At 42.0% G+C, this 72,089-nt stretch overlaps 1 protein-coding gene across 1 annotated transcript; it reads left to right on the top strand.

Annotated features, from left to right (window-relative positions):
- The first annotated feature begins 35,418 nt into the window (after nt 1-35,418).
- PXDC1 (PX domain containing 1) lies at nt 35,419-59,215 on the top strand. The gene is made up of 5 exons (XM_050321530.1): nt 35,419-35,900; nt 48,907-48,998; nt 49,282-49,399; nt 53,158-53,269; nt 57,568-59,215. Exons 1-5 carry the CDS (start codon nt 35,645-35,647, stop codon nt 57,683-57,685), a joined length of 696 nt encoding a protein of 231 aa, XP_050177487.1. The 5' UTR covers nt 35,419-35,644; the 3' UTR covers nt 57,686-59,215.
- Nucleotides 59,216-72,089: the final 12,874 nt, after the last annotated feature.

Below are 72,089 nucleotides of genomic sequence, written 5' to 3'. Positions count from 1 at the left end.
CCCCTGCCGATTGAGCCATGCTGGTGAATTTCCAATCATATATGAGGCCAAGGCAGATTATTTTGTGATGTGGAAGAAAAACAGAGCTAAAAGGGTAGGTTGACACAGGCTGAAAGAAATTAAAATAAAGAAGATCTAGTACACTGGAGACTTTGAATGCCCTAAAAACCATAAAGATGGGGTCCGGTTAGTGACAGTCCAATTTCATTTGATGTTCTCAGAAGCTGTGGGAAGAAATTACCCTCTTAGCACAGAGTCAAGGTTCATTGAAGTGGATAAGAAAATTGGTTGAATCACACCCAGAGGGTGTCACTGCCACAGTCTGGCAGAAAAACTTAGAAGATGAAAAGTATAGTGCCTTTCTGTAGAGAATGGAGCTGGTCTAACTCATGAGTAATGATCAAACCATGAGAGTTGAGGTACTAGAGACCTGTATGACAGATCCTCTGAACAATGGGGGGCTGGAAGGGAAAGAAATGCCTTAAAATACTCAGTGGCAGAATTACTGAAAAATAGCCCTCTATGGTAAATGAATCCAAATTGTAGAGAATTTTTACTTTTTTTTTCTTACTCCATTTTTATTTTGATACACTTTTCCTTTTTTCTTGTGACCACTTCAAGGCCAGCTCTTTCCTAGCAGAGATTTACTAGAGACACTGTGACTTCAATTCCCATTCTGTTCCAGAACCTGTAGCAAATGGGCAACAGAGCCGCAATCATGGATGAGGTAATAATCTCTGGGGGGACTTGAAAGTGTACAAAAGGAAATTTGCACCTCAGGCAGAGCCCTCCACAAGCACAGCTGCTTTACAGCATGCTCCCACAGTGACAATTCTGATGTTCAAATACAGGCCTGCCAGTCTTGAAACTGTTTTCACGGTTGCACTTATCATAAATGTGCCATGGGTCAGCTAATCCAATTTGGCAACACAGAAACTGGTAAGAGAACAGAGATGGAGAAGAGGTTGTGTGATACATTCCGATGTGAATTGTCCAGAAGAGGCAGTGACCAGATGAATCTGCAGTGCCCCAGGAAACCATTTGGGGTCTGCATGTAACATCATCAATAAAACCTTCATGTTGTAAATGAGATGGAGGTTGTTTGTGGCATGGGACAACTCAGAGCTCCCAGCTTGCCCCAACTATGTAGTAACTTCACATCTGTGCCCACATCTGCTGTGTAGGTAGGTCAGTCATGTAAAGTGGAAAACAGGCAAGCTAAATCTCTTGAGCAGGACTAACTGATTCTTGTTTTGGAGTGCACCTTGTTAAATGGCTGGTGAGAAATTTGGCCCTGAATTCCGTTTGTTTCCTTGCTTGTTTGCTTCCTTGCAATATTATTCCCATGCTTTTTATAGTATGTCAAAACTCCGTGATACCTCTTCTTGCCCCCAGTGTTTAGGTAACAGTTTTATGTGTAGTTTATATAATCCACCTAACCTTTTCAGTTGAATATGCACCATACGACAGACAAGAAAATGCAACCCTTTTATTCTATTCATGTTTTTAGCGCAGACTTGTTGGCAAAAGTCTCTATTTTTGCCCTTGTCTTGTTGTCTTCTGTTTAAAACAGAGATAAGGTAGACAAAGTTTCTACTTCACAGGATTGAGGATTGATTGAAGGTTGATGTAATTAATATCTCCTAAGTATTAATGTGATGGGATGACACTATTCCAAGTGAGGTATTTGATGCCTAATGAATACCTACAACAGCTCAAAATGAAGCCATCAGAGGAACTTTATTCCTCCAGCTTGCATTCAGTCAAAGCAGCTGAAAATCCTCTCATCCCAACTTCAGTAAAAGTCTTTGAGGTAGTATATGAAGCTGGTGACATCAGCTTGGCACTTTACAGGGAGCAGAGCATGTGTTGCTAACTCCTGCTAAATAAAGCACATGACTTTTCTTTTTTCTTTTGTAAAGAGCAGATTCCCTTATGGAAAAGAAAAGAAAAAAAACCAAACAAAACAAAACAACACCAAGGTAACCAATCTCATTCCAACACTTTCAGGTTCTGTTTTTATTGCTCTTGGCTCCTTCCAACTTCCAATTATTTATGGAACAAGCTGTGAGTCACATGGTGGAGCTGGAGTGATTCAGGAGTTTGTTAAGCAAAGAGAAACAGGAAAAGAAGGGCCTGGCAGTTCAGGCAAATGACATCAGTGCTTCGGCATCTCGTCCCAGGCCTTGGAAAATGCAGCTCTTTCTGTGAGAAAAGGATTGCAGAGTGATGCTGGGAGGCAGAAGTGTTTTGGTTTCTTGGCCGGCACGCAAAACAACATTAGATGTAACCTCTTAAGGTTTATTGGTAATGACAAGTCAAATCAGAGATGCGGATGTGTAAATTGTAGCAAGGGAAACAGCTTATAGTACTGAAGAAAAAATTCATCCAAACAGTTGATTATGCATCTGTAAAAAGTACAGAAACTGTAAGGAGTGCCTAATCTTCTTTACGTTTCTTAGTTGACTGCTAACGCAGGTTTGCTTGGCTGGATTTTCCTATTTTCCTTCTTAAGAATAGGAATTATACCTATGTGACAATTCCTGTGAACTCTGCAAGCACAAAGCTAGTAAAGAATTTATCTATTTTCCAGCATAATGAAAAGGAAGCTGCCAGGCACTCATCACAACCTGATAGCTTTTATCCATGGGTTCTTGAGACTGCGCTTCTGGTACCTCGTGAGAGATTAGCTGGAAAATCTTGAGATGCTAAGGCAGCATATTTTGCTTTCAAAGTGGGTCTTTGGCTTAAGGACCACTCAGCGCAGAGCTGATAAGACTCTCTGAAATCCAGCACACTGCTATAGCTCAGTAGACAGTGTCAAGGACAATGGTTTTCTCTGCAGCTGATAAAATACAAGAATAAAATAAAAATCAGTGGCAGTGCCTGGCAAGAAGCATGTCCTAATGTAAAACTGATAGAGCTACATTGGTAAGGAAAAAAATCAAGTATGTGCTGATTTCAAAACTGTTTTCTAAACTTGATTTGTACCGTTATTTCCTGTCAATTGTATCCTGTTTTTAAGGAATGAACATACTTAATATTAGTAATGACATTTTACGGACATAGTATAGTGATCTGAAAAGTCACACCTTGTAGCAAACTGGTGAAAAAAAATTTTCTACATCAGTAGGCTCAAAATGTAGAAAATATTTTACAGGATCGTACTGATTCTGTTTTCTACTTTATAGCCTTCTTGCTGAAAGGACTGAAAAAGTCCATTTGTAGCCTCTGCAGCGTGACCCAGGTGTTCCGCTGTAGAGACAGGGAAGCTGAAGCACAGACATTGTGCCAGTGCAGGGCAGAGGGTGTACATTCTCCTGGGGCTGCTGCCACCACTTCTGCTGTAGTGCCTGTCCCTCTTCCAGCCTCTCTATAATGTGCTGGGAAAATGTGGCGTAGGAAAAGATACAGAAAAAGGAGATGCGGCCAATTAGATTGCTCCTCTGGCATGTGATTCCTCCCTAACTGTGCTCATTTGCAACAGGCACAAGCAGTGCTAAAAGCAAAGCAGCATCTGGGCTGCTGGAAAGGAACTGCTGCCTAAAATCGAAGAAATAATTATCTGGACATTGTTAGTATAGAACGGTAAAAACCAGCTCTATAATGGAGACATCTTAGGTGCACAAAGATGGCATATGCACCCACAAACACAGGTTTTACAAACTTATAGTATCATCTAACTATGATATCTAACTATTACCTCATGGGGATACACCCAGACTAAAAATTATCTGTCCCCCTGGACCTCCCACAGGCATGCCTCCTAGAACGGGGTTGGTGGTCCCAAAAAAATACCTCATCCCACCTCCATCTTCATTAACTCCCTCTATCCTGCTTAGACCATTTTGAAGGCTTCTGGGCCCTCTTAGGTATAACCTTTTGACTAAGGTTATATCAAGGAATGTGCTTATTATGTCCTTTAGGTACACCTTCTAGAGATTGGATTTTCTTGCTAGAATCTTTATCCATTGAAATCCTTGAGAAGAACACTAAAGAGTATTTCAAGAATTTGGCACAAAGGGTGTCAAAGGGTGATTAGTTACTACTATTATTAAGTGTTAAAAACCATATTAAAATTCTGTATACTAGGATCTTAAGATCTTAAGGATCTTAAGGCATCAGAACCAGCAGCATTTTGGTCAGGCAGGTCAGTTTGCACCGTGACCGGCAGTAGATGTGGTTTGGTAAAGTGAGCTTTCCTGGCAGCTGTGACTTGCAGCAGGATTCTGGTCATTGCCCGCTCCTGCAAGTGCTCTGGCCCTCCCTGCAAAAGGTGCTTTAGGAAGCTGGTTGGTGCCAAGGACCTTCTGCAGGTACTCTCACAGAAGGAAACCCCAGTGGGCAAGTCACTGTGTTTTACCCCTTTTTCTCCTACAGTTCCCTCAATGACTGGCGCTGGTTTTCAGAGAAGCTCCTTGACAGATCAGCAGCACCTGTGGTGTATTCAAAGCCCTGGTACCAGCCAGCAGCCCCAAGCACTGTGTTTCCTTTTTTCATCTTTAAGATGTGGTACAGCAAGAGAAAAAAGATGGCACAAAGAGGGTAATGAATGTCATCTCTTTCGGAGGAGAGGTGACCATCCCTGTGAATCTCTTCCCTGCTAGTAGCTGCAGTGGCACTGCAGCAGGCATGGCTGGCGAGGGAATGAAAATAAACTCGTGATTCACTGGGAGGAACCCTCAGAAATGATGAGTGTTTACAACCATTTTAATTAAAGCCTTATATTCTGTCACTCCAGGCACATGTTCGGATTTCAGCAGTCCTGTTCGTGCGAGTATAATGCTGAACAGCGAAATGCTGCAGCAGTGGAGGGCTTTATGTAGAGGTGGGAAGTTGTAGTTTTCTTTGGGAGTTCAGGGAGTTTGCAGTGGGAAGTAGTGAGCACTGTCACTGCAGCAGCAGCCAGTCAGAAAACACTAGGCCTTATGTGGGTTAGTCATGTCAAGTCACAAGATGTGACATTGACTGGTGACTCTAGAACACACTGCAAATTGCTTAATTTTGCATGCTGAAAGCACAAGTAAAAGCAATTAATTTCCTTTTTTCTTGGTAAAATAAACCAACAAAATAAAACCATTTTGACTGGATAAAATATTTTAGCAGCATCCAAGTTTTGTTGAGGCATTTACATTTGTTCAAACCTCCTTTAATTCCCTTTTAAAATTATATTTAGACAATTTTCAAAATAGAGAAAAAAATGTCATTTGAGGATGTCAGAATAATTGTCTTGGCTATCCTAATTTTCCTTCTTTTGTTTTAACTTAAGCTGTTCTATGATCTTGTTCCAAAAATGTAGATCACTTCCCCCTTTCTCAAAACTTCATTTTTTGCTGAAGCTTTATATTATATAATATTTATCTAACCTTAGTACATTTTGGCTATTTTAGCCCCAGTGCATGCCCAGATCCAGGTGGGCCCAAGCAGCATTCTTATTCCCCTGCTTTAGTCACTCCTTCCTAGATAGGAATTCAGGTTACTATACATGCCTTTATGCATAATTTGTCTTTACCAAATTCATCCACTCTAAAATTCTTGGGAACACCTGTCTTGCTTCTTAATTTTAAAAATTTGACACTTTGCCTACAAGTGACTGAATATCCAGAGCCTGTTTTCTTCTCCATGAAGCATAGTAAATAAGGCTGTTTCTGATGAAGTCTGTGAGCTTGCCCTGATGCCAAATTTGGAACTGTCTGCAAAATCTGTTTCAAAGGAAGTCCCTCAAAAGCAGAGTGATGCCAGTTATTATTATTGTGAGATTCATGTGAATGCCTTATGCTTACATGACTTAAGACTATGGGTTGATGTGGGTTCTGGATATTTTCAGTGGTGTTACATGTCACAGCTTTGGGTTTGTTTTTTTTAACAGCACTTCATAGGGAAAGCCATAACTATGGTGGAAAAAAAGAAGCAAATAGTTATTTTGCATTTGAATCCTGCCATCTAAGAGGAGCTGCATTTTGCCCTGAATGCATACATTATTGGAAGAAATCTTCTCTGACTTAAAAGAATGAAGTGTCTTATGAAAACTGAAGAGTATGTAGAAGTTTCTTGTATACCACAGTATGAAAGAGAAGGATGGAAATTGAATAGTTCCTGTGTTTTCAGCCAGAGTCCTGACAGCTCAGGAAAAAAATGGCTGATTTAGTGAAGTTGGTTGCAATGGGAGAATAATTGTAATCACCAGTAGAATACACAAGGCAACTAGAGATGTCTCATAACACCACAACTATTTTTAATTAGCCGCGTATGTGGGAGAGATAAAACATCTTCTATTTAGGTACACTGTCTGGCAGCAAAACTTCAAAAAGCAGTCACTACATGGCCTTTAAGCCAGATGAGTGAGTTTTGCTCCTTTCTTTCAGACAGCAGTAGGTGGCTGTAATGTGTTTCCTCTGCTCTGGGTTTTTACTTTGCAAAGGCATTATTGATTTTTTGTTGGTAGCTTCATTCTCATCCCAACACAGCCACATCCTTTAGACAGCCTTTATGTTCTTAGAAAGCTCTGGGTGAACCTGGAGGCTTGATGACCAGCTCAGATACCCCAGACCTAACATTCTTCTCTCTAATGGAATTGCCCACATGAGAACCCAGGGAAACTTTGTATGGGCAATCACTCAGATGTCTTTTTCTTTGGCATTTCATTGGTTCATGCTGTTTCTGCAATCTGCTCCCAGGAACATTCAGAGGGCACTTTTACGGCCTTGTGTGCCCATTCTGTAATGCTGTCAGCAGACACAGTCAGGACCATGAATTAAAATCATAGAGGAATATGGGTGCCTCAAGAACTTTGCCTGAAACAGTGGCCATTTAATGGTTTAGATGAAGATCGGTCTACAACCTTTCATGTTTCTTGACCAGCGTGAATTCATTTATGCATTTATTTTGAACAGTTGCATGAATATAGAGAAGCAATTGTTAAAGAGTGTTTGAAGTCTTGTTATGGGACAATGACTCCCATGAAATGGAAAGATGAATGCAATAAAATAATGCTCCAACCACTCTACTTTCAAAGTATTTCATAAACACTAGCTTGTTCTCAAAACACTTTTGTCAATTAGAGAAATTTCATCCGTGGTTTACAAAAGAGGGATCTGAAAAGCAGTGAGCTGGAAATTTCAGTGAAGTTCCTGACTCCCACATACTTGCCTTGGCTCAATACAAATTACTTTTCCTCCAGGCACCAAAATGTGTGGTGTTTCCTATAAAAACTCCACTGTAGGCCTTCTGAGCCTCTAAAACCAGTGTCCCCAGTGCAACCCTGACTATTGTAACAATGCTGACCTTTTATCAGGTGCTTGGCAGCTGCTTCAGAAATTTTTCTTCACCAGGTAGTGGTTCTTAATAGACTACTTAATAGACTCTGGAAAGAAGAAATCTCTTGTCTTTGTCTTGTTGAAGATTGTCTCAGAATCTTTTTGCCAGCTGCAGAAATAACCTCCATGTGGGCAGAGGCTTCCTAGGTTACCTCCATCCCTTCTTGCCCAGCAGTGGGTTGCTCACAATTCCCACTACAGATCTGACACACCCTTGCATGCACTGGTCCACACAGTCACTGGTATCCTTCAGCCTGTAGCCATAAGTCTATCGTTAAGAGAAAATGCATTTGATTCAAGTTACTGACATGTTTGGAGTTGGAAATATGCTGTGAGCCAGTCTTATCTGACCCCTAGAAATCTGCGGGATCTGCAAGCCAACTGCATGTGGTAGGCCTACCTAGGAAAGTAGACACCCAGATTAATTTTGCCAGGATTTGTTCAGGATGGAAGCAGAGTTATGTGACTGATTATCTTGGTCTGGCCCATGTACCATATGGAAAATAGCTGTTGTGGAGCTGGGAAAATACCTAAAGCTTTCTAAGCATTCATGAAAAGTTCCTTTCCCAGGGAAATAAAATATATTCTGGCAGTTTCAGATTTTGTGGTATTGTCTGACTTTTGCTATCTACTTCCTGGATGAAATTACTCCTTTCCAAGGCATACGGTACCTCTTCCTCAAGTCAGTGCTATTACCAGGGTCTGCATCATTGCCCCAAGTGACCTTTATTCAGGGCTTCAAGCATGTGCTTAAAGTAACAGGATGCTTTTAAAAGGGATCTGGGCCTTCATACGAAACCACAGCCATATCCTATTGCCTGGTTCTCGTACTTCACTGCAGTCCTGCACTGTGTGTGTCCCCTTGTACAGCTACATCCCACACCCTTTGGCAAGCCCTTGTTTGGGGTGTTCCTCTTCAGCAACAGCCTGTATCTCTTAGGGCCTGGCCTTTTGCTAAGGATGTACATCTCTCCTCTGTTTTAGAGGGTGTTTCATCCAAAAAGCCTTCAGGGGTCTGGGCTTCCACTGGCAAACTCTGGGAAGTTCTCCAACATTTCATAGCGTTGTTGGGAATCTTGAGGAATCATTTCATCTTACTTCTTGCTCTTTATATGTGATCCACGGTAGAAGAACCATGGAACTGCAACTCTCATGAAAGCCATGCCTCTAAAAATCAGGACCAGATACCTCCACAGAGGTAGCAAATTTTCTGCAGTCTGAGGATTTCATAAAGAATCTTTCTCAAAACAATTTTGAGATTCTTTTACTACAACTCTCACTCTTTGGTCATAATTTGGTGTTCCTAGGAGTATTGGTGTTTTTTTTAATCTACAACCATATTCTAAAGAACACCTCTAACATTACAGAAGAGTTCATGTTCTATTGAATAATCTTATTGCCTGAGTGCTTGCAATAATTTTCATGCACCCCATTTTTCCTTTGATCCAGAGACATAAAGGAATGTTCTCCAAGGGGTCTTTGGAGGCAACAGCAATATTTAAAGATATTTAAAGGATATAGAAAGATAAATCACATTTCCTTCCCAAATAGTTGTCGCTCCGAAGTAAATACTTTGTGTTACTACCAGTTGGCTCACTACATGAAAAGACCACTCTACCTTTGTGTTTTGAAACTAAATGGGTCTGGTGGATCATCAGATAGCAAGTAACAGTTTATTTGAAGTACTGACTACATCCTTCTGCACATTCAGCACTTAATCAGTGGTTTGCTGCCTCTCCTGAGGATGAGTTAAGGGTGAATCCCTTAGAAAACAAAACAAAAAAAAAAGTGGATTGCTACGTGTAGTAGTGCTGGACTTGAACGGGGGTTCAGGCTCAGGTTTACAGGTTATTAGGTGTCCTTTCACATTTCTATGGCCTTTGTGTTAAGGAGGTCTGAAAATTCACATCAGGCTGTGACTCAACTGAAATCCCCTTACATGTCATTGAGACTTCGCTTCACAGACAGAAGTTACTCTTGAAGATGACATTTAGGGCTCTAGTGCAATGGAAATATCACCCTTAAAGATCCAAACTGTGGTGCTTTTCTCTGGTTTCGTGCTCAGCCCTCCCTCCTGTAATTGGATCCACTAGTTAATGAAGTTCTCTGTGTAAGTTATGAAGCAACCTCAAAGCTTGTATTAGGCTCACAAATAGCAGCTGGAGTAGGTAACACTTACTAATGACTCCTCTCTGTCAGATGGGAAGATGTGTTTACTACAGTTTGGGAAGGCAGATGAACCCTTCCAGGAGTTAATGCCACTCAACACTGCTCACCAAACTTGGCTTTCCTGTCTCTCCTGAGCCTTTCCTGTGGTTACCTTAGCAAGCTCCTTCACTGTGTGCTTGCTTTGATGCTAAGAGACTGATTACTGAAGCATTGTGAAATACTCAGAAGACTGGCTTGGCTGAAGGAGATAAATCCAGCAGAGTAAATGCTGGGAGGATGAATAAATTCACAGACCAAAGGGTTCCCGTGTTGACGTGATAATAATAAAACTTCTTTACTCCGAGCATTGCAATCTCAAGTGAAAGGAAACCCTGGCAGTCTTTAATGAATGATGCATCCAGACCTTTCTGTTTTCCCTTCGCTTTGCAGTCAGTGTGGAGGGTGGAGACTGGAACTAACCCTCTTCCACATGAGTCAAAACATGAGCTTTTGTGGTGGCTAAACCCATGAGATCATGGCAGGGTGCAGGAGTAGCTCGAGGTTATTATTTCATCAGCTGGCAGATATCATAAAGATCACACGATACAATTATCTCAGCCTCTAGGTAAGAAGCAGACACTTTGACTCCCCGCTCTTGGCCATGTAGCAGTTATAGTGGAGACAATCTTTTCTAATTTCCTTTTTTTTTTGTCCCTAAGAATTATTATGTGTTTGCTGCATCCTGATGAACTTTTTAGACTAATTACTTGACACTGAGTTACTAAAGTCAATTGAAAACAGTGGGCATAGAAAAATACTTAGGGAACAGAAGATATTTCTTTTAATTTGACAGCGGCTTCCCAAAGCAGAGCAGCATGGTCATGAGGTTTTCTGTTGACCTACAAGCCTCAAGTGAAGTTTGGGATTCTTTGAAACTTACATGAACTGCTGATGAGAGACACAGCAAACACCAAAAAAAAAAAAAAAAAAAATATCACAGAGGGGATTTGAAGTGGTCAGGAAAAAAAAAGACTGTATATCACATGGGTTTTCCAGTGCCTATTAGAAGTGTAGTTGACTTCATAGAATCATAGAATGGTTTGAATTCCTTCCACTAGACCAGGTTGCTCAGCGACCCATCTAATCTGACCTTGAACACTTCTAGGAATGGGACATCCGCAGCTTCACTGGACCATCCGTGCCAATATTTCACCACCCTCACAGTAAAGAATTTCTTTCTGATATCTAGTCTAAACCTACCTTCTTTCAGTGTAAAGCTGTCACCCCTTGTCCCATCACTCCATGTCCTTGTAAAAAGTCCCTCTCCAGTTCTCTTGCAGGCTCCCTTTAGGTTCTTCTGGTCATCATGTAGAGAAGTTAAAACCAAATACACCTCAAAATTCTTTCTGCACTGTATTCCAAAGCCCTTATAAGCTGAAGAAATTCAATAATCCAGGGGTCTGTGCTGCCAGTTTTTATTATAGTTGTCCCCAATTACAGAATTGTTGCTGTTACTCTAGCAACATTGTAAGATGCTCTGCAGACACCACACTAAATAACACAATGCTAGCTAACAAGATCCTTTCCTCATAGGTTAGTGTTTTTGAACTAACAAACAAATTTACTAAAGAAGTAAAATAAATAATTTAACTAAAAGCAGCTTGTTTAAAGATTTAACCAAGGCAACAGTCCCAAACATAGCACTTTCTTTCCCTTGCTACAGTGCAAAAAAGCAATTCACAGGTCTTCTGAGAAGATGCAAGTAAATCATGTTTTGTGCATGAGATAACAATTCATAGTAATGAACCATTCAAATAATGAAAGGTGGCTATGAGAACTTTTTCTATGGTAGTGTGCCTGACTTAGGAAGCTGTGGGTGACAGAATGAGAGTTTTCTTTTAGATTTCATTTCTGCTGAGAAAAACTTTGGATATTATTTGTTCTTGGCACCCTTGAGTATTACTCAAAGTATTAATAACCATTATACCCCCAAGTCCCTCCACCCATCCCCCTGGGGAGATATTGATCTTGGAAAAGCAATGTTCAGGCTCTTTCAAGCTATTCAGGATCAGGGAATAGTTGTTAGTTTTCCCTATTAAGAAAGCATGCTTGAAGTTGGAGCTGCATGGAAAGGGTCCTCAGAAGTTAAGGATCTTAAAAGGGGAGAAACAATAAAAATTGGAAGCTGCAATGCCTCACTTTTTCCATGTGCAGATCACTCACTATGGAGAAGAGAGCTCAAAACCAGTGTGACTGTACAGTGCAGTGACTACGAATGATGACACTGCCAGACCTACCCTGTGGGGTTCACTTTGGACTGAGTCACTGCTGAAATTACAGTAGCCCTTGGACTGCCAGAGGAAGCACCTTCCTCTCCCAGCCCATGCTGGCTTTGCAAAACAGAAAAAGCCAAGAGGCTAGAAGGGTGAGATTTCCATGAAATAAGAAAGTTTTGAAACTATGCAGATCAGGAGAGAAAGCAGAGAAGAATACAAGGGAGGAAAAGATAATGAAATCAAGGTTTCCCCAGAGTTTAATTATCAAGTATCTGTTTCTCAGTTTTCTTTTAATCCAAAATCTGAATGTCATGTAAACTTCTTTACGCAAGTTCGTATTACCTGAATGTTAACTGTATTGATTTGAATGTGCTTATAAATAAATCATGAAGATGTTAACAGGCTGGTATTTGGCTCTCATGGAGGAGTCCACAAGAAAGGAACCACCTCCGCAACCCCAGAGCAAAGGATCTGAGAAGGTTATAATCTTGATTTCCTGGTCAGAGGTACATGACACAGGATGTATGCCAAAGAATGCTGGCTGCGAGACTGTGCAATGTATCTTTCTTTTAACCTTCTCTGTGGAACTTGCTCGAGAGACATGTTCTAGCCCTTGATCCAAGGGTTGATAATTGTGAAATTACCTGAGTGAATTGGCTGCAAGGCAGAGGAGGGGTGGAAGGGAAAGACCCCTGCAGTGATACAAATCCTTGTACTGGCTTTGGCTACGATAGGGTTAGTTTTCTTCCTAGTAGCTGATATATAGTGCTGTGGTTTGGATTTAGGATGAGAATGTTGGTAACACACTGATTGTTTTAGTTGTTGGTAAGCAGTGGTTTTACAGTAAGTCAAGGACTCTTCGAGTTCTCAGCTGACTCAAACTGGCCAAAGGGATATTCCATTCCATATGGCACCATGCTCGACTTATAAGAAAAGAGGAAAAGCCAGTACAACATAGACAAATGGTGCAGGCATTAGTGCTGTTTCAGAGGCTTCAAGCTAAGATCTCAAACAAATGTGGAAGTTTACCTTTCCTTTTCTGCCTCAACGCAGAAAAGCTCCAGGGAAGCTATGCAAGAAATGTTTTTCTGATGGAGGTTTATTAAAGAGGTTACGTCGCCTGGGGTGGGATAAAAGGCTATTTTAGACCATGGAGAACAAAGGTGAAACTGACACTAGAGATGGAAGGAAGGCTTCTTGTGTACTTTGCAGGTTGTCTTGAAAATCAGCTCTTTTGGGTTGGAGACTTGAAGACAAAATAGTCTAACTCTCAAAAGACAGTAAATGAGCAGCTCGAAAGAGATATGGGACGTGTACTGTGGGTGAAAAAGCACAGCAGCAAAGAGAGTTTCAGAAGGGCAGTAGGACTATATTAATGGGTGCTACTTCCTTTTCTACAAGATTACTTCCTTCAGCATAATGAATTTGACATAAGAGATGCTTGGAAATTAATCTTTAGCAGAGACCTGAGATTTATAGAAAATTGCAGCAGAAACTCTATGAGGGACTGCCAACACAAGCAAGATATCCACTGTGGTTATCAAGCCAAAGTTAACCCTGGTGTGAATACTGTTCCAGTAAATGCAGGGCAAGTTGCACAAAGGCTGTGATTTACCCTGGAAAAGTCATCACTGTGCCTTATTCAGTAAACTTGAAAATGTCTTAAGGAAGAGGAAAGAGAGGAAATTCCACGCTTTCCTTTGCAGCTCAAGGAAATTACCATAGCTTGCCCTAAAGGAACTTGCAGCAAAGGCTCAGCTAAACTGAAATTAGTGGCAGAACTCACATGATTTTGTGAGCTGCCACTTCATATCTAGTGTTTTTCTTCTCTGACTGCTTCTATCACACCTCAAATCTTGCTCATGACTGCATGTCTATTTCCTCCAAACTGGAAAGTGCTCTTTGTGGGTTGATACATTTATTGCAACCACCTCCTCCCTATTTTTTCTTATTTTTCTTGCCTCCTGTTATTTTCTTTCCCTCAGAGAGAAATTACAGTTGCACACTGTACTTTTCCCCTGTTGCATATATGCATATGTTTTCCAGGTATCAATCCCCAGGTGCAGATGGTAGTTCTAGGTAGGATCTGAAACTCTAAGGTGGTCCATCTCTTCTTGGAACTGGGGTCTGAGCTGAGAGGAGCCTTGACACAGCCCTGAGGGTCTTTGCACAGTGGCTGTTGCCACCTCAGAAGAGTTTTCTGGAAGTGCCGAAAATCATCTAGAACCATATTCGATTTACACCTTGGTATCCAGCTCTGCAATTCTGTGGCCTTTGTAAGATTAGATGGACTGCAACGGATTGCCCTAAAAGCCTGTTAATCTAAACCTCATCTGAAACAAATGCATTATTTCGAAAAGGCTTGTCATTTTATATCCTATCACTGGTGCTGGCTCTTCCTTTGCACACAACTGTCTCATCTTGTTATGCATGCATATGTATGTTGAGGAGGTCACCTGCCAAGAACTGGCATGATTTGGTTTTTCATTTGAACTATGAGGTTACATGCTTTGTTGCTTCCATGGCTGTATTTCATGGGGCTTGGGAGGATTTTTGTGATAAAGTACTTCATGCAACTACAAACTTTCTGTGTGTCTTACCATCTTTCTTTCCAGAGTGCACATCCTGCAGCTGCTTGGCAGGTGCTTGCCCTTTGCTGTACACCAGTCTTCTCTCTGTTCTCACTCAAGGGCAACATGAGTCTCACTGCTCCTTTCCTGCCTTCCCTGTTCCGTTCTGCTAGGGGTTTCGGATGTGTCCCAAACTTCCCGGTTCTACCCTGTTCCATTCGGCTTTTCAGGGTGCTTTTAAAGCATGCCAGAAGACAAGCTGAACTAAGGTGGGGGGGAGAGAAATATTAGACTGGAATACTAATGCCTTGTTGTTGTGTGATCTGCACAACTGCAGATGTGGCCCAGTCTGCCATTCTTTATCTCACAATCTCGTTGGAAGGGGACCTCAAACCTATTCCAACTCCAATCAACAGGTTTCTGCCCATAGATGTCTCCATCTTTTCTTACCATGTTCAAACTCTTCACGTTCAGCAGTGATGGAAGTTACAGAGTGCTCAAGAACATCAGCTCAAACATGGGAAAATTGTTCCTGTGAGCCCTTCTGCATCAGTAGCTCTTAGTCAGTCTCCATTACTTAAGGTATGCAGGACCTTCATAGAGACCCTTATGGTTTTAAAGCAGTGGTAAGAACTTAATGCATATGGATAATAGGACTCAAAAAGACATGCTGGATGTATTAGAATAAGTGCTTTGTTGTTAATAAAGTTTTCAGAGAAGGCATTTTAAGGTCTTCCTCAACTAAACTGTGGTATTTATTTTTGCAACAAAAGTGTAGGTTTTCAGGTACCAAGACTGCCTTTTCATTGGCTTATGTTAATCTTCCATGTCTTGTGGTCTAGAAGTTTTCTTTTTCCTACATTGTAAGTTCTGATGCTTGCTTGCATTAGTAAATTCCCCAAGGCCAGATTTGCAGTTGATGGGTTTGCAGTTTTGCAATTTGCAGAACTCCCCAAAAGCAATAGGCCAGTGCAGCAGTACAAAGAGATCTTTCTTATCTTTCTTCCTTGTTCCAATTCCCAAATGTACACACCAGCAAGCCCAGTGCACATTTTCCACTATTTCCTAATAAAAAATAGCTTAAGCTTGTAACTGCAAAAGGTCTTCATGTGATCGTATAGTGGTGGTGTCCCTTGCCATTATATTTAGACTTTCAGAAGAACTGACCTGTAAATAAGCTCTTTTTGGATGTGTCCAAAACTGAAAGCTGAGTCTGCCGCTGTTACAAGCCCCAGAGCACCAACTGTCTTTGGTGGCAGTAAGTTCAAGCTGAAATAGTAAAAGGTTGTTCTTAAAAGCTCTAAACTTTCCACACTATTTTATTATTATGCTGGTTTAAATTGTATGTTATGTGATGGCTGGCTAGGAATTGTCTTAGTTGTGAGTATGAGTTTGTCAAAAAGCATCAATTCATATTTTGCTAGACAAGAAGGAAGTGACATAGCAGCTATCAAAAAAACTCCCAAACCTGTCCTTACAGAGTGTCCTTAAAAGAACCCTTTTCAACAGACAAAAATGTGGTTTGTACACATGTGAAGAATTTCCTTTTCCTTTCCTCCTCACAGAGGTGTTCATTATGTTCCAGTGTGCCCCGGTTGGATATGTACTGGGCTCCTCTTGTACCCAAATACCTTTGTTGTCCCCAGTAACCAAGATTCAAATTGAGAATGCTTTTATTGATATATGTGGACCAAATCCCCTCATGCAACGTAGGATGTTAATGCAATTCCAGGGATATGTGGCATTCCTCTGGATTTGCATCCATGAAGGAAAGGCTGAGTCTGACTTTGAAGATGTTCCAGGCTCCCTTCTGATGTCGGCAACTATCACACTTGGCAAGGATGGAATGACCTCCTTGTTGATGAAGACAGAAGTCACCCATTAATTTTGACTGAACACATACCAGCTCATGAAATGGGAACCCTTCAGTTAATTTTATTGAAGAAAGAAGCCCTGGGCAAAACTGAATCTTTCTTTCTTTATGGAACCGCTTACGGAGCAGGGCAGTTCTGTGCCTGAGAATGCTGTGTCTGACTCCTGTGAACAGGAGCAACTTCTGATCAAGGTGTTCTGCCAAGCAAACTCTCGAAATGCTTATGCTCTTATGGAGTGCCAACTGAAGTTAGACCTAATTTTTAGCAAACATGAATAAAATCATGAAGGGAAATGAATAGGGCAGTGAAATGCTCTTAAATGTCCCAGATTTCCAATGGAGATAGTAGAAGATCTATGTGTATATGTGTGTAAAGAGACCATATGTCCTTTGTTCTTTTTTTTGTTATCATTATTGTTATTATTCCTGGTGGAGAGAAGAAAAACTGGTATTACTTTCTATTACATTTTATGTTCTTTTCCTGGAAAATGCTTTGGATATGAAAATGAGGAGAAAACAACTTTTGATGGGTTTCAAAACAACCAACCACATACAGAAACTTGTTTTTCTGCTCCTTTTTGTAACACATCCCAACATGAAAATATAGGCAAATGAAAGTGAGAAGAGTTTAAAAGAAAACTAATTTTTAAACATTTTTCTTTGGGTCTACAAAGAGAGGGGAGGCTGCTTCTGTGTGAGCAAAATGCAGCTTTTATCCTCCTTTCAGTTTTTGAAGGGTTAGGTCTTTGTAGCATTTACCACACAGGAGGGATTTATTGCCCAGAGCTGAGCACAACTGGGAAAATAATTTTGACCTGATACATAGAAGTAATGTCTAGACAGGGAACATTGAAGTGCTTAAGGGGAAACTCAGCGTAGGAACCAGTTATGACAAACTGAGCTTTTGAAGTGACAAATAGAAGCAAACATGTATAAACTTAAGATCTGATAAAGTAATTGTGAGATTTGCTGCTGACCTAAATGAAACTAGAAGACAAGACCAGCTAAATTAGAGTGTGGTTTGTTTCTGCTGCCCTCCTCTTCCAAAGAGGAGCCAGAGCAATTGCTGGTGGGGCCATGCTATGTAACCACAAAGGTGTAACCACCGTTTAGGTTTGAGTTGGGTTTTTAAACCAGTCCAAGGCTTTCTTCTTTTACCTGGTTGATTCTGCAGTCTGGATTGGTCTCAAGGATTTTCATCAGGATGACCTAGAGGTTAATGAACAGCATTGTGTGGGCAAGTAATGTACTAAGCTGGGCTGAGCTCTGCAGGCAGCTGAAGGGAGCTGTATTTGTGGGGTCCTGAATATCCCATATTCTGGGGTGTTTTGCCTTAGCAAAGCTCAATGCATACTTGATGGTGTTGGGGATTGTGAAGACATGATAAATGTTGCCTGCTTCTGGGCAAATTGAACTGAAGAGTAATTTCTGACCATCCATGCTTCTGAAATGTTAGAAGTGGAAGTCTATTATTTGGATGACAATTTTGATTACAGAAGAGAATTATCAAAAGCAAAGTCCTATAGGCAAACTGGTCATTTGAACCCCCCTCAAAACATCCTGAAGTTCTGATGATCACGTTCGTATTCCGGATCTGTATCAAGGCATTCAGGCTTTGTCTCTGCTAACCCAGTGAAGGGCCTATGGCACTGACACAAACTAAGGAAAGTTACTGAAGTACTGGAGTTGCTTAATGTAGACAAAATAATTTCACAGATAATGCTGATAAGAAGACACTTGTTAAAAGTTTCAGGACAAACTTCTGATACTGGGGAGAACCGGAGGTAGATCTCCTTGATCCTAAGTCAGTGTTTTATTCTGAATTAACCTTTAGAGTGTCTGTCTGTGGTAGAGTTGAACTGCCTGGTGAGTAGGAAACTTGTCACTGCTAAAACACCTTATTACATAGGCTTTCCATGTATGTTCCATTTGAATGAAGGATTTTACAACTACATAGCATGATTATATTTGGTATATGTGTAACTGTTAACTATTATTTATCTATTTCAATTACCTTCCGTCTGAATTAATAACATAATGCTTTTATGAAATCACAGTCAATTACTGTAGAAGTGAGTCAGATGTCATTTTCCACTTTCATGACTGACTAAGTTAAGAAGGACAAATAAGCTGACTATACCCAACACTTGGGGTAAAGAAAACCTCTTTTATGCCTGTGATCTAAAAATACTGTTTCTAGTTTTATTTGCAGGGGACACAGTGGACATTCAGGGTGACACCAAGAGGGCTTTGGGGCTCCAAAGGACCTTCAGCCTTGGTGGTCTCATCTCCTTTTCTCATTTCCTTAAGAATGCTGGCAGTTTTGCCTTCTGAACTATTTAGGCCCCAACAAGGAAAGGGCTTTCTTCAGACAGGATTTAAAAAGCATATAAGCCAAAACCCAGTAATATCAGAAAGATGAGGAAAGAGCAGGTTGTTTATCTTTTAATAGGCATAGGAAATGTGAACTTTCTTTTCTTTCTTTCTTTAAGTTCTGATGTTTTTATTATTTTTTCCTAGAATGTTTGAATGTTTAGTAAGACAAATAATAAATCCTCATTATCTTAATTAAAATGGCAATATGGAGCATGCAGTAGAGGGTATTCTCTAATTTCTTTCAGACCATGTTTTTCCTGCTGCTACATGGTACAATGACTATTTAGTTATGAACAACAGTAAATTATTGAACTTGTTGGGTTCTGATGCTTTGTCAGATATCACCTTTGAGACTACATGGATGTATTCTACATGGGCATATCTTGCACCTAAGCTTTTTGGTCCTTTTGCTTCTGAGGGAACTGGAGCAGCAAAGGGAGAGGTCAGCATGCATCTAGAAGTGTTAGGTGATCCAGTGCAACATACTGTAATAATATTCTATTATACCTGTCTGAAATAATTTGATCTCTCTTTCCTTTTTTTTCTTTTTTCCCTCGTGGGGGTACAGGAAGTGAAATAGGTGTCAAGAGAAGATCTTACTTCATTGATTAGTCCAAATTACTATGGAAGAGTTAACTTAGTCCAAAACCAGGGCTAATAGACACTTAAATGACTGCCTTGTTATTCACAGTCAATGACTGTAAGAGGTAACACACCATTTAAAGCATGGCAATAGTTTAACAGAACTGGTTTCCTTCTTATCCTCTTCCATGCTGGCTTTCAAGAGAATGACTCCATGAGGTATCACAGCACAGGGAATGACCAAAGGGAATAAACACAGCAGAAGAAAAGATGATGATATTGCAGGCTTTAGCATTTCTGGTATGTTTAATTCTCTCTGCCTACAACAAGGACATTTTAGGTCTAATCTATGAAAGTAAATTCCCACAAAGATGAAAATGAAGGTAAACTGTGGGGCTTGAGAACTACAGGAGAATGTCTGAGAATAAATCTAAAATGCAAATGTTTGCAATGTCTTGCTGAGACTTACTCAAGGCACCACTGAACATAATAAGATAATACTGCCCGGTGTGAAGGAGTATGTAAAGTACATATGAAGTGCAATGTACTGTATTAATAGGTGTTCTTGGGTTGTAGCTGGAGTCCTGTACCAGAAGTGATAAGAGATAAGAAGGAATGACCTGAGAGGCTTCTAAAAAAGCTTTTCCAAAACTGTATTATTTTTGGGCAGGTCTTGATAACAATCCGTGGCAGATGGTCTGATCCAACCAGAATTACAGGGTTATGGGCATGATGCAAAACATAATTTGCAAGCAAGGTATGAATGCTGAACAAAATATACGTGATAAGATTAGACATCAATAGCATTAAAATAAGCTTCCTTTTGAACCAAGTGGTAAATATTTATCATGTCTGACCTGTACCACTGATCTACACAACCTGACATACAATGCTGCATAGGTGTGACAGTACATTGTCATGAGGCATTGCTCATGAAAGTTTTCACTTCAAGTATACTGAAAATTAAATTGCTCCTAAATGCAGTTGTGAGCTGCTCTTACATCACTCTTTGGGGCTGTATGTAAGGGGCTGCCAGCAAATACAGTGTAGGTTTTCTGCTTCCCGCCATGACAAGAAAGCTGTCACTTTTTCTTTTGACTTCATCTTCCTTTGTGTGCAATGGTTTTTTGCAGAGAAACAAAACTGAGCAAAGGAATTTTGTTTTTAAAATGTTATTCTTTTTTTTCTCTTCTGTTGCTGATTGTTACCAGGAACATCAAAAATTCATGCTGGAAACATTACAAAAAGGGAAGACTTAAATCCTTCAAGAGCTAATAGTTCCTTTTTACATTTGTGAGGATGTATATACAATGTAAATATTCTATTTTTAATTTTTGTCTTACAAAATTGTTTGTGATCATTTGCCTTCTTCTCCATTTCAAACACTAAACCTGTTTCTGGCACATCTTTCCCTGTCTAAAGGGATATGTTGGATACACACAGCACTCACCTGAAAAGCATGCAGTTCATACATATAATAAATTCTTCATTAGCCCCATTTGTAACTTTGGTTATACTGAATGATATTATATTTTCTCTGAAGCAAAAAGTTAAAGTATCCTTCTGTTTTGTAAACCTTTTGTAATTACAGGCTGCTAAATATTACCTAGCATTGAAATTTTTTATTCTTAGAATTAAGAAAAATTGTTTTGTGTATATTGAAAATTCCTGAATTGTTTACTTAACTAAAGACTTGAATGCTTCTTTGAGTGAAGCACAGGAAAAGAAGAAATTTTCATACAGAGATTTTCCCTTTGAAATGTGGAAGTTGTGTGTAATTGCACCAAATTAGAATGAGACCTACAGCAGTACAAGGCCAGGTTCAAGCCCATGGACTAAAATTCTACGTGTGCAACCTTATGGTAGAGCCCTTGTCAACTCCAGCAAAGCTGGAATTTTATTCTGAGCTTCACCATCTCCTTCATGGTCGTGACTATTTCAGCTTGAAGTCTTACGGAAGCACATGCTTTTTATTCCCCCTTATTTTAAATGATTGAGTATAATTACAGTCCCTGTGCTCCACATTCAATTTTTCCTATTTTGCAAATGTGTTAAGATTTCAAAGCAGAGAAGATTCATGGGCAGGAGTTTCTACCACGGAACTGCTGAAGCAAAATGCCAGTTTTTGAAAGGCTGGTTTCTGAAAAGGCATTATAATACTTTAATATTTTATTCTGCATTTTGTAGTTAAAGCTCTAATACTCCTACAAATTCCCCAAAGCATTCTTCTTGCAGGGCGGAGGGGGTTCATTCTGGAATGCTTTTTAAAATACAGATGTCTATGAAGGAATATTTAAACTTACATTACCCAAGCAGGAATGGGAGTTAATTTGAAAACAGATTGTAGCATTTCAAAGCAGGGAATGAGGTAAGTTTTCAGCATAGAGCTTACTCTTCATCCTGCAAATTGCCATATATATGGTCTTTCCAGATCAAAAACCTTATAATACACTGAGGATCTGGTTAAAAACTCTTCTTCATGTGGAAGCTGGTCCTGCACGTCTTTCTCAAGTTGGTCTTCAACGATCTAGGCCGTTATGAAAAAAAAAAGCCAGGCCCATTTTTTTGACATTAAAAGAGCTAATACAGCAGTATGAACTGCGAGTTGTTTCTGATTCCTTTCATTTGGGTGAGAAGGCAGTACCATGCCTGGCTCTTTGAAGGGACATGCAATAAGCACTCTGGATATTTAATGCTTTCCCCCTAGAGCTGAGAGGACTTTGAAAGTCCTTGTGCAGATGGTGGAGGGCAGCCTTCCCTGCTCAGGCTCCAAGGGCCCCTTTGGCCAGCTTATGAGGCAAATCAATTTAGGAGCTGAGAGTGTTATGCAGCTTCCTACTTGTACCAGCAAAGAAGGATATGCACTAGCTACTTTATTTTGATGGCTTTTCATTCTTTTAAGCAATACCTGATTTGATCGGTTTTTACCTTGTACAGCTGTTTATGCTGAGATTCAGCAGGGCATGCATTTTTCAATCTCTGTGGTGTAGATTGAGAGGAATGTCTCTTTTGGGGAGTTGTTCAGACTTGAGCCAGTGTAAACAGGATAAGAATCTCCCTGGATGACACTAGTGGATTTAGTCTGGTTTATGTTTGTGGAGCAGGAGAGCAGGGATTTTCTTGGAAGAAACAGGCAAAAGTCCTATTTCAAAAGCTTCAACAGCAGTTAAGCTTTGATAATACACTCCCTTCTTTGCTTTGCTATGAATATCTGCCAGAAGAAAAGATTTCTTTCTTCTGAATCCCAAGTACATTAATCTCTTAAGTGAGTCGTCAGGACAAAGTTTAAGTGCCAGATAATGATATGTGGAGTAGATTTTAGTGTAATGGCTCAATATCACATGTTGTTGAGGAAGATAGGGGAGGGTTGGTTTTGTTTTTATGCATTGCATCTGAAAAATCCCACTTCCTAAAAATTTAGTGTTCTTCTGTGACAAGGGGTGGATTTTTTTTTTAACATTTTTGGGTAAATATTTTGCAAATCTTATTGCTTTTTATTTTTTTACAAAAGCACTTAGGTTAGAAAGAACCTCAGGAGGTCTCTACTTCAACCTCTTTCCCAAAGCAGGATTAGCAATGAGATCAGACCAGGTTGTTTAGGTCTTTATCCAGTCAGGTCCTGAAATCCTCCAAGGACTGAGGTTGCACAACCTCTCTCGGCAATCTAAGCTACTGCCTGACTGTCCCAATGGGGAGTTTTTCACCCTTCTATCCCTGTTCCAATTTGTGACCATTATCTATCTCTGCCAAGCGCCTCCATCCTCATCTCTTCTCAAAGAGTGTGGAATGTCTGTGTCAGGTCCCCAGAGTCATCCCTTTCTGACGCTGAACAAGCCTTGGTCCACTGGTGTCTCCTTACAGACCTTTGTGCCAGCCCCTGGCCCTCCTCTCTGGGCTTGTCCTGTCCAACCGTCCTGGGACCAGAAATGGATGCCATATTCTAAGTGCAGTCTCGTGAATGCCAAGTAAAAGGAAATAATCGCTGCCCTTGGTCTGCTGCCCATGATGCTGTTGGCCTTCTTGGTTGCCAGACAGGCTGTGGCTGGTGCCCAGGTCACTGCTCAGCACCACCACTGAGTCAGCAGCAGTGCTCCCCAGCCAGCACTGAAGCCAGGGGCTGTTACCCAGACCATTCCTCTCTTGTGCAGAAGCAAGCCCTTGAGCTTTCTGAAGACCATCTCTTTAAGGAGTTAAAAGCTTGGGCATCTTTTCTCAGCACAAGCAACCTGTGAGCTAATAACTGTGATGAATTCCTTCAAGTGGTCTTCCCTCTCCTTGGGAACAGAAAGTTGGTGATTATTCCTCTGTTAAACATGTGCACCCTGCTAATGATCTCCGTGGGAGACTGATATGCACAACAGGGATTTCTACTGCACACTGTGTTTCTTGAATCCGATTAGGGAACGCAAAGCAAAAGCATTACTTCTATTTCTAAAATGATGATTAGTTGTTAAAGCCACTGTTTCTTTTCAGAAATACCATGGTGCTATTAATATGGCCAAAAGTACACCGAAAAATGTAGTTTAATTAGTTATGCAGAGATGAACTCTTAATTCTGTAACTGTTGTCTGTGGTTTATTTTGAAGGAGTGGGAAGGCTGCCTAAAAAGGAATAAAAAAGAATGAAAGTCTGAATTCTGACCTCAGTTGTGCTGGCTAGTGCGTGCTGCAGCTTGGATCCAAATCTGTTTTAGGAAGGACTTTAAGATTTAGCTTGTTAAATCTGTACAAAATGAATTACTGTGACAAAGGAAGAATGCAAGCCTTGTGGTGATGGGACAATAAGGGTTTTATTCCTGTTTCTTCACAGAATTTCCTTGGTGATCTTGACATTTTTAGGCTGTGTGACTTGGTCAAGCTTGAGTGCCTGTGGGAAGGCACCAGACATGCATATGCAGGGATGCTTCTAGTAAGCAGCCTGAGTTTGAGAGAGTTTGATCATCAAACCTCCCAGCTCTCAACAGGATAGAGGACATGCTCTGCTTGACCTCTTAGTTTATCTGGCGTGCTGCTATCTGACCGGATGTCCCCGAGTGAGCAGCTGACGCTTACACAACCACATCTATGCTTCATGCTTCCTTGCAGAAAAAAAGGACTGATTTAATGTACGGTTCTGCCTTGAAGCCAGACAATCAGAATTTGGGCATCCAGTCCTGTTCACTGCCTCCTGAAGTGGTTTTTCAAGTTTTTTAGTCAGTGGAAATAGTTGATATCTTGGATGATCCCAGTCCTGAGTGGGGGACTCAAGTCAAGTGTCAGCAGTGTGGGAGAAAAATAAAAGATGACACTTCATTTTCTCAAAGAGGTCAGACTCAAATCGACTGATTTTTTTTATATCCCCTGCTATCAGATGAAATCTGAGCATGATTTGGAGAGGAAGACCTTTAGAGGGAAGATCTTATCACATGAATTGAAGCAATCTGGAAAGCATTATGTATTTTTGATTATTTTATACTGACAATGGTGGGAAGTAAGCTGGAGACAATAGCAACCTTACATGTTTTATGTATTCTGATATTTGTTTCCCTCAGTCATGTGCTGGGGTCTCTTGTCTGGTAGTGGCAGAGGGAGCTACTCAGGCTCTGTCTCCCAACTCATTTGAGTACCAAAGATGGTTTTGGAAAACTACTACAGAACAAATAGGTTTTGGGCCTGCACTGGAAGCAAGTGCTTATCGGTTTTGAAGGTTGTGATATGGTATTGAGAAGGATGTGAAGAATAATGACTCTAGGGCCAGCCTGTTTCAACATCTCTGGTGTTATGGCATCACCAATCCTTGGAACCAAAACAAGTATGAAAAAATACAGCATTGGAGAAAAGTGATCTCTTCTGTTTTAAAACACACTGTGCCATGTTTTTCAGTTTGTGTACTGTGGTAAATCTCTTTGTAGACCTTCCATCCATCTGGTTTTATTTTTAATGGGAGATAAATCCTGCTAGCAATTGTCAGAGAAGCTAAAAGATAAATTAGTGGGTGATTTTCAGCACTTAGCATTACTAATACTTTTCTGCTGTAACTGTTATGGGTGGCTGTTACATACTGGCACTTCTCAGCAGAAGATAGCAATGCAAACGTATTTTAACAAGTCTCTGCTGCAACACCATTGATCGTAGCCAGCTATTGTTCTCCTGAGTCCTGCCTCAGAGAGGGAGCGAGAAGTTTCCTGGGATTTAGGTCCAGACCTTTTTGACAGGAAGCTGAGGAACAATTAGGAGGCAGCTGAATCTCTTCCCACATACATATACACTTCTTAAAAATGAAAACTGTGCAGAAGAGGAAGTCAAAAGAGTTTTACTTGTTTTACCAGGCTGCTGAGCAAGGGGCTGGCTATATATAACATTGTTTTGTCCTTAACTACTTTGGAGGCAGGGTTCCTTCTGGCATGTGGTGGAATCAAGGCCACTCTAAAGAGAGAAGCTTCTCAACTTCTCACTCAAAAGAAGGTGGCATTTGTGAGTTGAAACAAAGCAGGAACAAAAGCTTGCTGCTGTTCCACCTGCCAGAAGGATGGGCTTGCATCCATCCATCACCTATTGGAAACCACATGACTGGCAGCTCCCCCCAAGCAGATGGCTGATACTTAATGCTATTTTGCCTTTGTACTCCTTGCTTCCTTTCAGGATAGGAGGATACAAGGCCCTAGTATTGATTTTTCTGTGCAGCTAAAAAGACATGAAAGCTGCTGCACTTTTGAAGGTTTAGACTGTCAGTTTTCTTATTCCCTGTAGGTCTTCCCAAGGTCTCTCATATCTTTTTCATCTGTGCAGATGTCTCTGTCTTTTCTAGATCCTTCCTGGTGACTCCTTTTAGGGAGGAATAGAAAACTGCAATTCGCGTCCCATTGAAGCATTTTGCTATAAAGCTCCAATTCTGTGCTTAATTCTGCATGGGCTTAATTGGCATATGGGTGTTTAATTGTGCTGACACATAGTTGTACACGGGAGTGATCAGAGCTCCCTAGTGATTTGCACCACTGAAGCCATGTTTGTGTAGTTAGATCACTCCAAAATCTTCAGAAAAACTTCCAATTTTAAGGGAAATATCTTTGAGGCTGAATGAGAAGGTGCTCCCCATTGTTAGTCCTCACAGAGACTGTTTCTCCTCTATTCCCATCCAGTCCTGCAAGATGAATTATTAGAAATTTCTTGTAGCAACTAATAAAATACTTCACATTTGGGACCCTGTCAACAGTCAGTATCCTTATAATATTAATAGTGCCTTTAATTCCAGATCTTTTTGTTCAGAAGGTTCACTGCACAAGCAGCATTGTGGGGGTTTGGTCACAAATGTTAAGAGAAAGCAATTAAAAAGCAAAAGAAACAGATACTCACATAACCATTATCTGTTTTAATTTTTATAAATAGAACATGCCCTGGGTATATAAACTGTCAATTGAGTTTTTAAAAGTAAACACAATTACACAAAATAGTGGTATGTACATCTCTTGTTTGAATAAGAAACACTGAGCTAACTATACATACCTTTCATTTAATCTTAACTTTTTTTTTTAGTGTGTCAAAGTCCAGTAGTTATCATGAGATAACATAGAACTGGGATTTAGGTCCAGACCTTTTTGACGGGAACCATAGGATCCCCATAACATAGGATGTTCAGTAAAGATTGGAGGAGAAAAAAATATGAATACGAGTTTAGCAGATACAAGTAACTATTCTGGGCAGAATGTAACCTCATCTTGAGTTAGAGTAATGGGAAATGAAACAACTGAGAAATGTAAGTGGTAAGAGTGGAAAACCAAGCTTTCCTGTTTGGCAGGCAACAACTGCAGAGAAGTGGTTTGATCAACAAATAAGCAAGGAGATGCACATTTTACCATATGTTTAAGATAAGATTATATTATCTTATCTCTTTACCTTATATAATTAAATCATTTAATGTTAGTGATGACACTGTTAGATCTGGGAAAAAAAGAAGAGTCTGGCATGAAGATGGTGTTCCTGCCACAGTGAACCCCCTGTTCATGCAGAGGTTCCCATCCACAGAGTTTGTGAAAATCTGTTAGACAGTTAGGCTCTGAATTGAAGTTAAGTAAGGTTTTCAACTCTCATTTGTAAATTCCCTATGAGAGTTCTTCAGAAACCTTTTTCTTTTATATTTAGATGCTTTGGATTTCTTCTTTTGTTAGCTTTTGGTTCCAATTAGACAATATGCATTTTCCATAAGAAGACTGTATTATATCATTCTTTGCTTACTCATTATATTGCATCTTCAATTTATTTCAGTGAAATTGATTTTAGTTATTCCCGATAAAACCTAGTTCTTCTAGGGGAGGGTGCCTTGAACTCTCTAGATTTCCAGTTGTTTTCTGGGTTCACTGATTGTATGCACAACTGCCAACTTCTAATACACTTTATTTCTATTTGTATTAGTTTCACAGAAGCAGGAGAGGAGATGGTCTTGGACTAAGGGCTGTATTGGGACAACTAGGGGTAAATCTTTGCTGGGGAGGCCTAAAGAAAATATGCATTGCATTTCATGTAATCGTGCAGTAGGATATTGCAGCAATTCCTGCTGCACAACCTGCACTTGCACCAGAAATTGAGGATTTGTAGTTTTGACGTTGACTGTAAAGACACTCCCACAAGAAGAGTTGGGTTGTTGCACCACGTTGCAGTGTTTGTTGGCTCTGACCCATGGAACATGACAGCATTGTGTGCTGAAACCAGGAGGCTTCTGTAGATTTTTTTAGCTGATCTAATTTAGGCCTCACTGCACTTGAAAATTAAGCTGGTGTCCAGTGGAATTTGCACTGGGATACAATGTGCTTTTACCTGCATGGTACGGAAACAAGAACCAGACACTGACTTTGCATGCCATCTTCTCCCAGATAAAACAATATATATCATTATATCTCATTGATTATATATATAATTATATATAATATATATTAATCCTTGATTAATATGTATCATTAATGCTGAACCTGACAGGGTTTTGCACTTGGTGCATCTATACAATGAAGCCCAGAGGCTTTTTAACATGGGTAGAGGTTGTTTCTCCAGCAATTTATACTATAACCACTCCATGTCTTTTGCTTCATTCTTCATGTTTATCTGAGGTTTCGCAGTATGTTCAGTTGAGAGGTGACCCTTGGTTGATGTAACTGACTTATTTGCTTCAGGGAAAAACTGTCACTGTCCTATGCAAACACAAAAATTTTGTAGGTTTACTGTTAACCTCATTATATTGAAAGTGACAAGAGTTGTCCGTCAGATCTTCTCTTTCTTTATGAGAAGAAGGTGCTATGCTACCTTTCATGACCTTTTTTAGTGTGTAAGTGTACATGAACCAAACTGCATATATGTTAAGGTACTCTTGTCTCTATAACGTGACAAAAAATAAAAAGGGTTTTAGGGAAAATACTTATTATACGTCTGGTTGGAAGGGAAAAAAGTAAAGAAGGCCAACACAGTAATTGAGTTAGAATGCTATAAAGGAAAATATCTTTTCTCATAGAGAAAAGAGGCTCGATTCACACATGAACTGCGCCAAGTAGAACTGATGAATATAGCACAATAGTCCTAACAGATTCGCTACAAGGCCCGTCCTGAATAACAAGAAAAAGAAACAAAGAGGAAGGGGGCAGGGAAATGGTTACCTTCTTGCTGTTGGGAAGAGTTAAAAAAAAATAGAGTGCTAAGCAATATAGGGAAAAAAGGAAAAATAGTCACACATTATTCATGCTTCACTTGTGTTTGGTACATTCACACAGGCATATTAGACATGAAAAGAACTCTGAAATGTAAATAGAGACATTCATTGTGTGGTTTTACTTTATTTTTTAAGGAGGAAGGGAATAGAACGAATGGACTTCCCACTCTGCTGTTTCTCAGGAGGAATCTCTTCTGAAGCCATTCTGATGAAAGCATAATTAACCTTGTTTTCATTAATGGGTCTTTCCTTTGTGGCTCAGACGACAAAAGATGGGGGAGAACATGGGCCACCCTTGGCGATCAAGGAAAAATCATAAAAATTGAGGATGAGGTTATTGTGCACAAACTGAACTATCAAAGGTATGATGGGTTTGAATTCAATTCCCGTAATTATACTAATGATGCAGAACATAGCCAGGCCGAAATAACTCAGGTAATTACTTAGCATATTGCTCCAGTTTCTGCAATGGCAGTCATTGTTTACATCTCTAATTATGCCGTCCGTGTAGACACATCAAATCACTCACGCTTGTTTTGACTTGAAGTATTTGAAGCAGCAAACACCGATGAGCTGTATCTTACGGATGCTGCTGTGTGAATGAATGCAATTTGGTTATACTTGTTCGTCAGGCTCAGGGTCCAATCCTGCATGTCTCTCATACTCAGCATTCCTACTGCTGTGACTCCCTTATGTACTTCTTTCATTGAGAACCTCTCCTTGCCTTAAGCAGATGTTGAAGAGCTCCATATTCACTTATTTAAGCACTTTGTGTGCTCTTAATTTTAAGAGCGTGAATAGTCTACTATAGGTCAGCTGGACTGCTCATATGTTTTAAGAGAGAGTTACCACAGTTAGGATACAGCCAGAGTTTTCAGCATCTAAAACAAGGACTACTGCTTTTCTTGGGGTATTGTAGTAAGAGCAAAGAAAGAACCAGTTTGAATTACTAAAAACAGTTGCAAAAATATTCCCAGCTTAAAGTTGTTATCTGACGCCTACAATTTTTTTAACTGAGTGGTTTTTCTTCAGAGTAATGAGAAAAAATAACAGAAGAATATTAGAGCAGCTTCATCCTTATTAAAAAAAAAAAAGATTTCTTAGCAGTGCAAATGGCTCTGTTGGGCATTTACACCTCTACTGGCCATATGTAATGTGAATAATTTTTTCCCCCTGCAAAACAGTATGTTCTCTAAGGGTTGTATACAAGTCCATGTGCCAAGTGCTACAAATATTTCAACCTTTAGAACAACCTGTTTCTGCAGTCCTAAGCAAGCTGCTTTCTCTGCTTTGTGTCTCAGTCTCCCCTTCTGCAGACACAGAATAATAATGCTTATCTTTTTGAACGCTTTACGCCTTTCTGTTTCAACATGCAATACAAATGGGCAGTGTTAGGCCATTCAAGGGTCATTGCAAACCATACTGAAGGCCAGTACTGTGGACCTTCTATTGCCCGACTGACTGATTGCACTAGGCTAAGAGTCTGAAAATGCAGATAAATTTTGTCTTGCATATTTTTATGCCAATTTTTTCTTTTTTTAGTAACCTGCAGGTATATTTTATTTCTTTTGCTCTGCTGAAAACATAGCAAAGATATACTTTGTACACTGTCTCCAGGAAAAAGGCTCATAAAGGGTAAATTGTTCCCCTAGAAATATTCTCCTATTAAACGAAGCTAGTTTACCCTTTGGCAGGAATATACCTTGCTTTCAACTGCAGTTACAGCTCCTTGAGCATTTATAATACACTTTTTAATGGAAAGAATTTCAGGCTCTTCTATTAAATCGAATTCAATGTCAAGTCTGAGGGAGAAGAAGGGGTCTTTCAACCAGTTTTTTACCCAGAAAGCATGTTACAGATTCTAAAAATAGGTTGTGCATACATTAATGGCTATATTATGAGGTAGCCAAAACTCGAAGACTGTTGAGCACTTTTTTAACTCCCATTGGCTCCAGGAGGGCTCAGTTCTTCACAGAATCAGCCTGAGGGAGAGAGGAGGAGAACAAAGTGAGAATACACAGTCCCAGCAGTGCTCTGGCTGTGCATGCAAACCTTTTGCAGTCAAAATGCCCCACAGGAGCATGAAAAGATATTTCAGTCTGTAGCTCATTTAATCAAGGTCTCCCTCTCACCAGAGGTGTTCAGAGGGAACGATCTTGTTGTATGAACTAAGAACTAAAACAGGAGAGGGTGCTTTGACTTCAGGCTGTACATTGAAAAAACCCTTTTAACAGAATAGGGCACATCGTGGGAGAATGGAAAAAAAGTGTTTGTGTGTATTACAGAGGAGAGGGCTGCTTTCTAAAGCTCACTATTTCTTTGCTTGAGTAAGTGTATAAAGTTTCAATCCCTCTTGTTTTAGAAATTATTTTGTTGTGCAATAGGTGAACATTTTAGTTATTCCAACACCACACTGGCAATAGAGCTGAATGAGCTGATTGAGCTTCTTTGCAAAGACTCTGGTTTACAAATCTGCTAGCTAAGGCTATAAATGTGACCCTGTTCTTCACTGTAACATCCAGGTCATCCATGTTCTTAATGCAGGAATGATTTTAGAAAGTCATCAGGCAAGAGCTGACTGATGAGTCCAGATTTGAGAGCTGTGATGGCCTTTTGACTTAAGTGACTTTGGGTATTGAGTTGTAAGCAGCAATGAAGTTGTAAGGAGCAATTATTAATGGAGCTGGGCACCTTGGATGCAGTTTTGCTTATTTACAAGAATGTAGAAAGTCAGCTTCCCTCAGGAAAGCAAACCTTGAGCAGTCAGAGAACCTCTTAGTCCATGACAGGCATTGTCCCCCTTCTGCCCCTCTTGGGCTCCAGGGTGATGCACCAAAGCTATTCAGACTGGTTTCTAAGATCAGCATTTTCCAACACCTGAGCTTTACTGGCAGTACCAGCTAAGGGAAATACCTCCCCTTTCTGCCGCTCTCTGGTTATTCCTGCTCTGTACCCCAGTGCTGTGGTTTTAACCCAGATCTCCTGGCAGGACTAATCACTGTGGTGCAGAAAACAGCTGTGACAGTGCTGCCAAAGCCAGGCTGCCTTCAGATCACAGCCTGCCTCTGTCCTTGAGTTCTAACGTGGCTCCTCCATGGCAGTCATCGCCTTTAGGTGTTCCTGCCCCAGAGAGAATCACCTCTGTTTCAGCTAGAGATGTATTTTGGCTGATCAGTGGCTGCTGCTGTTTCAATAATCCATTTCCCTTAAAGAGGTTAATGACCTAAACTGAAGTAGTTAAACCTGCCAGCTTCACTGGACATGCTCACAAAACATACAGTTCATTTTTTCCTTAAGATGAAAACTCCTTGTTACTTAACATAAAGCCCATTGTGAAAAATTACAACTTTAATTCTGAATATAGTACAAAAGTAAAAAAGCCTCTTCCTCCCCTGCAAAGTACATAGTTCATGAATGTGGGAGTATCTGTCCTTCCTGCACGTCCATTTTACATTCCATGAAGCAGATAATTTGTGAATTCCACCATTCTCCTCAGCACACCACTGGTCTAATGCAAACATTTCTTTTCTGTGTGTGAGCATTTTCCGGCATCTGGAGCCACACAGTAACCCAGCTTCCATGAATAACCGTTGTGCTCAGATTTAATGTCTGGTTGGCATTACACTGCTGTAATAGGGACACTCATGACCCAGGAGGAGACAGGACATACATATGCATGTCCTGCAGCCTGAGCTGAGAATGAGATTAAACTGTGGTGGGCTACCAACTTGTCCACAGGCAGTGGGTGCCAGAAGTGCTCATCAGCAGGATTTAAAGCTGTGCACAGTTTTACTTTTCACTCCAAAAAGGGGATGTTGTACTTCTGGACTTACTGGATTTTCTGAAACAGGATCGTACTTATGGGGGAACAACAAACTGATCCCGTATGTGCAGCATAAGGCATAGAAGTACTACTACCCTTCATACTTGTAAAATTCAGCAGGATATGGCATGAGGATGTCAGCTTCAAGCCCCTTAGGTAATGAATTTTCAGCATAGGCTCATTTTCCATAAGCAGGCAGTGACAGGCACAGAGGGTTTTGTGTTATTTGACTATTTTAATTAAGCTGGAAGCATAGCACCAGTTAGGATAAAAAACAGAACTAAACATTCAATGCTTGAACCTACAGGATGGTACATGCCAACCTTAGCCCAGCAGAAGCTGACAACCCCTGTCCAAGACCTTGCAGAATCCATTGAAATCAGAACTCCTACAAGGCGCTGAGAGCCTCAGAGGTCTGTTGAGTGACACACAGGGTGTGGGCAGGCCAACAATGGCAAAAATCATTCTATTGCAAAGGCAGAAAATACCAGTCAGAGTGAGCAGAAGTCAAGTGCTTTCCCTGCTTAAACAGAAGCAATGCAAGGCTGACGTCTTTAAAAAAAAGGGGGGGTTACTCTCGTGGTTCTCTTCCTAGAAGTTTCGCTTCCTTAGGATATGTGGTTGTTTTGGGTTAGCACAGCAACTACCCAAAGAGAAGGCATTTTATTTTCTTGTTTGGTTTTTATACTGAAGAATAGGGAAGACCACCATGTCCTGGAACAAGAGGAGGGATTACAAAAGCCTACCCTAAACAAAAGGAAGCTGTGTGGAGATCTTCCTACAGTACAAAGGTTCACAATAATTCCTTTCCTGTGAAGCCACACTGAACATTCTGAACAACTAATATGGGATACTCAGGAGATGTCTAGTCCAGCAGTGACGTGAAAACCCTTTTTGTGGTGATCCAAGGTGGAGTGGGCCTCTGCCACATACTTTGATCTGGTCAGGGCTATATAGCTCTCTAGGAGAAGTGCTTGCTTTCAGGTTGTTCTCTTTGTTTGGTTTTCTATAGCAGCTATGGCACAGCACTGTTCTCAAGGAAGTCGGTTTGGTGAGAATAGGATCTGCTATGATATCTTGAGCATTACCTGCCTGTTTCCAAAAATACAGATTTCTCTAAAGAAATGGCTGCAGGTGCTGCATAGTCAAGGCTGCAGCAAACAGGCATGCACCTTTCTATTCGGAGAGATGGGGCTCAGTTGTTTGCATTCTTTATGTATGACTGTGCTTCAGAGCAAACCAAAACCAGTTTTGTTCTATAGAAGCTAAATAGATGAAATATACAATTACGACATCACTGCATTTGTTGGAGTTGGTTTAATATAGAGGCATGTGGCACCTGAATGATGTAGGCAGCTATTTACAACATTATCTATTGAAAAGAGTATGACTTAGTTATTTAATTATACATTTTACAGAAAGCTATTAAGTAACTTTCACCTCTGTGCCATTCAATCATGCTTATTTGTGCTATAGCAAGCTGATACAGCTGCAATGCTCTCCAAGCACTGCTTTTTGGCTGATACCTGTAACGGTAGTCTTGTCTGTGGGCTCTGGTGATTTTTCTGAGCAGTTAAACTGCACCTGAATTGTTACCGTGTGAATTCCTGGCTTCCTGAACCACAGATGTCACTCTAGCAAAAAACGGCTTAAATTTTATAATACATAGTGTGAGTGTAATGACCTCTGACCTCCCTAGATTATACAAACAGGAAAGGTCTCTCCTGCCCCAGGCCATGGCATGACCCAGGGAAGTCATCCACCACCTTCCTTGGCTCTGCCGCGCCCCTCTGCCGCAAAAAGCCCGGTGCCGCAGGCCACTGCCTTCAAGTAGAATCCCATCCTGGATGATGCATCTCACATCACTGCGCTGTCATTTGCTTCACCTTCAGTATGTATATCTTAACCCCGCAGCTTCAAGGCATTTGCAGGCATCCAGGCATCTCCCACACTTTCTTGCTCTACAAGTGCATCTCCGGTTTTGCCAGATGCCTACTGCTGGCTGCTGCAGCCCCTGCCAGCATTCCTAGTGCCCCGCTCTCTGGGCGTTAAGGCAGGGCGTGTCATGGGGTCCCCGTGGGAATGAGGGACTGTATTTGTAGGCACAGGCCTCCCCATCTCCCCCTGAATGCGATGCTGCTGGAGGCTCCCTCAGAGATGGCGTCCTGCCAGGCAATTAAAAGGACAAAGCAGTCCCAGGCACCAACCCCATACTTCCTTTCTCCTGCTTTCCCCCTCTATACTGGTTCCCCTCTTCCCGGTGGTGCAGTCACGGCTGTCGGGGTCTCCGTTGAGGTTTCCCAATGCATAGAAGGACGCTGGTCAATCCTGTGCGCCGCTGGCGGCTGACAGCCTGACAATCCCCCTCTTCCTCCTTCAGCTGGCCGGGATGGAGGTTTAAAAAAAAAAAAAAAAAAAAACACGTAAAAACCAGAAAAGAAAACTTCTGGGGTCACTGGGAGGCGAAAAAAAATTTCCTCGTCATGTCTGTTACGTCCGCGAAACCGTCCCGAGAAGGAAGAGGAGGATCCCGCCCCGCGGGGACCGCAGCGTTTGGCGGAGGGGGTGAGCGCTGGCTGCGAGGCCGGGGTTGGGGCAGCCAGGGTTGGGGGGGTGCCCCCCCCGCCGTGAACGGGAGGGGCTTTGCCTTCCTGCGGCGCCGAGGAAGAAGGGGCCGAGCCACCCTGCTCCCCGCCCCGGGAGGGAGTGAGAGCCGCCGGGGGCTCGGCGGGGCAGAGGCTGAGGTGCTCGGGCCGTCCCCTCGCCGCCGGCCGCCGTCTGTGAGGCACTAGCGAGCCCTCCCTCCAGCGCCGGGAGGCGGCACAGCCCCGGCGGGCAGAGCCGAGCCGGGCCGGGCCGGGCCGGGGGGGGGGGGCTGTGCGGCGGGTGGCACCCCCCTTCTCTCTTCCTCCTCCTCCTCTTCCTCCTCCTCCTCTTAACTTGGCCACGGCGGCGCGGGGCGGTGCGCTTCGCCCTGCGCCGGCGACGGGGGATGTGCGGGCGGCGGCGGGATGGCTTCGGCCGTGTTTGAGGGCACTTCGCTGGTGAACATGTACGTGCGGGGCTGCTGGGTGAACGGGATCCGGCGGCTCATCATCAGCCGGCGGGGCGACGAGGAGGAGTTCTACGAGATCCGCACCGAGTGGTCGGACCGCAACATCCTCTACCTGCACCGCAGCTACTCTGACCTCGGCCGCCTCTTCAAGCGGCTCCTCGACTCCTTCCCCGAGGACCGGCCCGAGCTGTCCCGCTCCCCTTTGCTCCAAGGTTTGGGCAGCCTTCGCGGGCCTGGCTCTCGCTGCTGGGCGGGCGGGCGGGTTCCCGGGGTGGTGGTGGCGGAGGAGGACGGGCTGGCGAGCGGGTCCCGCTGGACGGAGGGAAGCGGGGGTGAGGAGCTGGAGCCGCTGCGGGCCCGGACGGGGTGGAGGGCAGAAAACCTACGGAGGCGTTTTGCGGTCGGAAACTCCGCCCGGGATGTTGAGATGTTGATTCGTGTTTCCTTTTTTTTTTTTTTTTTTTTTTTTTTTTTTTTTAATGAATATACGGTTGGGGGTCAAGGGCTGCCCCTCACCCGGGGGATCCCGGAGGAGGAAGACCCCAGTCTCTGTCTCCCGCTGCGCGGCTCCGAGCTGGGCTGGGCTGGGCTGTGCGAGCAGAGGGGTCCCAGTTCGCACTGCCCCTCTCCGGTGCCTCTGGTCTCCCCGAGGAAGGGCTAGTGGGGGGCTGGCGGGAGGAAGGGTGTAGCTGAAAAAAATCTCTGTGTCTTGGTATGTTGTTTGCCACAAGGAGAGGGGAAAAAAAAAAAAAAAAGAGTCTGCGACGCTTACCAGTGGACAGAGCGAGTCTGGGAGCTGGCATAATTCCTCGCATAACTTCTGCAAAATGGGAATTGCACCAGTGGTCAGAGACTGTTCCCTTCCAGTTTCTGAAGTGGATTAACTCAGCTCGGGGGATGTTGCCCATGCTCAGGTCTCCCTGTGCAGAAGCAGGATGTACCCGTTAAGCCGTCTTGGGGCTTGGTTTTAATTTGTTTAACGACTGAGGTATTTTTTAGATAGATCTACGCGTTTTGCTCCAACACATTTCAAGTGTGTAGAGTGGTGCAGAGCATCCGGTCATCTAAAAATGGATGTATGCGTAGCACTTCCAGTCTCTCCAGTTGTTGAGCTACCACGTAGATGATTTGATTGAACAGTAACGGGGAGGAGCCGATGTTCCGTGCATGTTTTCCTCTGTCAGAGGATGGGGAAATTTTCCCCAGCTCTTACTTCTCCTCTCGCCTTGCTAATGTGACCCCCTTGCAGAGGGTCTGCGTTTTACCATTCTCGGGGCTGGGTCTCCACCGCTCATACCGATGTTAACCACCGGACTTAGTTTCTGGGCCCTCCCTGTGCGACAGCGGGCTCTGTTCCCTGCGAGTGGGCATTGTCTCTCCCGGACTGACTCCCCAAGGATGTTTTCTGACGGGTGTTTAAAGTGAGACAGGTCTTTTTCCATCGTCCTGCCAGATCCCTAACCTCTGGTCGTGGAGTAGGTGTGGGGGTTTTTTTATGTGCCTCTCACAAAAATGCTTGTACCTTTCCCTCTCCTTAGCTTCTTTCGATCTCGGGAGCCGCAGCCCACTTCGCGACGTGTGTCCCCCGGCACTGGGCTTTCCCGTTCCCGCTGCCAGGAGGTGGCAGCTCGGCCCCGGGAGTTCCACCGCCTCTCGCAGGCCCCGAGTGCCCTCTGCAGACGGCGGGAATGGGCGCAAGGCAGCCGGGGCGCTGCCAGCCCCGCATCCCCTTGCTGCCCGCTCCGGCGTGCGATGCGGGATGGGAGATGCTTGCGGGGGCTGGGTGCCGAGAGGGGCTGTCTCCCGCAGCTTGGGTGCAGGCTGGGAATGGGGGGTCCTGTGGATTCCAGACCCCCACCTGTCAGCTCTGGTGTGTGCCTGGCACACACAGTGTCTTACGCAATTAGGTTGCTGACCACGGATCTAAAGTATTGTGAAAATTTACTGCCCTTTGTGTGTGCCCTGCATAAAGTATTCAGAATGCAATTTTTAGTGGCACTGAACAGCAAATTCTAAGTAACACGGCCTTCAAATATATATGGTACCTGGGCCCTGGCTTTTGAAGATGCTGGACAGATCTGGAGCAAGCTTGCCTGTAGCCTGCAGGGTACAGCACCTGCCAGGCTCACTGTGACTAAAATTTGGCCTCCCATTGTGCTGGCAGTCCTTCTTGTTGGCTTTATAGGGCTCTGAAGAGTAGCTTGGCAGCTGGGCTGGAGTGTGTGCTGGGTCTGGCTGCAAATGAACTCAACCCTTGCTGGCTCTGGCCTCCTGCCTCTCCCAGTGTGCTCCCTCCCCGTCCATTATGCACAGGAGCCGCTTCTTGTCCTAAAGCCATTCTCATTCCTCAGCACCTCTCTCAACTGAGCGTGGTTTCTCTCATGTCTCAAGGCCTGCCACAGCTTTTGCAAAATATTAAACTATTTTCACATCTCCCTGAGGCATTATTTGTGCAGTTCGATCCAGATGGGATTACAGTCCCTTGCAGTGGCTTTACTTGACAGTCCCAGGTAGCATAAAACATTAGTGCGTGAACAACTGGGAAAGATTAACCATCCCCAAACTGCATTGCTCAGTGCCTGCCTAAGACCTAGGGCCAGCAACCCTGACTTACCTTTCTCTTAGGAAGAGACGTACTGACTTCAGTAGAATTGGGAATGAGCGAAGCATCAGCTCAGGATTTGAAAAATCAAAACCCAGTATAAACACGTGATCTATTCAGCTTGTTGAGGGGGTGGGGGTTAACTTTGCAACAGAGATAGAATAAAAATTGGGAGTAGTTTCTAAGCAGTCACAGCATGCGTCACAATTTCAGTAATACTCTGTTTAAAATTATGCTGCTCCTGCTCTAACGAAAATGACTTTGCAGAGTGTGCTTCTCTGCCTAGAGAACACTTTGTCATACCAACATTTTAAATTGGCTGGCCACAGCCTTGCGTAACTTGACGAAGTTGAAACATAAAAATCTCATTTAATTAAGTGACACTGATGCAAAGCTTTAGAGGTAAGAAGAGATTGCATGGGGCATGTCCGATCTTTACAAAATTCGTGGGGTAAGCATGGTTTCTTAATGTCCTGTTTGAAAGCAGACGTCCTTCTGCCTACAGTGAATCTCAGTACACTTAATGCAACAAAAACACCTGACAAAAGCCCACTCTAGCGTGTATTAGCATTTAGTCATATACATTTGTGTGTATTTTTATATACATACAAATATATATGCATATGTATGTGAGTTTGTATACGTGTGTGTGTATTTATCTTGGGCTTTCTGAAAGAAGGTGAATATCAGCTGTGCCTTTTATCTGGGGGAAGGAAGTGGTGAAGTGTTGCAAACCAAATTTGCATTGCATTGAAGGACTCCAAAGTCCCTACAGATTTGCCTAAGGAGCATTAAAAGGACTAGCATTATCCTACAGCTCAGTGAATCTGCAGTATGCTACATTTAAGGGATATGGTTGAGGAGTGAAAGCTTGAGGTATTTGATGTTATTAGCTCTTTGAAAAACAGTGGGGTTTTTTAAAAAAAAAAAGTCAGCAATATTAGAAAGAGTTGGTTGTTACCTTTATTGTTAGCTTCAGCAAACAGCTCATACTGAGCAGGAGTGTGCTTCTTTTCTTACTCAGCAACAGCAAACCATCCTCTCCATTCCTTTCTTCACCCCTCATCCTTTTGGACTGACTTCCAAAATGCTCTCCCCCTCTGTACTTGCTGAAGCTGCTGAGTGCTTTGTGATTGCAGAGGAGAAGGTGGGAGGTATAGTTTTCTGCAGTGGCAGTTAATCTTACCCTTTCTTTGATATGAGAAGAGGGGAGGTCCCAGAGGGGAGTCTGGCATTCACACAATCTGGTCTTGTCTTTGATAACTAATAAGAGCACGTGGCAAAGTGCACTCTCTGCATCTGGAGTGTACTATGATGCTAAAGGCCAAGGACATTCAATAACACAAGGCATCTCACTAGTAAACAAGGTTATTTATGTGCATACCTGCAGGGTGACTAAATATGATTCACTGTGATGTTACCTATAACTTGCTTGTATTTTATTTGTCTTTGAAATGTGCCTGTCCCTTGCTCTAGGCAAATGTAGAAGAGAGGATCACAGAAACACAAGCTAGTTCACTCTTGCAGCGAACACAGCCTAATGTTACTAAACTGTATGTTTCTGCATGCAAAGTAAACAACTTTTGTATTTAAATCAGTTTGTATGAGAAAGGCAGAGCTGTGGACTTAGAAGCTGACTTAAAATTGATGATTTAGAAATAGTTACAACAGACCCAGTAGAAACAAAAAGTGAGGTATAAACCTGGAAAGTACTCCTTCCCTCCCCCCCCCGCCTTTTCTTAAAATGTTTCTTGTGAGGGGTTCTCATCTAAAATGACTCAGATTCAGTGCACATGGGCACCACTCTCGCCTTGACTTCAGTGGGGGCCAGAATCAACCTCTTAAGTGCAGAACCAGAAGGCAAAAGACCACATCACCAGCCTGTCGAAGTTTGGAATTTTTTTGCCCATAAAGTTGCAGAGTGGTTTGTTACAATCCTCCTCTCTACTTGTTTGTTGCCTTTGTCATCAGAACAAAGGCTCAGATGCTCTTTCAGGGTCACTGTTTGTATTGCGCCTCTGATACTCTGAGCTGCCAAATCAAAAATTCTCAGGCAGGTTTATTTTAATACTATATGGGCCTCTCTTCCCAAAGTGCTCATTTTCCTCCTTTCCATGCCTCTTCTGACTCATTCTCCTCTGCTGTGGCCTTTTTTATCCCCTTGCTCTCCTTTCTGTTATTTCCTCTCTGCTCCTCCAAGTTGCTTTCCCTGAGCTGCTTTCTGTTCCTTTTCTTTGCCTCCAGGTTTCCCTCGCTGGCGTGCTGCCATCCGTAGTTATCTGTGGCTCTCCAGAACTTCTCTGTTGCCTTCTGCCTTGCTGGTGTTCAACTTCTGTCCATTCATAGAAGCTTTCTGGTAGTGGTAGAGATTTCCTACAGAAACTTTGCACCTTTAATTTGCCTCATGGCATAGAGGTTGTCACTTAATCTGCAGCAGACCCCGAGCAGTTCCTCACAGATGACTAGTGCTGAGCTCTGAGCCTTGTGCCCGCCTCTGGTACGGCTGCCTCATGTGGGAATCAGATGATCAGCTGTTTTCTGTGTCCCGTCCGAGTGGCTGTGTACCAGGAAGCACATGGTGAGCTCCTGCAGGGCTGCTGCTGGAGGTGCACAAAGCAGAAGGCAGCTCCTGAAGAGCCAGCCCAGGAACATTGTGTTTGCTTGCAAATGTTGCATTCATAACTTAGTTTTCTATATGCTGCATTATAGCATTGTTGTTGTTGTTGTTGTTGTTTACAAGACCATCTGGGAGTGTGATTTATGAGAAGAGGGAGTTCTACAGAAGGAGCATAGTGGTTTCCACAGACAGCAGCTGTTCCTGAGCTGTGACAATAGATAAATACATTGCATCTATTGTACTCTTTTCATTGTTGACATTGTCAACAGTTCATTAGTAGAGCTTGTTCAGAGCTTCTGTCTGGCAGACAAAGGATGCAGCTCTTGGTTATCAGGCTCTAGCAGAAATGTGTAACCAAAATTAAGTTCGTGGCTTCTGGGTTTGTTTTTTTATTAGCTGAATTTCATGGTTCATTGGTAATGATGGAGATAAATGAAGCTGGCTGTGTTGTTATAAAGCTAGACAAAAGTTGCTTTTTTGTGGTGAACCAAGGCAATGTGTGGGGGAAGATTTTGGTGGAAAGGAATGAAAATGAGTTATGTTTTTCATGATAATTCTCACCTGATAAGAAATCAGCAGTAAAAATTGTTGTAGGAGCTTGCATTGTTCATCAGGCTTTGACTGCTTTATTCATTTTGTCTCATTCTTTCTTTACATCTTCTTTTTTGTGGCTCATCAGGCATCAAGACAGGGAGCTCTGTGGGAAAAGCCTGTCAGCTGAGTTCTACCACCAAGAGGTGCCATCTCCCCTCTAGAGATCCTGGGATATCCCATAAGTAATAATACAATGTGTGGAAAACCCATCATCTTGAGGGTCTGAATTTCTCAGCATTTAACTTGCCTCCTAGCTTTGCACAAGTATTCGAGTGTGCCAGGGTCCTCAGGCGGTCATGGTGACAGCTTCTGCTCTGGGGGATTTCGGTCAGACAGTTATTTGGATAGGACTATTCCCTATCCTACATCTGCTTCATATGAACTGCAAAAGAAGAAATGGCCTGTATTAGAGCTAAGTGTGGGCGGTGTTTTGAAAGCGCTCTCTCTCTTTCTGCATCAAACAGATTTATCTCATTATCTTCAATATGCTTGTTGCTACCCACTGGAACTTCTAAAAGTATGGAGTGACTTACGTGCACTTTGTGCATTGATACCTCTTTAAAAAAAATTTGTTCCTCAACATCAAGTTTAAGAAGGTAAGAAGGGCAGTGCAACATGTGATAAATGTCAAAAGTCCATCTCCATACACCCCTCTTTTCAACTCCACCATTTCCTTTTAGCTGCTCCCTCAGTAATGCCACAAAGATGAACCTTGTCAGTAATATTGCATAAATAGCAAACCCTTTGTAAAGACTGTAGAGACTGTAGTGATTTCAAGAGGCATCAAAGAGGAGTTGCTGGAGCTGCCAGACTTAGGTCAGACCAGTGCTGTAGCTAGCTCCTGCCCCCAGTGATGAGAACCAGATGCTGCAGAAGACAGCATAAATAACAGGCAGAGAACAGAAAATTGACAGTCCTGGCCTCTAGTAATTGAAGATCTGTTATCCCTGATTGCCTGTAATTATCTGCCCTTCTCTGGATCTTATCAAGTCTTTGGACATCAGGGATTCCTGTGGTGTTATTTCTGCAGAGTTACTGAAGAATAGTGTGAAACAAGCTTTCCCATATGCTGGTTTTTTTTTTTTTTAATTTCCTGCCTTTACATACCCCTGAGTATTCTTTTGCCCTTCTAACAACCTTTTATCCTCTTCTCCTTCATCAGAGAGGAGTCAGCTGTTAGTGGAAGTTTTGGCCTTTTCAGAATCCACACTGAGGTGGCTAATGCCATAGTTCCCAGGTGGCAAGGTTGAGGGAACATGTGTTTTCAGGGAGGAGGGATGCTACTGGGGCAGCTGCTAAGAAGAGCGATGTATCATGGCCATGAGGCAGGGAAGAGTGACAGCTAAAGTGGTATTGAGAAGAGCCCAGTTTAGCAGAAGAAGGAAATAAGAAGCAGTACAAAGGAGCACAGTAGCAGAAAACATTGGGATGAGTTGCCACCTTTCAGCCCTGACCCACGTGTCAGCTGAGTAGCTTCAGTTCTTGCACGTTTCTGTAGAACATCTCTCTGTGGGTCTGTTCAGAAGTCAACATGGTCCCTAGCAGCCTGATCTGAATTTGGACTTGGCCCTTCTTTGGATGAACCAAATCAGACTCTTTTACTGAGCATTATTGAACATTATTTGGTGATTTTGTATATCTCCTCTCGTGGCTGCAACTTTCATCCTATTGATCCATCCTGAATTGTGTATGTACACATGGGTTACTACATATCTGAGGGAAAGAAGGAATGAGGGAAAAGAATAAAAAATATTGAGCACTGCAGTGTTAATGAATACTGTAACTGGGGAAAAGGGGTATATCTCCTGTTGAAGCAATAGTCTGATCAGGAGAAAGAGCAGAGTAGCAGCCTCCCATGCAAGACAACTTATGTGTGTTCCCTAAAGGTTTGAAGTTCCTAACTGCTGCTTGCGGGTTTGTGCACAAGAGAGAAGGATGGACTCAAGATCTGAATCTATAGGCCTTAAATCTTTTTTGCAGGGTAGATTAGCAGAACACAGTAAGATCTCTCTCCAGATTTATTTGTTACTTCTTTTTTCCCTTTGATACCTAGTCTGGAGTCTGTCCTATAGGGGATGGGAAGAGGATTAGATGAGAGGGGCTCAGTGTAGTACTTGTCTTCATGTACTTACTAAAATACAGAGCATTTAGGAGTATCAGCATTCCACCTTGCACATATCAGAAAGTACACCTTGGCTTCTGCTCTTGCTCAGCCTCCCATACATATTGAACCGATTTTGAGAAAGTAGGGTATCTCTTGGACATTCTTTGTTCCTGTCCTGGCCACAGACATGAATTGTAGTCCTTCAAATCGGAGAAATAGGGTTTGCCCACAGTTTGAGGTCATGCATATATAGAGACTATGTACGTAGCAACACATCTCCAGAAAAAACAAACTTCTGTGTATCATCACTGAAAGATGACACAGGAGACATACGGGACTTAAGCATGAGTTTACTCTTCCTCAGAAGGCACTGTAGGATATTTGAGACAACGTGCTCATTGTGGACACTGATCATCAGGACTGCTCTGTGATTTCATTATGAGCCATGAAGCACATGCTGCAATTCCTGTCCTGCTTCCTGTGGTAGAAGCATGGGGTACACTATCTGTGGTTTTCAGAATGTCATTAACTCCAGATTTGGTGGCTCACATGGCAGTAATAGGACAGCACTACCAAGACTTGTGTGTTTACATCAGAGGTTGAGTCTCAGCTTGTTCTCTGCTGCTGAGTTGTTTCCTGCCTGTTTGCAGCTCTGGGCCCCTCTCCCACACCGTGGGCCAGCATACCAGGTACACAGCTGCTGGCCTGCTCCCCCAGCCTCCTGCAGCTGCTCCGGCACCAGGGTCCCAGAGCAGGAAGGATGCTGCAGGCCTCTGGTGCTGTTGGCACTGTGCTTTTCCAAACACGTGTTGCTCTGCGTAAAGTTGCTACCTACGCTTCATCTGAAATTGCAAACAAATCCTTTTCATGGAGTCTTGAGGACTCTGCCTGGAGCTCTTGGTCTGGAAAGCAGCAGAGAAGATGTCAAAGGGATTGAGTGAGGTCACTGACTGTGGGGGCCATGCACACAGCAGGTGAGTGCCACCCTGGATTAGGTGGTATGGCTGTGTCATCCCTCCCGGCACCCAGCATGTGGGCTCCCCTGTGTGCAGGGTGAAGGAATCTTAGAAGTTTGTGGTATTTGACAGTAGGTCTTGTGGTAAAAATAGGAGGCAGGGGGATTCCAGTTGACCTCAAGCCCTATAAACATAGGTGTTTATAGCATTTAAATCACTTGAAGTAATAGCTAATTGTCCAAGCACAGTATGGGTAACAAGACAGAGAGCAAAGTTTTCCTGGGAGGAGTTTGTGCATGTTTTCCATTAGCAGTCAGACAAGGGCCAGGGCAGAGAAAAAGGCATGAGAACAGCCTTTTACCATGACCTCACTAGCAAATTTCCCAGCTCTGAGCTCAGTTGTGTTGCATGACTGAACAAGCGGAGAAAACGCAACTGGTTCCAGGATACTGGTTGCTTTACTGGTATCTTATTTTTATTTTACATCAAATGGAATAAGGGCTCTTGGGTTGTAAAAGCCCCAGATGGAAATATAGGCTAGGCACATATTTATGGTCTGTGGACAGAGACAACAGCCTTGGGGGATGTTGTAGCTGCTGTATGGATGCTTCATATGTGGCCAGGGAGTCCCACGCACTCCAGATGCATCCAGCTTGTGGTGCATTTGTGTCAGGGTTAATGAATGATGGGGGTGCTGGGCTCTGACTGCAGAGTCAGCTGGCATGTGTGTGTGTGTCTGATTGTCCAGGCGTTTCCAGGGTCTGGAGATCCTACATCAGTCTCTGGGGTTTTTTTCTTCTCTTTTCTTTCTGCCTCATCAAATCTTCCAAACAGGAGAAAGAAGACAGGCAGGACAGAAGCCCCCACAAAGTGAAGAAACTTGGGTGTGGTTCTGTGACCCTTCTTTACACAAATCCTGATTCCTGTTCAAACTTAGTATAGTGTCTGTGTGAGAAAGGAGCTTGAATGGGGCATCCTAGCCTGCAGTCTCTTGTTTCTTCTGTGAAGTCTGGGGTTTCCTGAGGTGAAGCCTGTGACAAGAGTGGTTTGAGGTATTCCCTGCTGCTCACCTAATTGTGCTGGCAAAGCAGAGGCAGCCCTGTGTTGTGGTGTGGGAGAGGAAGTGAGGTGCAGGGGAGGGTGAGAGCACCTTAAACCAATGTTGACACCAGAGACTTTACCTTGCAAAACCACGATGTTCCTCATGCACGTATGTGCCGTGGTTGATGACAGCAGCCAGTTAGTGAGTGCTGAATGGGACTAAAAGGAGGGACTGGGACCTCCACTCCTCCTGGCTGCTTGGGCAGCCAGTGCCTCGCTCTGGTTTGCATGGCTGTGGGGTTGGGAGCAGTCCCTCGGGCTGTGAGATCATTGGCTATGACTAACAGAAAACCACAAAAGCATCTGTTAACTCTTAAAAACAGAGACTTGTGGAATTAAGATAAATGACAGCCTTACAAACTTTGTGGCGATTGCAGAAGAAATTACGGGTTTCAATATACGTATATATAGCCAGGCAAGTGGTTTCTGTGTGTTTGGGTTGTAGATGTATGAAAAGGAAGTCTTTAGCCTGGCCAAACTGAATTCCCTGTATGGGGAATTCATTTAAGGTCAGCAACTTTATACCCCAAAGCTGTGCGTCTGCAATCATTAGGCACATATATAGGAAGCTGTCCAGGCAGATGTATCACTTACTCTCCTTCCTACGCTGTCTGCTTTTTGGTTTTGATATTACTAAAAGCTTCAGTAAGAAATGGTTTTTATTGTGTCAGATGTAACAAGTTGTCTGTGCCAGTTTCCAAGTTGGAGTGTGGGTTTGCATGGCTGGTGTCATTCCAAGAGCTGGAAGGAGGAAATATACCAGGACTGGAAATTCCTGGTGAATGCAGGAAGCTGTGAAACCTCCCACGGGGTGATCTGTGACAGTGCAACAGGCTGACAGCCTTGTCTGACTTCTTGGTGAAGCATAAAAAGGCCGTGTGGAGCTGCAGATGCTTTCCCTGATTACTAATGAGAGAAAGTCTTAACCGCTTGGCTGGTTTTCCTCACAGGATGAATGCTCAGGGTTGTTGGCAAGGTTTTGTTTTGGTTTTTTTTTCTTTTCTTTTTCTCCCCCTCCTGATCCAAACATCTTCATTTGTTTGAAAGTATCCCTCTTTTTGGTAAAATACCAGTTTCAACAGTAAATGTTTATCTGAGAAAGGGTCCAAGATCGAAGGCAGATTTGAGAGAGAGCAGTTGAATGCCGAATCCTGAGTGGGTCGACGATGAGATGTTCACCCACAAGGTGGGGGAGCCACAGTCAGGTAGTCTCTGCTCTGACTGTATCAGTATTCATGCAGTGTGGATCATGACCAGCAGGGGAAGTGGAGGCACCCCGCAGTAGCTGGCATCAGGGTGGCTGGCCCTGTTTTCTGTGATGTGGGCTACAGCAGGGCAGCAGCATGTTTCTGACATCATAGGCGAGTTTCTGAGCCTTTTTTTTAGGGAGGATGAAACCACTTGTATTGAAAGGTTTGAATGTCATTCAGGTGTGGGATGGGAACATATTTGCGGAGGGGCAAAGCAGATCCACCCAGGCCTGGTCACACCCAGTAGTTAGGAAGATGAAAGGTGCTGGTCTGCAATTCAGGTCTGTAATGTGAAGCACAACCCAGCTAAAATGCAATCTGTGGACCCATGCAGAAGAGTTTTTTCTCATTTACAGCCTTTCAGAGAATTTCCATGCAAAGCTACCTGACCGTAGTGTAACCATTCAAAGCAAAACACACGCTGACTTCCTTATATGCCTGCAGGTGTACATTGCTGTGCTGTTAGAAGAGGCAGGGAGTTGTACTGGGATGAAGTGATAGTGATGCTGAAAACAAATAGGCAAAATGAAGGACTCGTTGAGCAAGAGAAGGGCTTATACAAACAGGTTACTTTTGTGGGGCATCCATCAAGTAAACCCGGTTGCTTTGGAAACAATCTCTGTTCTATTTAGAGCTGTAACTGGAGGAGAGCTGACAGCTTCAAAGTCACGCTTTTGTCTGAAAAGTTTGTATGGGATCATATCTCGTTGGTGGCAAACAACAGGGACTGATGCAGACTGAAACTATGGATGTTCCCACGCTGTGCATGTTTATGGTTCTTCATGTACATTTGTCCTTAGAATAGGGAGATGAAGATGCACTTAATTTAGCACAATTTTAGTATATTGAAGTGCTTTCTCAAAGACTGCTTTGCATATTTGCAGTTTTGATGGTTTTGATTTTTCAGGTCTTTTCCTGCTCCTGCTTTTTGTAGGTTTTTGGGGCTTCTTCTCGTGTCCCCCCCATTTTTGTTTGGTTGGTTGGTTGGTTTGGTTTGGTTTGTTGTTGTTGTTTGTTTGTTGTGGATTGTTAAAATTAATAATTTGTCTCAGGTATTTAATTTTCACGTGTGTATCCTGCTCCTTGGAAAAGATGCACAAATGTAGAGGCTAAATGATGATTGAGTTAGAAAAAGTAGGTGCAAATATCAGAAATAGAAGGGCCGTTAGAGGAATGTGAGATTTTGGAGTTTATTTCTCCTTGTATTCCCTGTACATGCATATAACCCGTGCTATGTTTCTCTTAGTCTGCTAGAGGAGGGGGAAGTTACAGATGTCCTGCAGGTTATACATAGAAAATACACCATTACAGTTGAAGATCGCCATACTGAGCAATTCAAAATTGCTTTGTAATCCGTCCTTCTGGACACTGGACAGTAAAATTCCCATTTTAATTCCTTCAGCAGCACTGTGGTAATTCAGTGATTATAGGGGAAAAAAAAGAAATCCAAATAGTGGTCTTGCACTTGAAGAACATGATACTGAGAAATTTTCCTTGGGGCGCTCACTGGGGCTTACATTCAGAGAAATACAAAACTGTCCTCAAAGCCTTCTGTTTAGCTTGTGTTTATTTTTGTCTTCTTATCTGTGGGTTGTATTTTTTTGTTTTCTTGGGTTTTCTTTTACTTTTTACTGACAGGAAAAAAAAAAAAGATGAATAATGGTTCTTGGAAGCAGAAAACAGGCTGTTTGATTATCACTGCTGGGAATGCTGTGTAGCAAAACTGTGGGTGAGGGAGTAGGTGGTTCTACTTCTGCTTGTCTTGCAATTCCTAAATATGATCACAAACAGCTGAGTTTGTGTCAGGCCTGCAACTCTGCTTGTAACTGCACCCACCTCAGTTTGGGGTGCACTCTTTACCATCAGTTGGTTTAAAAGACATTTCTGGGAGGCATATTTGAGGTTGTTCACATCTTGAGTGGCTGCTTCTGGCTACTGAAATGTGTGTAAGTGTGCTTTTGTGTATGCTTATGATCTGTTTACCTTGTTTCTAGGGCTCATCACAATAAAAGAAGCCCAAGATATAGAAGCCAGACTTAATGAAGTGGAAAAGCTTCTGAAAACTATTATAAACATGCCCTGGAAGGTGAGTAAGCCAAGTTCCAATTTAGCCCAGCTTGACGACTCCTTATGGTGACATGCACTCTCATGCAGATTAGAAAGTAGTGGGCTTTGCCAAACTCTGAAAGAAGCAGCAATTTATTGAGTATCTTGGAGAAATACTGAGGGCCAGAACTGTGTACGATGCCTCCAAGCTGTTGCTTGTAATAAGTCTTTCTGTCATACTAGAAAGGGGTGGAGAGAGAGAAGGGGGACAAAGCAAACCACTGGTAAAAAATGATGTATGTTTTTTTCTCTCTCTTTTTAAGTATTCAAGATCTGAAGTTGTCCTCACATTCTTTGAGAGATCTCCTTTGGACCAAGTTCTGAAAAATGACAATGTCCATAAAATTCAGCCAAATTTTCAAAGTCCAGTTAAAATATCAGGTAAGAGTTGTTAGCTTCCTGCAGTTGACACGAGAATTGCAGAATGAAAATTACTTTATTTGCTGTTCCCTTATTCTTTCTCTATCAGCAATTCAAAAGATAGTTCTCAGTAGTCTGCTTTATGATATGGAACATATAATTAGCCTTGAGATACTATGCAACATGTATTCAGGCAATAGAGTGGCAGGTGAAATGGAGGGTGATGAATGCAAAGAAGTGATGTGAGGAAAATGCAGTCCTTACTGTGTATTGTCACATATGATAGTGTTTTTACCACTTAAGAAGATTTTGAGGCTATTGATACAGTTCTATGAAAATGTAAGCTTAGTGCCAAGTGGTGAACAAAGCCAGCAGTGAGAATATTAGATATTTTTAGGAAAGGAGGTGAAAACAGAGGAGAGGAGCACAACCCTATCTTGAATACACTATGAACAATTTTGGTCTCTTCATCTCAGAAAGGATATAATAGAATTTAAAATTACACAAATAAAGGACAAGGACTCAAGCGGTTGAGCAGCTTCTCTAAGGAAGAGGTTAAATAAAGAAAAACACTTCACTTATGAGAAGAGGCGAGAGTGGGGGTGTGATGGAAATCCACAAAACCGTGAATAGAAGGCACTCAGTACCCTGCACTTCTCTTGAAACAAGAGCTATAGGTCATCCAATATCGTTGACAGACAACAGGCTTTAAGCAAACAAATGAAAGGTTATAATATTGGTTTTTTTCCGTATTGAACATAGTTGAGGAGTGCAACTCATTGTCATAGGATATGGAGGAACTGAAAGCATAAGTGACTTCAAAAAAGGAATTAGATAAGCAAGTGGAGGAAAAGTACATTGAAACCTGTCACAGGTGGAGGCGTAGAAAGTTTCTAAACCACAGATTGCTAGTGAGGATTGTGGAGAGTAGTATTACTCTATCCTTGCCTATTCTTTTAACTTTTCCCCTCTTCATCTGTTACTGACCATTGTTAAAAGGTTTGTGAACTTCTGGTGTGCTTGGTTTTGTATTTCCATACTGAAACATTTTGTTTGAGCCTAATGTCGACTACTGGTTTTGTGTCACAAGAAGAGCTTATTCACAGAGTTAATTGAAGTGAAATACTACATAGTGCTCCAAAATGCATAAACTGTTTAGCAAGAAACTGGTATCAGTTTTCTTTGGTACTAATGATGTATCTGTTAATGGCCAGTCAGCATGTCAATATGCTAAAAGTGTAAACAGTGTGTCTTAAAAGTTGTTATTATACATAGGGTAAACTATTTGTAATTGATCCTTAGCTCTGGTTCTAAGTGAATTGTCCTCTGTTAAATATTTTTTTTAATTAAATGGAAGATGGTTTAAAACCCCACCAATAACTCTTTAGAAGAGTAGTGTGTAATACAGAGACTCAGCGAGAAGCATGGTCTTGCCAGCCAGTTTAGTCTCATGCTTTCTCGCAGACCCACCCAAGCCCATGCTGTGGGACAGCTCAGGGATTGTAAAGAGCAGCCCCCAGGGACACACTGCAAAGTGGGGTGATGCAGGTCTGGCTTCCTGGGAGCAAGAAACAAGAGCCAACACATTTATCTCGCTTGCCACTTTTGTCTAGGGAGGTTTGGATGATGTCTTGAATTGATGTGGAAACCTGACATAAAATTCCTCATGCATATGTTCTTCCAAAGGCTGACCGTGGTTACTGGCTTTGCTCCTGAAGGCCAGGTCATGTTGTCAGCACTGACCCTTGAGAGCATATTAACAGGTTTTGTCTGAAGTACGTTGCTACTCTGTGAGACCAGAGCTGCAAAGTGGGTCCTAGATCCTGCCCATTTTGTGAAGTGAAGGAACGCCAAACTAAATGCTATAAAAATGTTTCAGGGGGGTGGCTGCTGTCAATAATATCTTGCTCTTTTGCAAATAGCAAATATCAAGAATAAATGTATTTGGAATTTCATAGGTTAGAGGCTGAAGCATTTCTCTGGTTCGAGCTTTTTGCTGTTTGGAAGGGTTTCATATACTTTTTGGGAAGGCATGTACCCCCCCTGGGCATATGTACTCTGTGTGCATGACTGAATATGGTACACAGTGGGTACAACACAGAGAAGACAGTCAAGATGAAGCTAAATTCAGAGCAAGGGGGCCTGTCTGATGGGCAGAGGCTAGCAGCAAAGGGAACCCTCCTGCCAACATGTATGTAGAGGAGCTGTGGAAACTGTGTTAGCTGAATAATAGCAGGTTTTGTTTCAATTCTCAATTAGTTTTCATAGAGACGAGTCATATGTAGTTAATTAGAGGAAAATTCTGCTACCCATGCAGCTATCCAAAAAGCATCTTGTGTTTATTAGTTTTGGAGTGATTGCTGCAAATAATGTAAAAATATAGGTGGAAATTTGATGTTAATTGATAATTTCCTCGTCTGTACGTTGCACACTGGAAATGGTTCAGTGTCTGGCAGCATTGTCAGTAGATGGCAGTAAATGATAACGTGTAAAGCAGTGAAATGCTGTAACTCTTAGGTCATGTCAAGGACACCAGGAAAACACCAGCATTTGTGTTAATCATAGTGCAGCAGCTTTCTACGTGGCTTGCAGTCTTAGAAAAGCAGGCAAAAATGTATTCTCTGGAAAACACAAATTGTCCCCCACATGGTCCTGCTCACAGTGGTAGGTGATGGGAAGGAGAGAAGGGGCTGCCCTCTTAGATGAAAGATGAATTTGAATTTATGGTATAAATCTTATTCTGCAGTTCAATGTTTGCTCAAGATAAGTAATGTGAAGTGTGATTCTGCTGGGACTCACTGTTTTTATGACCCTCAAACATATTCTGCTGAAGTGAGTTGCAGTAAAATGTGGACTGAATGTCGAAGATGACTCTCAAGAAAAATATATTGAAGTCAGTTCTGACTTTACCTTAGGACCATGCAAATGTTAAAAAATTGCCTTCTTTCTCCTATCTCATCTCCTGTTCACTACTTGAAGTGTATATATAACTGAAATTTGTTTGTGTGTTTTCTGCCCACCATATTTTCTGCCACAGGCTATTTTCCTTTTGTTGTGCTCAGAATGAAAGGTTCATTCACAGGGCCACTGTACCTTGAGGCAGATCAAGAGTCATCCTACTTAAGTCAGTGCTGATTTTTTAAAAGATGTATATTTGTTTTGTGATATTTCTAGCTTAATCTGAGATTGTGTGGCCAAAAGACATCCTTGTGACTTGCCTAGTTTGACTTTCTGTACAGCGCAGATGTGGATTAACTTCTCGTTCACATCAAATACTATTCTAATTATCAGTTCTCCCCATGGTAGTAAGTTGGTGGAATCAGGTGTAAATTTCAGATATTCTGTATTGGAGGCTTCTTAAACAGTGAGAAAAATAAACAAGGCTAAAGGCAGTGTAAAACATGATATTGCTTTACATGACTTGAAATTGGTGGGTGAATTAACTTGGAAGGCCACTTTTTATTTCCCTTTTTCTGTCTTTTTATTTTTCCTTAACTGGCTTAAGCCTGGGACTGACTAGAAAAAATACTATTGTGTTTTGGTAGTGCTAGTTGCTTCAGATGCTCTGTGTCATGAATTGATTAGGTGAATAAAATTGCTTGAGCACTGGCAGTTTGCAGACGTAAGAAGCTATGAAACCAACTCTTCATTCCTGCTTTCATGTGCAGATTTTCAGTGTCATGCACACGTCTCAGTTCATAGCCATGTCAATTACATATGATACGCAGTTATTTTCTAGCTTTTTTTTTTTCATCATGCTTTCTTTCTTCTCCCAACAGAAATCATGCGATCAAATGGATTTTGTTTAGCCAACACTGAAACAATAGTCATTGACCACAGTATACCTAATGGAAAAGAGAAGCACCTGGATGTAGATTCAGCAGAACATTTGTAAGTGGGGTTTGAGCATGAGCAATGCCATCATCTTCGGGTAAACTGTACCTTTCCCTCCCCTCTAGCAAAATGTTATTGTCTAAGAGTAAGACTGGTAGAGCTGTCATTCTGATGGGCTAAAGATTACTGGGCCTGATTGCTAACGTTTCACAGCAATTTCTTGTTAAAAGGGATAAAATGGTAGAATGATTGATGCCAAGGAGCTCAATCCTCCGTATGAAAAAAGAACTGTGGTTATCATAGGGATCCTGCCAGGTGAGAATAGAGTTTTTTCTTTCTCCCATGACTATGATGAGAGCTGCTTTGAGCCCAAATCTGGAAACTCAAACATCCTTAGATATGGTATACCCTACTACAAAGGGTAGTAGGATGTTCAGGAAGCAAAACACTGTTTTCAGAAGGGAAGACACCGCTGAACGTAATTGAACAAAGGTCCGCTGGGATTTGGTGGAGCACATGTATTTCATTAGGGGAAAGGGAATTTAGACTAGTTTTATTGGTAAATTCTGCTCCTAATGCATGGATGTATTGTGGGGTCAGAGTCCTGTAACTAGTAGGGCTTTTATGGCCATAAACCAAAGCACAAGAAGTTCCACCTTAACATGAAGAAGAACTTATTTACATTGAGGAGAGCAGAGCACTGGAACAAGCTGCCTAGGGAGGCGAGGATTCTCCCTCTCTGGAGACATTCCAAACCCACCTGGACGCATTCCTGTGTCACCTGCTCTTGGTGTCCCCACCTTGGTAGGGAGTTGACCTAGATGATTTCCAGAGGTACCTTCCAACCCTAACAATTCTGTGATTCATGTCGGTCTTAAGTCAGTGACTTATGGGTATTGATGGAAATTTGCACAGATTTCTGTCATAGCAGGTGATTGATATTTTAAATGAACTCCAGGTAGTGAAGCATTTAAATATTTTTGATGAGAAACATTACCTGCTTTTTCATTAGACCAGTCAAAATGATGGAAACAGAATACTAAAAGCCTTATGGATCCTTTATCTTTCAAAGCAGCGATCTGTCTTGCCACATTTTAAATGTGGTAAATGACAGTCTGTAGCAAGGTTTAGAGCTTGACAAGATTTTATCAGAAGCTGGAGTGTATCTCTGGCCCCAGTGTCACTTCTTGAAGTCTTTTTATTAACTTATCACTTAGTGTTTTGAACCTTGACCTTGCTAACAACATTTAAGCTTATAAGCTTGTATTAATGAGGCTGAAATGGCACACTAGAGGTAATTTTGTAAGGCCATTGTCTGGAAATTAAATCTGATATACTTCTCAGTGGATCACTCTTTAAAACTGAGAGTGACAAATAATAAGAGCAAATTACTAAAGAAAGCCTTTTCCTTTCTTATTTTGAATATTTAAAAAATTTCGATTAAAAAAATGCTTATAAACTATTTTTGATTTGAAAAATGTTGTGCAGCCCAAGCAAAACTTACTAGCCTGAGGTCAGAAACTGCCATCATCTGACTGTCATCCCATTGAAGTCAGAGACAATTAAGGCCAGAAAATACTAATATGATAAAAGCTGTGTTGTGGGCATGGCCTCCCAGAAACTGTGGTGGAAGCAGTAAATCTAGAGTAACAGCCTGACTTTGTGCATTTGTGGTTTGACTTCCTGAAGGACATGAAGTCAAGAGTCGAGAAGTTAGTAAGTTTCAAATGTGTGTTTTAAATGGTGGCCTGAATTTTCCCGTTCCATAGCTGTATTTTATAGCCAAGAAGTAATAGCCAGGAGATAATGACACCAGTGTAGCACAGCTATTTTGTAAATAATTGAACTTTTTTTTTTTAAAGCAGAAATTTTCTATGGTAATAGGACAAAGGGGAATGGCCTTAAGCTGAAGGGAGGTAGGCTTAGATTAGATATTAGGAAGAAATTCTTTACTATAAGAGTGGTGAGGCACTGGAACAGGTTTCCCAGCTTGTGGACTCCCCATACAGGCAGAGGAGGGGATTCAGCACCAGACTGGATGGGGCTCTGCATAACCTGGTCTACTGGAAGATGTCCCTGCCCATGGCAGGCAGCTTTTCCAGGCGTTCTTTCTCTACTGCATTAACACAGGTTAAAATGGTAAAGAAGTCTGTCTTACAGCACAAGAAGTAGGCTCTTGTGAAAGACAGTATGTGTGTCAAGGTACTTTGTGGAAAAAATAGCAAGAGTAGCAGTTTGGGCATTTAAGAATCTGCAGGTCCATAGTAGCTTGCAGAGTTTATTTTGAGAAACAGACCTGCTGGTAACAGCACGAAAGGGTTTTGACTGCTGGGTGCCCTATACACTGCTAACTGTAGTAAACAGTCCTGGCTCATTGGGTTTGGTTTTGTATGAGCACTCTAGAGTGCTGCTTTGCAGACTTCTGTGCACACACTTCCTTTTTGGTGGCAAGGAAAGCTTTCTGCTTAACCACAGCATCTGAACGCCACTGCTTTGTACCTCACATTCTGGTTATAGTAACCTATCAGTGATCCTGAAGAACCACAAAATCTGTGGGACCTTTCAGTTGTAATAATCTAGTTTTATACTATTGACAAGAGAAAGAGAGCAGAATCTGAGTAGCATTCTTGACTCCTCTTACGCTTTCTTCATTCTGTCTGCCCCACTGGTATTTCATAATCTGTTGTTTCTGGATCACTAGCAGTGCATAAGATAGCACAACGTGATCTGTGAAGTATTTGCAAGATACCAAGTCTACTCCCTTCTGCACATGTTGCCACACATGCAGGGAAGCAAATAGCCTGAAGGGAGTGGAGGAATGAGGGTAATAAACATTCAAAGTTCAGTCTCATTTCTGTTTCATTTAAAGCAAAGAGCATAGCAACAGCACTGCAGGAGAAAATCTACGAATTTCTGCTCAAAAAAATGTTGTGGTTCTCATAGTTAAAAAAAAGAAATGAGAAGGATCAGGCAGGAGTATGGAAAAGACAGAATTACAGCCATACATTACAGGATGTGTAGACCAGGCTATCAATAACCCATGATGCTTCTAAATAAAGTTTCGTGAAGAGATGGGAGTGGGAGATTTCTCTCTTTATTTATCCTACCACTCTTCTTCAGGTCCTCTGAAATACCTGACTCTTAGGTCACTCTCTAGGGTGAGTTTAGAGGGATGTCTGCAGATGCTTCACTTACCTAAGCAACTCTTAGGTAGGAGTCTTAACTAGTTTGCATGCTAGTGAGATGCAGTTTTAAATATTAATTCTTTTAAAGCTCATCTGTTTAATCTGCCATTCAGAGAGCTGAAGTAGGCCAGCCTAAAAAGGTGTTAAAAACACATGCTATAGTCAGAGCTAAGTTAGGATTTCTTTTTCCATCTTGTGTAATTTTTCAGTTTCTATTTTATTTTATTTCTCACTCTATAAGAGTGAATGAAAGTTCTTTCAAAATATTAAAGAGAGTGTGAGAAAAAGAAACTTAACCGTTCTTCAAATCCCTTTCTAAAACTGAGATGAAATTTAATCCTTGGCCTGGAGTGACTGCCTTTAACTGCTAGGCTATCAAGGAAGAAGATAATGTCTGTTACTGCAGAAATTCAAGCCTCTTTGGAATGGAAATGTGCATAATTGAGGAAGGTGTAGGTTTTAGCAAGTTGATGCCTTCTGGTTGAGAGTAGGTGTGAGACAGTGGGTAATCCTTGCAAAAGTTCAGGTTATAACATAGGATTTGGGAAGTGGGAGGGAAAATACCAAAACAAGTAAAACTAAATTTGAAACCTCTTTACATCTGGGATTTCTCTGCTTGCCAAAATTTAAATTTTGTGCCATAGGGAGGACAGCAAGGCTCTGGAGAAAGGACACTGTAGTCATAGCTTCCTACTTGTGTTAGACATTTGGTCTCTTACAAAAACCAAAAGAAGATACCTGTGAAGTAAAAGGGTAAGAGTCCAAATTCAGATGGGAAACAAAGGCAGTTCCCTTTTCACTTTTGCGTGAGAACTGAGACATTTCGTGTTGTTGCTACATGCTGGGGGAAAAAAATAGAAGGATGTGGACTTCAACTGCATGATTCACTTTTCCAAGGCTCACTTCCTTCCTTCCTCACTAGCAGCTTTGAAAGTCAGCAGTCACAAGATTTATTTGCTTGCATGTACCATGGTTCTCATTGGCCTATGGTTTACTCATATACACATGGGTATAAGAAGGAGGAAGAGGAGGTGTGGATGAAATCAGCTCCAAGTACTTCTCCCTTTCCCTTAGTACTGTTCTTCCAATTCCTTTGACTCTGATTTTCCGAATGAACACTAATGACTTAATGCCTTTTGGTATTTGTTTTTCTTTTTCATTTCTCCTTAGGTTCGAAAGTGTTAGTGACTTTACCTCAGAGCTAGAAGACAGTGATGATCCAACAGCTTATGTCACCAATTTGACGTACTACCACCTGGTTCCATTTGAGACCGACATTCTGGACTGAGGCTGCTCAGGGATGCAGTCAGCCAGCATCCAGCCAACCTCTTCATCTATAGGCTCTGCTATCTCTGGCATTGCATCTCTGTGAATAAGGCTGTGCAGACAAGACCAACAGAAGAGAAGCTGCAGCAAGTACGCCACAAAGCTGATTTTGTAGTGTGGTCCTCCGTTGTGTGTTATGGAGACATCTTGTAAGGAGGTAACTGCTTTGCCATTGACAACAGACTTGTTTTCTGTGAAAGCAAGGCAGCAGAGGCCTCTTGGGGCTCAAGGAAATCTCTGCCGTGTCTGTGGGAACTGCCACTCTGATGCAGCCATCAGAAACTTGTGCTATAGTATGTTGTCAGCCGTGCTCCTTGTCTTGCAGTGCAAGTTGAGGCTTCCTCTTTTAGGATACCAACAGAAATTTCCCCAGATGGTGTGACCACGCTTTTTATGCTGTGTAAGCAAGAAGACAAGCAAAGCAGCTGAATTTTGTCAGTTCCCTCTGGGGTTGCTTAATGGAGGTCTTGTGGGTCGCTTCTTGCTCAGCTACTGGATGATTGGTGCCTTACACGAGATGTCAGAAATACCATTGAGTGCCTCCAGGAAACAGAACACATGAGCTGATGGCTTTACTTCTTTTAGTCATGGGCTTTTATATAATCACTGAAAGGGCGACTGCTCTTTCCTGGAATAGTAAAGCAGGCAGCAGCTGGCATTGCAATGGACTGTGGATGATGTTTGTGTACCCATATGATTTCAGAAGTCTCGAAAGCTGATGGGAGAGCTGAGCTGCTCTGCTAAGAAGGGTCAAGGCTATGGCAGGCACTTTGATATAATTTTTTTTTTTTTTAATGTGGACCAGCATATGTGAATGGTGCTTACAGTTGTTTACATCAGAGAGATAATTCCCTATGCATATTTCTTCCCAGGGGTTGGGAAGGAAGATTTATGTTGTATTTGGACTGAAAAAGACTGATAAGCTGTAGTGTGTCTACGGTGGTAGGAAAAACACTCTCTCCACTGCCAACCAGTCTCAAGGAGTCTGTCTAGCTTTCCAAGATCTGACTGGAGGGGTAGTGTAACGCCATGGATTTCAGCAGAGATAGGACAGTGGGAGCAAGAGTGGGATTGGACTATGCAGCCTCTTGACTAGTGTGATGGTAAAGTCTCCTCAGAGTCTCTCTTGCACTCTGAAGTTCTTGCTGTCACTATGAGTGCTTAACACTTGCCAACATGACCTCTCATTGAGCTTTTTGTGATCTGTTTGCAAATCTGAATTCAAAGGGATTGAAATGGGAAGGAATGTGTTTTGGATGGGTTTCTTGGAAAAGAGGCTTGCTTGGTCCCAAAGAAGCTGATACAACTCCCTTCTGCAGACTTTTCGTTTCTATCTGTAGAATAACAGTCAAACAGAATTTGTTAATGTAAATAATAAATTATTGAGGATCCTAATTCTTTTACACAGTATGTTTTTAAAATATATTTTAATGAAATAAAATAAAATATAACTCACCTTCAGTACACTTCTGCTGCTTAAAACAGTGGCTTCTTTTGTGGCTTTTTTTTTCTTTTCATTTGAGGGCACTTTCCCAGACATGCCTAATCCTCTCTCTTGTAGTTTTGGAAACAGGATGAGTTTTGGCAATTTCTGTGCTCCATGTGCTACTCATACTGTAGACATGGTGTGTATCCATATGAAAACTCTCTGCCTAGCTGTTGGTCTTGTGTCTAGGTGTGTGTGGTTTAATGCCATTCAGTTTAGTGGAGGAATTCTGCATTTTCAAGACCATCAGTGAAATCAAATCTGGCAATTATTTTTTTGAAAATAAAGCAGATTGTATAGGTAAATTTTAAAGGTAAATTTCTCAAATAGAGATATGTTATCACTCATGCAAAGGGTTTCTGATCAACCTCTTGAATTAGAATCGGGAATGGTTTATTTGTTTATTGGTTTTACTCCCATTTGTTTTAACTCTTCTGTCAGTGCTTCTAATTAACCATGGTGAAGTAGAAATAGCATCTAGTAGACATGTGCATTGCACTGGGTGTTGGACTATTTTATTTCAATTTCTGACCTTGCTGTCAGCCTACCATGTTTCTTTGGGTAATTCTGCTTCATCTCCCTATCACTGAATTTTCCTTCAGTAATATTTTGAAAAGCAGCGTCATTGGCTTGTGATGCGATATTGTCCCCTGATTAATTTGAATTTTTCCATGAATTATTAACCACATGATAACTACTTATCTTTTAAAGCACTTTAAAATGCATGTATTAAAAAATAAATAGATAAGCATTGTTAATTTTTAAAATATACAACTAAAATTCTCATATGAAAACCAGCTAATCTGCATGCATTTCCACTTTCCCAAGCTGAATTCCAGGGCCCCTTGAGGGCCAGTGGAAGCAGGGGCTCCCATGGGGCTGTCAGGGCAGAGTTGGGCAGCCAGGGCCTGTCCCACCACCCCACCAGGAGCAGGGAACCAGGGCAGCCTCAGGCAGGAGGTACCTTCCTGAGGATGGGAATGGGCCAAGGACAAGCTAGGACATGGGTCTGCTCTAGGGAGTGTGAGACCAGCCTTGCTGCAGTGTTACTGACCAGAGGCTGATGGGCTGGAGGGGGCTCACATGGTGACCATGGGCAGGTGTGGGAAACCCAGGAGCCAACAGGGACAGCCAGACCTGCGGGTGCCCTTGGAACCCAGATGCTGAATGCTCAGGATTTTTGTCCTGCATGTTTTGGAAGTACATTTATTTTTGCCAGGTACCCTTATATTCTGGGGACCTGAAATATGGCGCAGAATTCAGTACTTGCTGTGTTACTGCATCCAAAAAAACCAGTCAAACAAACAAACAAATATCAGCCTTTCATCCTTTAAGAAAAATGTAGCTGAAATAAAATTCTGTGGTTTAGATTTCTAAACAAGACCTCTGCCCTGCTGAGGCATTGTAGCAGGCAAAATCCCCCATGCCCAGATCTGCACAGATGCATCTTGGGGGACGCCAAGTGCTGCCATCCAACCGGGTGATGGGTCTGTGGTTCATCAGAAACATAACAATTAACATGTAATTTTTAGAATTATTTATTGATTAACCTATTGATTAATGGAAACAAGTGGCACAAGAGTTTTATCCACATGCTCCTCTCCACAATGCAAAGATACTTCCTATATAAGAGCTGTGTTGTTGAAAAGCTGGTCTGTATTGTGTCTGCAGCTTTGGCTGCTCCCTTTGGCACACTGCACGGGGATCACATGTACCAGTCCTGGCTATTAGCTTCATGAGCAGAACAGAGTTGAAGTATGCTGGTATCTAGTGAAGGAGCGGGAGGTATGTGTCTCTTGGCAGGAACAATGATGACAAAATCATTTGGTTTTTATTTTTCGAGTCATGAAATATGCTGGCATTATAATGTTGCCAAGTCTTATGAGAGCTAGGGAAGAGAAAGTGTGTCACACTATGCTATGTTTTGTCCACCAGTCTGTTATTTTTTTGTTACAACAACTACTTTTTAAAAGCTTAGTCTTCAATTCCAAGGCCATTCTTTATAACGGCAATAATCTGTAGCTCAGCAACAAACCCAAAAAAAAAAAAGAAAAAAAGAAGAACATTTTCTAATGGTTTACTATAATAATATCCATTCCTGTTCCAGTCAACTATATATCTCTGAACTCCCTTCCCCACACATACACACATTTTCAGGCTATTTTACCTATCATCTTTCATCAATGCAATTGCTTTCTTATGGAAATGTTGACACCCTGAAGTGCAGTTCCCAAGTTATACAGCGCACAGAGCATTCCCATTTTCAGTGCTGTCAGGTAATTTTTTCTAGTTCTAAAACCGTTCTCATTCTAATTAACTTTGTTAGTAATACATACTTTGGGGGATTCAGGTAAGGGCAAAATACCAAGGTAATATACATAATATATCTGGATTCAACAAATGGAGAATTTGCATTTGCCTAAAAGTCCATATCAGTAGTGAAGATATGGAAATTGCTGGGATGCATTTACTATTGAACAGTATGAATTCAAACTTTCTGGGCTTTCCCAATCCCTGTTATCGTGTCTATATTTCTTATAATTAATATATATAACCCCACCGTGCCCTGTTGAGAGAAAGAACAACTTGAACTTTGGTGTCACAGAACAGGTAATGGGACACTAAGAGGTGGCTGAGACAGAATTTTTCAGGGATTAGTTTTTGTCCTAGCAAGACATCTAGTAGTCAGATGCCTTGCACCATAGGACAGGAGTTGCTACAGACTTGGTTGTTGTTCTTCACTTGAAAGGCTGCTGTTAATAGAACCTACCCAGGTAAGGATTTAGAGAAAAGCTTCTTGTTCTCTAAAGATACCTTGTCTAACTTTGCAGAGTAGTAAAATTAATTTTCTGTTGTCTTGTGAGGCTACCTACACATCTGAACTGGAGATTTGGCTGGTATGAGATTGTCTCTCAACTGCACAAGGGCCCACTACCTCCAGAAAGTCCTTGATTAGACCCCAGCCCCAGCCTGGGCTGCAGAGATGCCTTCAGCACCCATCTTCTAGTCCTTAAATTCTGTTAAACAATTCTGAGAAACTTTTAGATAGAAATGACAGCTGATATAATGGCAGGAAGAAAATCCAAATATGAACACTGAATCGTGATTAAAAACATCCCAGCATCAGCTCTGTGTGTGTTTTTTCAAGTGAACTTCAAAAAATAAAAGATTATTAACTAAAATCTTCTACAGCATATGTTGGTGCTCTGTGTAAAACCTTGCATGTCCCTCTGGTACAGCTGTTTCTGACACAACCTGGCAAAAACAAATACTTGGCGACAGTTGCAATGTGTGTGTTTATAAGGCTCTGTGAACCACTGAGACTCCTTTGGCTGCCCTCGCATCTCACAGGAGGCTCTCAACTCCTTGGAGGAACTTGGTCCTCTCTACAGATCTCTGTACAGTAACCTTAAAATACCTCCAGTGTTCTGAGGGGCTCCAAGCAGCTTTAGTAATTTCCATTAGTAAGTTACTTCATTTAGCATTGTAGTTTAGTCTGGAAACCATCTGCAAGTAATCTTGTTTAGCTGTATCACCTTGTATTTGGCAGGCTGGAAATAGAAATAATTACATGTACCAGAAGCCAACTTTGTTATGCAAAATGAAAAAAAAACAAAACACCAAAAAACAAAACACCAGCACCACCACCAGCAAAACAACTATTGTCCATTATTTTCTCTTGTAGCCATTAAAATTAAGTTGAACAGGTTCCATGACTTTTGAATGAACATGCACTCATTTCAAAAGAGAAATTTCCTGAATTTTGCCAAGTTTCCTTTTGTCTCATGGGAGCTGGCTTCAGCAGTTTAGCACAGTGACACGTGCTGCATCCAACCACCTTGGAGTGACCTTCAGATAGACAAACAACCAGTGGGTGTATGTGGAAGGGAGGGTCAGGAAGCACCAGGATGGCTTGGAAGGAGAGGGACTGAGAAATAAGGAAAGGATTGTAATGCAAACAGAGGAGATCTGCAGGAATAGTTTCAGTCTTCAAGCTGCAATAATTCGTCTTTGTCAGAGTGGGGGCGGGCTTGTGTGCTCTAGTACTGGCAGTGTCCAGGTACTGAGTCATGCAGTTCCTGACCTGCTATTCTGCAAGGAACAGTATTAGCCCTGGCTGGTTTTGTTGAAAGGAGGAGATGTCTGTGTCTGAGCAGGTGCCTTTGCATAAGGTGAATGTGCTGAACTTTTTGGAAACAGACATTTTGCAACAACAAAATTTATTGTGCTTGGTTCTTTAAACCACCGCTCGGATCATGTAGAGGGTTTAGTAATTCTGTTTCAGTTTAGTTCCCCATGCTCCTTATAGTGCATAAGTCATATCCATATGTGTAGGATTAAAAATGCAGGTGGCTGCAGGTGAGGGCACTCACATCTTGGATTGCCTTGACCACCCACCACACCTGGGACCACACCCAGGACCTCACTGACACCCTCTCACCAGGGGCTCTGCTTCAGCTCAGCCCAGGGCCTTTAGCATTCTGAAGATGGACTATAAGAGTTGCTGACCCTAGACCTGCTCCTGAGTTGTTGTGGAGATTTTCTGGGCTGCCCTCTGAGGTGGTAAGTGTGGTGCGTGATGCTCACTGGGTGACTCTTGGGAGGTACTGTTGGGAAGTGGTGTTGTCACCATCCTGCTTTGTTCACAGTGAGTTTCACTGTTTTGCTTATTGTGATAAACCTCATCTTTACAAGCATTCCTTATATAAGCATGACTTTTCCTGTTGTAGGGATGCACTTCCCAGAGATGTCTACAGAGGCTGCATGTGTGGGAACATGTACTCTTTGTGCAACATGTGAGTTAATAGTATAGTTAGCTTGTTCTGGAGAGTATGGCTGCTTGATGACTCAGCTGCTAGAAAACACTGATGTGACATTGATATTTATGATAAATGTTGCCCTAGTTTTTAGAATAAAATGACAACTTCTGTTCATATGTAGCTTCCAAAAATTATCAATTTACAGGCTTTGATGACTGGGAGATTTGCTTGTGTTCCTTTCTGATTCCAGCCTGTATTGGTAGAAATTTTATCAATGGGCAGTTCACTTGAAACAGCTTATTGACATCCTCTCTCTGTAGACTTTGTAAATATCTAATCCAGCAAACAAGCTGACATTATAGTAATCACACACTTCAACCCATATTAGCATTATAACCTGTGGCTCCAGGTAGTAAATATGATCATTACTGGAGAGAGAGTGGAGGTATTCCCTGGAAGGAGGTCCATAAAAGTCAAGGCTTTGATAGGTGGGACAACACGACAACACTATGGAGCCTGCACAGTCACTGGTGCTGGTCATGATAAATGTACAAGCAATACATTTCTTAGAAAGAACAATTTTGATCTCCCTTCTCCTTAATCACTACTGAAGTGCAGATAGAAAAATATCAAAATACCCTGGGGTTTACTTGTGAACAAGTTAAGAGGGCTGGCTGAGGAGACAACAGGGACATTTAACCAATCTGCACTGAAACATGCAGAACTGCAGTTTCTGAGCTGTGAGAAGACTCATGATTAAATTTGTCTCCTTTGTGCTTAACAACCTGAGAAATGATAAAGGTGGCAAGCCAGCTGTGGAGGATGGGTGATTAGATGCATGACTGAGGGGAGAAAAAGCTGGCTGCTAATGGGTATAAGTGAAACACGAGCAAGAATGCCAGTCAAGGGATACAGTAACAAGTACTATAGCAATATAAAATGAACCTACAGGACTTCAGCTTAGGATGTCTGAAGCATTTGCATGGAGAACAGACATTATTTTCCATAAAGGTACAATGCCAGACAGGATTTTTACGAAGCAAGCAACAGAGCAAAGAATTATACATCTCAGTGAGTCAGAAGAGAGTTGCAGAGCAGTTGCAAGATTCACTAATAGCTGTGAAGGAAGATGGATATTTTTCGGTTTATATCCAGTTACATTCTCTCACTTGGAAACCTCCCCTAACACATTCAATTTGTCTGAAGAGGGAAATTATGCTTCTTGTACACGGTACTGTTATCATTCTGGTCAGTGAAGCAGCCTACAACATAACACACATCAAATGGGACTCCAGGCTGCTGTGCTAGAAATAGCTGTCCACAGCTTATGACTGCAGTGGAGGGCACAGCTACAGATTAGAAACATAGACACCCATAGCACTTATGAATGCTGAATTCTTGGTTAAAGGAGATGTATGTGGCACACACTTGGAAGAACTGTTACCCTGGGAAATTAAAGCCTGTAGTGAGCTTTCTAGAGCATAGGAATGATTTCCCCAGGTGGGAAATGCAGCTTCCCACCTGGCTGTTTCCACACTTCAGAAAGTGGTGAAATTGAATTTCTGCTTAGATCAGGACTCAAGATGTTTCTGCTCTTCACAGTCCTATATGGTATTTATATACCAAGCTATTCCCAAATAACTCACCTCTAAATTGGTGTCAGCACAGGGCTTGTAGCATGGTCTGCTACTCAGTTAGCTAGTGTAGATGCACCACCTTAAATCTGCAGTGTGGTGTATGAAAGATAAGGCTTTTTTATGTCTCTCTTTAGATCTGGCACAGCAATTTAAACCTTTAGAATTGCAAGGACCTGAGAGAAAGGATACGACATGCAATGAAAAATACTGATTCCTTAGGACCACTTCCTTTGACTATGACGTGTTGTCTAGTTTTATGTAGTAAATATTAAGCCCTTTCTGGAAAGTCTTTTGGACCAGAATTCCAAGTCCTTATTCCGTTTAATCTGCAGAGCTGAGGACCATCTTGTAATCCATTTTAATTATTATTATCAATAACCTTTCCCATATTCTGGGTAGATACAGTATGAAATTCCCTTTTCAGAAGCCAAGTCAGGCCAGTCAAATGCAGGACTAATGCTAAAATTTAAAAGTGACAAAATCACCGTACTTGTTCTCATTTTACTCTGTTAGTGCCAGTGCTGCTTAATCTGAGAGATGACACTGGAATCTGATTTAAGATAAATATTTTAGGCAGCTGAGCTAAACATTAATAGACATGAATGCGGGTATGCCAGCTTTTTTTAAGGGGCAAATGTTGCAGGGAATTGAGTTTTATTAAGTACAGCTGACATGAAAGGGCTGGGGGGAGAAAACATGAAACTTTCAGGTACAGACTTCCCTCTTTCTTAACTTGCTGAAGTTAATGACAGACTTCCAATTTTTCCCAGCTCCAGTCAGGGCTGTTGCTGTTGACATTTGTTACAGGCAGGGCAGGAGGAAGGAAGGAAGGAGCATTCTTTTGTTCTCAGGAGAAAAGTTTAATCCCTTTTTAGAGCAAGAGAGACTGACAGGGAGCAGTTAAGCAACCAGATCAAAGTCAAGCACAGGGAATGTGTGGTGTACACAGCCACAGAGCCTCCTCTGCTAACACCAGAGTAAACTGGAGGTCCCCTTTTTCCTCCTCTCCACATCTCACTCCAAAACCATTCCTCAGGTTTAGTCATCATGAGTTTGAAACTTATAATAGAAATATGAAAATCAGATAGGTAAATGAACTGGTCCTCCTTGCAGCCTGTCTGCCACATAGCAATGAGCCTGAGGCTGCTCCACAGGGGACAGGAAGCCAGGAGAGAAGGTGAAGTAAAGCAGGTAGGACGGTGTCCTCACTGTGGGTCGCAGGCAGAGAGGGCAGAGTCAGTCGGGTGATGATGACCAGGAGCAGCCTGGAGTCCAGCTTGCCGGATGAGTCCATCATGACAAGGCTGGGAAGTTCTGTTACTGGGTCAGGGTTCAGATTTGCAAGGGGCAAGGGTGGACACTGGGCCACCTAGAGCATAGCTTGGGCAGGGACCAAGAACAAGGGCTTGAGCTTAATACGCTGGAAGGAGTAGAGGACCCCAGTAAGGCTTTTCCCAGCTCTGCTCCCAGCAGTCAGCTTCAAAGTCACACAGTATCACCATCTCAGAGCTGGCCTTTGGCAATGGGTGTCAGGGCCCTGGGAGGGGAAGGAGAGTCTACAGGGCCTAACACCAAGAACAAAAAGCTCACCAGAAGGCTGGTGGAGCCAGCTGTTAGCCACGTGTACAAGACTGTTGCAGACATGACTATTTGTGTTTGCTTACTGTAGAAAAAGTTGGGGAGATTCCCTATGCCGTTATTTTTAGCAGTGATTCAGCAAATGGTCAGCCTAAAATTTGAATTAATTATGGAACAGGTTGAGGTACAAATAAAGCAAATGAAAATTAACTGATTGCCAGGGCTGGTACTAATCACCCAAGTGCTCTGGAAGAGCTCAAGGGTAGACTGAAAAATGATCTGCTGAATGTGAGAGATGGATGGTAAGATAACAGATGAAATTCAGAGCAGCACATAACTCCTGGGTAAAAGTAATCTTGGCTTCACATATAGTATTCTGAGCTAAGATTTTGTTATTGTTACATAAGAGTGAAATTTTGGGTTTCTAAAAGTTCCATGAAACCATCAGCTTAGTGCTCAGCAGCAATGGAATAAAAGATTCAATACTATTACTATTGCTTTGTGGAAAGACAACAGAGATAAAAAAGCTGCTGCTTGTTTCAAGCTACTGCAAGTTTCACTCCCTCCAAGCAGTTCTGATCCTCTCATTTCAAGATGTATTACAGCAGAAGAAATTCTGAAGAAGGGTAGTGCCTGTGAGCAAAGGTATGAGATGATCTCTTTCAAGGAACAGTTAAGTAGGCTGAGCTTTACATTGTCCTTTTCCAAGGGTAGATACATGATATTGTAGAGATCTACAAAACCATGAGTGACATAGGAGGGAGGGGAATAGAGACTGACTGATTGTTATTTCTTCTCACGTGAGAACAGGGGCCCATCGATGACACTACTAGGAGGAAGGCTCAATGCAAACAGAAGGTGGTTGTTCATGTGGAGTGAATGAGGCTTGTTGTACTGCCTGCCAGAGGATGGTTTGGAAAGGAGCCTGGAAAAGTGTTTGGGATAGAGCTCTTTGAGCTTCTTTGAGCTCTACTGTCTAGATAAACCAGGGAATCCTCTAAGGCTGGGGAGAGTATTAAGGTGAAAGTGCCTTCCAGAGATACTTGGTTTTTACCTCATTTACAGATACTTTTGGAGGCAGAAAACTGAACTGGCTGGACCAAGGTCTGCTTAAATATGACTCTACCTTTGTTATCATTTTACTCAGGAGCATACCTTTATTTTTTATTTCTGAAGACAAAAATCTAAGTTACTTTTTTGAATTCAAAGTACATCTGTCCTAGGCATGACACAAGGTTGTAATTTACTCATAAAACAGAGGACTTTGTCTAATGCTACCTGTCCAGTGAGGAAGGTAACCAGCCTGACAGTTAAACCTCCAGCATGAAAATACTGTGGTTTTCTCCTGTCTTGCATTTATGAAGATAAGATACTGCCTTTCTCTTTGCGTACAACCTTCTGAAAATGTTTATTCCTTTACATCCTTCTGCTTTTGCGTTTTGAGGGAATTTGCCATGAGTGGTTTCCATGGTTACGAGGATACGGCTGCTCTTGGAGTGGGAAATCTGCAGAGAGGAAATACAAAAGCCAGAGCATCTGGGACAGAGTAAATGTGCTTTGTATCCATAATGGCCATTCTACCTTAGGTGGAAGCCAGTATGAAATTGGAAAAATAGAGGTTATTCTTAACCCCCTTGTCTTACTGTGAAATGTAGCGCTCTCCTTTACCATTAGGTCTTTTTAGATTGCTGAAAGCACTCTGATTTCTGTGGTCTCTTGAGTATTAAAGGGCAGGAAAAAGGCTATGTTGCAAAATACGCAGCTAAACCAAGTTGTGCAGTTTTCTTGTGCAAGAAAGAAAAGGGCTCTCTCTCTCCTCTTCAGAATTGTACACTTCAATTTTTAATTTTTCCCCCAAATGAAGTGGAGGAAAAGGCTGGAGTTTTGGCAGAGATGCAGGGCTTCTTTCCTTATCTTTGCACTCCTTGGTAGCATTGGCAAATACATGAGACTCTAACCAGCTCTTTAGAGCATTTGTTTCATTGAACCCAGGAATAATGCTGGGCACATCTACAGGGGTGCAGGGTATGTACAAAAATCTTCTTATGGGGAAGCTGTATTGAAACACAGAGTTTGTTGTAAACCTGAAGCAAACCTTGGTTGCATGGCTGTCACTGAAGAACTCACTGCCTCTGCTGCAAAAGTTGAGGAAGCCTTCACCACAAATGCAGAGTGTGCGTTAGCATGTCTTTCTGAAAAGGTCACACATTTGCACATGTTTGTAGACTGGAGGGAGGAGCTGGTGGATAACTAATCCACGCTTTACAAAAACTTTTTATTCTGTAGTGGTAATTGCCAATCAGGTAACTTTGGTTAACATTTTCCTGCAAGTCCTTACTCTAGTGAATACAAAGGGGAAAGAAAAAGCAATAAAGGAAGCAAAATCCTACATTAAAAAAGTAAACTTGGTGGCTTCTCTTGTTGTCTTCCTCCACAGAGTTTAACTGTAGTTCTTTACCACTTTAACACAGAACTGATTATCTGAGCAAGCATCAACACAAATTTCAAGGTGAGTGCAGCTGCGTCTCACGGATGTTGATAAAAACACTCAGGGGACGAACTGATGTTCCAGGCAAGACTATTAAAGGATTTGTTCTAATTTGCTTAATTGTCATTAGTTATTATAAGTCCTTCATTTAACTACAATCAGATGTGAGCCTTTTGGCTAAATACATGCAAAAATCCATCCCATTTTTAAAACAGTTTTTTCTTATTAAGCCCAAGTTGCAGATGTCTTTTTGTTTGCAACTTCTGCAATACAGCTCTGCAGTGCTTGAGAAAAATAAAATGAGTTTTTGATGGAAGAAGCAGCCAACCATTCAGGGGAGCTTACCGAGCAGTAGAACATTGCAAATGGCCATAAATATTCAAATCCCAAAGCAAGATATTTCCAGGCTTCTATATTCCAATAAAATGATTTAAATGAATGCCTCACTATTTATAGAGGGTGGCAGCTTAACACCATAAGATATTCATATTTAATAGAGTGCTCTTGTAATGCTGCCAGTACTTAAGAGTTAAGGAACAACTTGCGATGATTGATGAGTTTCAGCCGGGCACAGCTTGCTGCTGGTGCTGGTCCACAACAGCCACCTGCCAGCCATGAGGTTCTCCTGAGAAGGCAGCTAGCCCTTGATGGGAAGACTTTCTGACAGATATTTACTGGTGTTTTAATCACCTGACAGACATGTCTACGGTGGTCACTTAGTAATGGTACCAGCAACCATAGGGCACAGCTGTAGTCAAACCGAATTTGGGGAGAATTGGGCCTGTTCTGAGATATGCTGTAGTAATTGTGCATGTGCGCCTCTGTCAGCTAGCATTTGGCTGTCTCTGTGGGGGTTTATCCCTTTTACTTCACAAAATAACCACTTACAGCTTTGCCTTTATCTTTGATAGTCATTCAGCAGTCCTGGAAAACTGTGAGGCAGTTCTAGCTCCACATAAACCTAGGTGGACCTCTGGGAATCAGTAGTGGAGGGTACAAAACAAAAACCAGATTAAACCAAAACAGGTCAACTAGCGACACAGAAATGCTTCTGCAAAGGACAGTTTAGGTCCAAGCAGTATTTGTGGCTGGTTCTTTTTCACCATAATCATCTGCTGTGAGGGGAAGCTCTATCAGCTGCATGTTAAGTGAGATGACTAACATCTGCCACATGCTCACTAAACATCACACATATATGATATGGAACCCTCTGCTGAATCTAGTGGTAATTAGGATCTATAATGAGTGTTATTCTGCTTTCAATTAATATAAGCAGGGTAGACCTTTTCAGTAATATCTAAGTGACTGAGGAACTTACATCTGCTTTTCCAAAAGCAGCTTAGAGACAGAGAAGCATTTCACTAAATTGAAATGTCACACAAACAGCAGTAGCAGTGGCTACTTTTTTAAACTGGGACACAGGCCTGGCTGTGTCTCCATGGAACTGTTGGCTAGTTTAAGTCTGCTAATTCTTTAATAGTGAGTTTGGTTATCAGTGGGGTAATGTGATAGGATTCCTTTGGCTTTCAGTCCTTTTTTCTGGCTTGCTCTCTCCCCCAAAACACAGATGACTATTCTGAAAAAGTACTACACTTGAAAACTGAGTCACTGTTCCAGAATCAAAGCTCTCCCCTCTCAAGAATATCCACCCAAATGAACCTGCAGTACTTGAGTTTCTCACTGATCTGCTGCACTTCAAGATCCCTGTGATACAGGGCATTCATTCCATGTTGTTAGAAGGTCTTTTGGTTGCCTAAAGAAAAATATGCAAACCATGGTAAGGTTAGGTTTGTTTTTTTTCATTCCTTCATTCATCATTCCTTTCTACCCTTGGTCCTCTTTGCTGCTAGTTTTTGAATTGTGCTCTAGGATGACCGTGCTTGAGCAGGTAGGTTGGGTCAGATTTTTTTTTCTAGGCAAGCTGGAAAAGGTGCAGTTCCTTCTTGTTTGTACAAAGCAGAATTCATGTTTTCTAATGCAGCATTATGCTCAAAATCACAGCTGTACATGCTATAGTACCTTTTTTCCATGGATTTTCTTCCCCTCAGTATTGGATGCATCTTAAAAAAAATGTTTTCTGTAAAATGAAAATAGGGAGTTTTTAACTCTTTCCACATCATCTCCAGTGCAGGCTGCACCACAGCTTGAAACCTGGAAGAATTCGATGCAATGGGGTTTGCCATCCATCTGCATACATCCATTACAATCTTGATCTTCTAGTGCTTCAGTGACTGCCTTTCAAATTAATTATAAGGGTCCTCATATTCAGAGAATCACAGAACGGACCAGGTTGGAAGGAACTGCAGTGGATCATCAGAAGAGACTCTTGGCCTACAGCAAATGATTTTAATGAAACCTTTTTTAGTAGTGAGGTTTTGCCCTGATTTCTTTGTCTACGTAATAACTTTGTCTTCTAA

Source organism: Myiozetetes cayanensis, unplaced genomic scaffold (assembly GCF_022539395.1).
Source record: "Myiozetetes cayanensis isolate MyiCay16 unplaced genomic scaffold, myiCay2020 scf1, whole genome shotgun sequence".
NCBI classification, from domain to species: Eukaryota; Metazoa; Chordata; class Aves; order Passeriformes; family Tyrannidae; genus Myiozetetes; species Myiozetetes cayanensis.
Note: the sequence above shows the minus strand (reverse complement) of the source record. Positions and strands in the feature narration are given on the sequence as shown.

Excerpts from the sequence above, each read along its gene's own strand:
- PXDC1 (XM_050321530.1), top strand. The coding sequence starts at position 35,645 with ATGGCTTCGGCCGTGTTTGAGGGCACTTCGCTGGTGAACATGTACGTG. Across the intron at positions 48,999-49,281 it reads TTATAAACATGCCCTGGAAG|TATTCAAGATCTGAAGTTGT; the intron begins GTGAGTAAGCCA and ends TCTCTTTTTAAG. Across the intron at positions 49,400-53,157 it reads AAGTCCAGTTAAAATATCAG|AAATCATGCGATCAAATGGA; the intron begins GTAAGAGTTGTT and ends TTCTCCCAACAG.